The sequence below is a fragment of the Oncorhynchus mykiss genome, chromosome 4, assembly GCF_013265735.2.
Source record: "Oncorhynchus mykiss isolate Arlee chromosome 4, USDA_OmykA_1.1, whole genome shotgun sequence".
NCBI lineage: Eukaryota > Metazoa > Chordata > Actinopteri > Salmoniformes > Salmonidae > Oncorhynchus > Oncorhynchus mykiss.
The window spans coordinates 7,818,789-7,872,604 of record NC_048568.1 but is presented as its reverse complement, the minus strand read 5'-3'; the positions used below and the strand labels follow the sequence as shown (position 1 = coordinate 7,872,604).

The 53,816-nt window shown below is 43.5% G+C and overlaps 2 protein-coding genes, 2 long non-coding RNA genes and 1 pseudogene across 4 annotated transcripts; all 5 read left to right on the top strand.

Annotated features, from left to right (window-relative positions):
• Window positions 1–6,114: 6,114 nt before the first annotated feature.
• On the top strand, window positions 6,115–15,873 carry LOC110531158 (annotated as a pseudogene).
• Window positions 15,874–19,404: 3,531 nt separating this feature from the next.
• LOC118964428 lies at window positions 19,405–19,941 on the top strand. The gene is made up of 3 exons (XR_005051457.1): window positions 19,405–19,566; window positions 19,652–19,748; window positions 19,822–19,941. It is a non-coding gene; the product is annotated as an uncharacterized LOC118964428 (long non-coding RNA).
• A 4,428-nt stretch (window positions 19,942–24,369) lies between these two features.
• Window positions 24,370–30,785, top strand: LOC118964405. Its single transcript, XM_036975455.1, has 18 exons — window positions 24,370–24,534; window positions 24,631–24,689; window positions 24,766–24,846; window positions 24,946–25,070; window positions 25,662–25,805; window positions 26,105–26,203; window positions 26,316–26,477; window positions 26,620–26,719; window positions 26,912–27,132; window positions 27,767–27,923; window positions 28,115–28,338; window positions 28,635–28,755; window positions 29,056–29,252; window positions 29,352–29,466; window positions 29,679–29,848; window positions 29,927–30,024; window positions 30,178–30,308; window positions 30,598–30,785. Exons 1-18 carry the CDS (start codon window positions 24,512–24,514, stop codon window positions 30,783–30,785), a joined length of 2,415 nt encoding a protein of 804 aa, XP_036831350.1. The 5' UTR covers window positions 24,370–24,511.
• Window positions 30,786–34,315: 3,530 nt separating this feature from the next.
• Window positions 34,316–34,852, top strand: LOC118964427. Its single transcript, XR_005051456.1, has 3 exons — window positions 34,316–34,477; window positions 34,563–34,659; window positions 34,733–34,852. It is a non-coding gene; the product is annotated as an uncharacterized LOC118964427 (long non-coding RNA).
• Window positions 34,853–39,278: 4,426 nt separating this feature from the next.
• Window positions 39,279–49,753, top strand: LOC118936650. Its single transcript, XM_036975454.1, has 21 exons — window positions 39,279–39,443; window positions 39,540–39,598; window positions 39,675–39,755; window positions 39,855–39,979; window positions 40,571–40,714; window positions 41,014–41,132; window positions 41,225–41,384; window positions 41,527–41,626; window positions 41,819–42,039; window positions 42,674–42,830; window positions 43,022–43,245; window positions 43,542–43,662; window positions 43,963–44,159; window positions 44,259–44,373; window positions 44,586–44,755; window positions 44,834–44,931; window positions 45,084–45,214; window positions 45,504–45,693; window positions 49,237–49,378; window positions 49,464–49,560; window positions 49,634–49,753. Exons 1-21 carry the CDS (start codon window positions 39,421–39,423, stop codon window positions 49,705–49,707), a joined length of 2,748 nt encoding a protein of 915 aa, XP_036831349.1. The 5' UTR covers window positions 39,279–39,420; the 3' UTR covers window positions 49,708–49,753.
• Window positions 49,754–53,816: the final 4,063 nt, after the last annotated feature.

Below are 53,816 nucleotides of genomic sequence, written 5' to 3'. Positions count from 1 at the left end.
CGTCTAAAATTGTAGCCCAGACAGAGAGAATGATATAGGCCTCTAATGGCCAAAATGCTGCATTTGCATGCACTTTCACAATTTGAATGTAGTCCTCTGGGTGGGACTACCAACTTCATTGGCTGAGCCCTACTGGTGACCCTGTTGAAGTCATGTCCAATCGATTCCGACAGCGGAAGAATTGCTCTGGCGCATTGCATGAAATTCTTAATTAAAATGAAGTGCTTATTTTTGCTATGATGATGATACCGACTGTCTATTCGGCAACTTTGGTTAAACCACGGTCAGTTGATCAATATTCAGGTAGTCTGAGCATTCTGGATCATTTAGAATTTTAAGAACCATTTTAGAGGGACATCTCACCTCATGTCAATGTAATTGAATATACATGTTTGACAGCCGTCATTTAACAAGCCATTGCAGTAGACCAAAAGTAATATTGTTGACAGAAAATAAATGCATTTTTTTCTTCAAATAGGCAGCCCAATTTCTGTTCTTTAAAATAAATAAAAATGTACTAAATCAGATTCATCCAGGTCTGATGGGCCAAAAGATCAGAAATTAAAACCAACAAACCACTGTCATGACGTGGCCTTGAATTATCTGAGGACTGTTTAATTGTTAGCCGACTCTAAATGAATCATGTTAGGATTTGGGGTGCCGAGGAAGCGGTTTTAAAGAGTTACCGTCTCCCGACTTAAACTCTAGACGGTAGAAATCTATTACATTGATAAAGTCAACTTATTAACCATGACATCGTATCCTCCTTGCAGCTGCAAAAAACCCAGCCTTATGATTCACTATGCACATTTTCTAGGGGAGTTTCTCTAACACGTTCAAAAGTGAATACTGAAACAATATTTCTATCAGAGAGATTAGCTATAGAAAATGAATGTCATATTGGTTTTTACTAGAAAGGTGCTCACTCTACAGGTAGGAAGTCTCTAGCCTTTACATTGTATATGAAATATGTTTTTTAAAGATATGGCGATTTTTGGTGGGAAAAGCCTGTTAACAAAGACATTCCTTTAGTTCATACTGGAGGGGGAGAAAGAACCCACTTCTGCTGTAAATTGATCTGATCCTCACAGGACATTCATGACACCGCTACAAGGCGGTTGGGGTTTGCAGCGTTTTCTTGTCACTAACTTAGTCCCTCTCTCTACACTGGCAGCTGTGAGAACCCCGGTGATCCATACCGTGTGGTCTTCCATCCGGTGGTAGCTGACGCCAGGGTCCACTTCCCCCCTCACGTCAAACGCTTTGAGGTCTATATGTTTTCCTTCGCCGAGGATGCGGGTGAGCCGAGTGGCCAGGTAACAATCTTTATTGGTTAATTTTGTGTGAGTGGCAATCCTCCCTTTTAAAAAAATCTGACACATTCAAATCTTTGATTCCTAGGTCTTTGTCCATTGTGATGTGGTCATCTGTGATGCCAGTAGTCCCTCTGGCGGCCCCTGTAGTGGACAATGTGTGAATCAGGACAACCCGAAAAGAGGTTGGTCTTGTTTTATGCTTTTCAGACCCTGGCAGACCATAACTGAACTAATAGCTTCTCTCTCTCTCAACAGGACAACGACATGTCAAAGACCTCTTTGAGGAGCGTCATTTATGTTTCTTCTGGATACATTCTTTGGGTGTAATGTCTCTAACATGTCAAATAAAGTGTTCTATATAAAACAATCCTAACCGTTGGACTACCTTAATTGTATCTGATTTGCATTTAATACCAAGGCGCATGTAGTAGGCTTGTCATCTGACGTGTATCAATCAACCCTTTTGTAAGCATGGAACTCTGAACCATCCACCGGAGGGAGATAAGTGTTGCACACCAATTTCCCGTCTAGGACAAACAATGGGTGTCTTTCCAATGCTTTCCAATGTCCAGTAGGATGAACTGACTCAATGTTATAGCAGATGGTGTTTTGCCAAAGTGAGGCCAGCAGGGCTGTGGTTGGCTGCAGTGTTGGTAATGTTCAACTGAAATTACAACTTTCCTTGATACCTCTCACTAGCTTGGTTTCCATCCAAATATGGACATTTCTTCTTTAATGATATGCATGTCAATCACTCATGGCTCAAATGGGAAGAGCTTGACTTCATCACTACTTGTTTGTAAGACGTGTTGACAAGCTGACTGTACCGAGCTGTCTTTTTTAAACTACTAGCACACAGCTCGGACACCCATGCCTTGCATTCCCCACAAGACATCTCTTCACAATCTCCAAGTCCGAACTACGGAAGGTACAGAGCCATGAATACGTTGCAATCTATTCTGCATCAGGATAAGCTTTAAACACACACCGTAAGGAACAGCGCGGACTGAAGAAACACACTCCTTTAAAAGTTGCGAGCCTGCACCGCGGGATGGCTTCATTGCTCCAGACCACAAGGGGGAGTTTGCGCACTCATTATGCATTTGGGTCCCAAGGCTTTGACCAAAGACGAATTTTGACACGAGCCACCCTTGCCTTGTGGCGCTCAACGAAGATTGCTGACAAAATAGATGGAAGTTGTCTTAACGAGTCAAGCAAATGTACAATTTGAGGAATGCGTTAATGTAGAGACGTTTGTGCGGCTTTTTTTGTCAGTTAAATTACGAAAATGAATTTGTCTTTCAGGGACTCCTGAGAACCAACAAACCAGGCTGTTGTCTTGTGAAACAGTGGATGGAAAGAATCTAGCTGGCTAAAGCATTGACTGCACAATTGTGTAAGCTTGCCTTGCAGCTGAAGTAACATGGCTAGCTATTTACTTAGTGTCGGATTAAAAATAACTGTTCCCTATCTGGGTATGGACCTTAAACGTAAAGTTCTGAAGTAATATTCATACCAATCCATGAACCTCAAGTCTGAATGGCATTAATGAAGCCCAGAGTAGAATACCTTTATTGTGCGACAGATGCAAGACCTATACACACACGTATTTTAGTTATTACCACGCGTGAGATTCCCATATTGTAGCTTGTACATTGAATATATTCACCGATCATGTGCGGTTCAGGTATGACTGACACATTCTTTTTCAGTCATATCAAATGATGCGGTGTCTGCATGTATGTATTACACTACAACAGCGTTTACTGCTCCTGTGATATCAATGATTACACTAACTATACATGATTGATTTAATTCATATATACAGGAAAAAAACCTATGCAGATCTAACTCATCTGAGGACACGAGTGTTTCAACCAGTGGAGAATGTGAAACGCTTTATTGAAAGTGCATTTTAATTGTAAGAGTTCAATCTTGGGCGGGCAGGTGGGTAGAGCGTTGGACTAGTAACCAGAAGGTTGCAAGATCGAATCCCTGAGCAGAAACGGTAAACATCTGTCCTTCTGCCCCTGAACAAGGCAGTTCCTAGGCCGTCATTCTTATCTGACATGCCTAGTTAAAAGGAAGGCAAATCTCTACTTCAATGCACATATGGTGTGCATTAGATGAGGTGGGGGGAGAGAGAGCATATGATTCATGAATGACAGTGCTTCCCTAATATTCTCTCAGTTCATCCCAATTGCGCTGTCGGGACTGGATTCCTCTCACATCAAAACATACATGCAGACAAGAGCATGATTAAACCTTTTTATTCTAACACGGTCAGTCATCTTAAATCAGGAGGTGAAATGCAAAACTGACTTTGGATCATTAACTCTGGGATTTCAATGTAAAGCATCTAATAATACTTCCAGTTGACTCAACCAAGTGACATCATCTCTATGATCAGAACATGCCCTCTGTCAGCCATTTCAGATGCGGGAGGGGTTCAACAAAACAGCTGATATAACCTAGAGGATTTAGGGAGAGAGGGATGGCGGACACCACACACACACAAGTACTTTAAGCTGAAAAACAGACCCGTGAGGACAAACGATAGATAATGCCAATAGGTGTCTGCGTCACATACAGTATCTTCTTTCAAAGTGTACCTGAAACATTTTAAAGAGGGCTGTGTTTCTCACCACTTGGTTATTGCAAGGCTAACCCATGACTTGGCAGCAACAGATAGTCCAGTGGAAATGTTTGTGGTGTAAATCTGAAAATTAGCAGCTGACATCTTAAGGGTTTTTTAATTCATGCAAGCGAGACAGATTCCACGGAGGAAAAAGAACACAGAACAGTTTAATTACCTCTGGTTATGGACACTTTTTGCCAGCAATAAAGCTTCCACGGCCTGGTCCTCACACAGTGAACATCTGGCAATATCTACATTTTCGACCCCCTTGGTCAGCTCGCTCTCTGAATGTGAAGAAAGCAATAACTGAGATATGACCGTTCAATCTAAAGCAGCACGTGCCATTTTTTTAGGATAAGTCAATACAGCCCAGTGCTGCTTACCTGAGGTGCCATCTTCGTAGGTGTCCGCTATGACTTCCTTTTGTGTCGGGGGAAAAAAGTGGCTTTCAGAACAGTTCTTTTTGATTTTGACAAAAAGACAATTGGCCTGTGAAAAACCACACCTTCATACAAACGTGCTACTGTATGCAGAATTCTTGACTCGCAACTGAAGACGCTGCCCTATCCTGCCAGCACGCCCACAAGCGAGCCACTCGGGAGCAGAATGATGACGCGTGGAAGAGGGAAAGGAATGAGAGGGGAACAGCAATTTGTTGCAAGTTGGGCTAATAGCTGAACAATAGACTATTCTTTAGTAAAGGTTGAATAGTCTAATAGCCGAGCTAGTGTGAGGATTTATGTCTATGCTCTATAACCTACTACTATATCACGTAAGATTGAATTGTTTGAACAGCAGTTGTCTGTGTGTGTGTGTCAAGAACTGAGCAACATGCTTAGCATGTTGCAAAACTGTAGATGACAGCCCGGCAGATGCTTTGTCCTTGTGTTTGTCTGTGACAATATTGAGCACATGGTGTTACTTGATGTATCTTACAAAGTTGTGGTTAATCAGGTATAGGGAGGGGTGGTCATCACGAGGTTTAACTGAGATGGAAAAATACGGAACAACACAATAGCAGGAACTGAGCAACTGTTATAACTAGGGGGTGATACCAGAACAGTAAGAATCTATACATCGACGGAGGGAGAACTCCAAGAGGCGGGGACCAGCCTGAGCGCCTGCGATAGGCTGAGCAAGTCTAAACCACGCTCAGCCTCTACTGTGATAGACATAGTTCCAACCCGTCTGTTGGCCTATCACAGTATAAGAACAGCTGTTTACGTACATCCTGACAGTTCCCTGTTCTGCCCTGCGTGGTATTACAGTGAGCCCGTATATACGAAAGTTGCATTTGCCATTTATTGCTTAGCTAATAAAAGTACATAGAGTACAATCAGTGACTCAGTGTTATAACTTGTTCTGATACCAGATTCGAATTGACGCAACCCTAACACTAGGTGTGATCCCCCTCCCCCCTATCACAGACCAGATTTGCCCTAAAGACCAATGCAATGACTGTTTAAATATGTTACCTTACACGTTACGTTGGCTGACAATTTGTTAGCTACGATGTCCTTACGAACCACATAGCATATCATTACACAGCACTATGTACCGGTATGTTAGTAGTTGTACATCAGACTTGCCAGTAGATTAACTATAGACTTGATTATTCTCGTCGTTCTTATTCACCCAAGGCTGAAAAATTCACCCAAGGCTGAAAAACGGCTAAATAAGAACGTTGACTAAGCTGGAACACTAGCGCGAGCCCATAGCAAATGAATGGAATCGAACGTTCGCAGAGATCGTTTTGACTGGAGTGATGCTTAGGATTCCATTAAAAATCTATCCAGTTTTATTTTACCACTACAATCTGCTCGTCGGACGAAACTGGAGGAAATAAACTTGATGGTGTCAACTGTGCTTATGTCTGCGTAATGAAAAATAAAAAGCCTGGCCTAGCGATCGATGACAAATGAAATGGTGCCCGTGTAACAGTTTTACTTCTGTCCCGAACCAGGGACCCGTTGAACACAGACAACAGTTAACCATCGCTCCACAAAAGCCGCGGCCCTTGCAGGGCAGGGCAGCGTTTCCCAAACTTGGTGTACATTTAGGTTTTTGTCCTAACACTACACAGCTGACTCAGATTAACAAAGCTGATTGATTATTTGAATCAGCTTTGTAGGGCTAGGGGAATAAAAAGAAAATGTGCAGCCCTTTGGGGTTCAGGTGACTGAGTGTGGGAAGCCTTTGTCAGAGGGTAAAAGTTGCATACCCCTGGGCTGTAGGCTGCACACCTTGGGTCAAATATTAGGTTCTGTAGCTGTGCATTTTATCGAAACAATTCTGTTCTACAATGGTTCTTTTCCTTAGCTCAGGGTAAGTAGTAGCAGGCCTAGAACAGTCTTATGCGACGCAAACATTTGAGTTGTGTTCTTCTTAATCAATCATAATATTTTGTCAAATCCCTTACAGGTTGTTTTGCCTATTGATGGCAGCTGTGGGCATACAAGCACAACAGACACCTTCTATAAGTATGCATTTTGCACCCTGCAAATTCAAGCACTAAGCGTTTGACAATATATTTTTAACTAACCTTTCCCATTCCAGATGACCTCCATGCTGAATGCCTTGGTAACGTTATTCGTTTGAGTGTCGCTCCTCTTTTTGAAGAGGTTGCTACTGTCTTCAGTGAGTTTGCCTCTTATGATTCTCTTTCTCTCCTTTCATAATTCATGGCTTGATATTGCTCGTCAACTATTGTGTTCACACCATCTCCATCCCTTCCAGATGACACACACATCATAAACCTGACGCCTGGCCTTGCTACTCAGTGTGGATTCAGCTTTAAATTTGACCCCATGGGGAATGCCATGTTTTTTGCTTCTCTTCAAAACTGCTTTTCCCAAAACATGGTAACCCTAAGAACAGTAGTGTTTGCTTGAACTTCAAATGGACAGTTTGCCTTTCAGTGTCACTGCATTTGCAACCCATAATGTAGCAACGTCATTTTATTTAGCCTTTGACCTGGAGTCATGCTGAGACCAGGCTCTTTTACAGAGGAGCCCTGTATACACAAAGATACAAGTCAATATTTGCATCACTAGATGGAAAAATGAAATCATTGAAAACCAACACATTCTTCAGTAAAAAGGTCCTCAATAAGCCCGAGTTGCCGTAGAGGTGGTAATTCATACAATTTTAGAGCATGGAGGTTATTAGAAGTACGGTGCCAGAAACATTGAAGCAGTTTTACTGAACTCTGTGGCCACCCCTGGGTCTGGTGTATCTTACCTCTAAGTTAACGATGACGGAAGGTACAGCAGAAGTTTATGGAGGGCTTTCAGAGGGCCAGCCAACTTTCTGTAGTGTGGCTTCAATACAGTGGCAGCTGCATTCATATAGCCAATTTTGCCACAGTCTATAACTTGCATGAATGTCACCTGAATTATTAATTTTTTTGTTATATAATGAAAGGCTTTTTTTCCCTTCCCCCTTCATTTTAGGATGATAAGATGTTCAGCTTGGTCATGCAGTTCAGGCTGCCAAGAAACCACATGACCGAAGACCCTGTGTATAGAGTGGGCAAAACCTGTAGCTACACCCCCTGGACCTCCCGAGAGATTCTGTGCGACCGCAACTACATGGAGGCAAGTGAGCAGAGCATGCCCTAATGGACATGTTTACAGTCGCGCTTGTCATACTGCCTGTATAAATGATCTGTCTAGAGCTACAACTGTCCAGTGTTTCATTTCTTCTGCGACACAACGTAGAGGTCTTGACTCTCTCTCTCAATTCCACTCGCCTCTTCAAAATGCACATAGGATAACTTTAGAGGTGAGGAATCTTGGCCTATTCTCAATGCATTTAAGGAGGCGAGTGGACAGATTGATTTCCTATTGTCTGGGAGGGAGAAAATGCATAGGGAATAATGGCTTTTCTTCTCTAGGTGTCTGTCAGAAGGACTCTTCCAGACATCCAAACCGTCCCCGAACAGCCCACTGGGGGCCCGAAAGCAAGGAGCGCCAACTTCCGGAGAGGAGCTGAGGTAGCCATATTTCAGTTTCTGTAATTTCACTACAACATGACAGGATGGCGCTAAACAAAATGTGCGTTTGTTGACAATTTTGTTTAATTCATGTTTCCATTTCCTGAGACAGGCTGTTGCTTCAGGATACAAAATGACAGCAGTCGTCTTTAGTCCTAGCAAGAAGGTCATGAATGTGGATGAGGTCCAAAGAAAGGGCTATGCGATAGCCAACACTCCCACACGGCTGGTGTTAAGAAGCCCCCATAATGCAGAGGAAACATACCTCCAGAATGTAAGCTGACTTCCTCCATGAACTGGGTCATGTTCAGTAGAGCAAACATTTGGAAAGCGTGGCCCTACCTGAACTCTGCAACATATTGTTAATACGGTTTGCCCTACTGAACACGGCCCTGGTGTGGTTGCCCCCTGAACAGGTAGCTGGGGTTCCGATGCGGGTGCTCTCAACCTCAACCTTCTTTGAGCAGAAGTGGCTGGTTACTCGAGTAGATGCCACGGCTGTTTGTCCAACACCAGGTTGAGTGTGAAATCATTTAAGATCCTTTAAACCCAGTTCTTAATTGGCTCCAGACAAGACTTTCATTTGTGTTATGTAGTGTTCAGTTGGGAAAATGTTTTGGGGTGAACTGTTTCCAAATAATGGCACATTTGTTTTCAGTTGCAAAATGTTCTGTTATGATGTGCACTTGGCTTCTTGTGTCACTGCAGAGGCAGTGGTCTTTACTCCAGAAGTGATCACCTGGTACATGCCCAAGCACATAGACCCACTTTTCTCCTCTGATGCCTTCACTATGTTGGAGGTGTACATGGGAATTGACGCTAAGAGGCTGGACACTGAGGAAATGGCTGCCAGAAACTACTCGGTTTTAGTCACGGAGGCTCATATTATTGTTGAAATTCCGGTGGGGGCTGTTGGCGGCTATTTCAAGGTCAGCGTTGGATGAGTAAAATGTTCCTGTTTAATTTCTAAATCTTATTTGTAGAGCCTTCAGTGCTTTGCAGTAACCCTTTGCCATCTCTCATGGGTAAACTCCTAGAACCGTTGTTTTGTGTAAAATGTTTCTTATTGAGCAATTGTCTGCTTAATCAGGCTAATATACAATGGATTGCAAATTGTGTGAATGCTGCATAAAATGACACTTAAACATACTCTACCGCTTGTCTTTGCAGTTTGTCCTTTAGCCGCTTGACATTTGAGACCAAATATCCACACTAAAGTATTGTTTGCCGGACTTTTTAGGGAGCCGGTAGCTTTGCCACTGTCAACTGAATGCAAGCAACACTCGGCTGCTGTTTACATATTGTGCAAGTGTTTACTTTGCGTGTCAGTTGCTTTGAAAATGCACACCGCCGGAAATGCAAGTTGACAAGCGTATACCTACCAGCTCTCTAAAGTCTGGTAAACAATACTTTCCTTTGGATATTTTGTCTTAAATTACGAGCGGCTAAAAGACAAGCGCTAGAATGATTGTATTTAACTTTCTGGCTTATAAGGAACATTGACCTGTTTTTGCACTCCAATTGTGTATTACAGCCTGACTGCATCACTCGTCTCCCTTACAGAGCCATATTCAGGATGACCAGTACTTTGTCACTTACACCATTGAGCCCATGCTTGAGTTGCTGTGGATCGAGGAGGTCGCACACGAGGACACCAGCTACAAAGTCCTCTTCCCTATCACAACACCTCCGATGGCCAGGCCTCCACAAGTTCGCAACTGTGAGTCTGGTTTAGTTAAACAGTGCCTATGGTAATTTGGGATGCCTGGGTTGTTCATTAGGCACGACGAAACAGAAGAAAATGTACTGAAACGGGGAGGCAATACCCGGACTTATCCAATAACAAATGTCCATTTTCAACTTCCATTGTACCGCATTTCAAAATGTTTTCCTTTGTTTGCCAATGAACAGACACGCCCTTAGACACAGTTCCTGAGCAGGCAGTGTTTGTGCTTGAGTTGGGGACCTTCAACCTTGATGTGGAGCTGCTGACTGTCTTCAGTGAGTTTGCCTCTTATGATTCTCTTTCTCTCCTTGCATAATTCATGGCTTGATATTGCTCGTCAACTATTGTGTTCACACCATCTCCATCCCTTCCAGATGACACACACATCTCACCTGACGCCTGGCCTTGCTACTCAGTGTGGATTCAGCTTTAAATTTGACCCCATGGGGATTGCCATGTTTTTTGCTTCTCTTCAAAACTGCTTTTCCCAAATGTATGGTAACCCTAAGAACAGTAGTGTTTGCTTGAACTTCAAATGGACAGTTTGCCTTTCACTGCATTTGCAACCCATAATGTAGCAACGTCATTTTATTTAGCCTTTGACCTGGAGTCATGCTGAGACCAGGCTCTTTTACAGAGGAGCCCTGTATACACAAAGATACAAGTCAATATTTGCATCACTAGATGGAAAAATGAAATCATTGAAAACCACACATTCTTCAGTAAAAAGGTCCTCAATAAGCCCGAGTTGCCGTAGAGGTGGTAATTCATACAATTTTAGAGCATGGAGGTTATTAGAAGTACGGTGCCAGAAACATTGAAGCAGTTTTACTGAACTCTGTGGCCACCCCTGGGTCTGGTGTATCTTACCTCTAAGTTAACGATGACGGAAGGTACAGCAGAAGTTTATGGAGGGCTTTCAGAGGGCCAGCCAACTTTCTGTATGTGGCTTCAATACAGTGGCAGCTGCATTCATATAGCCAATTTTGCCACAGTCTATAACTTGCATGAATGTCACCTGAATTATTAATTTTTTGTTATATAATGAAAGGCTTTTTTTCCCTTCCCCCTTCATTTTAGGATGATAAGATGTTCAGCTTGGTCATGCAGTTCAGGCTGCCAGGAAACCACATGACCGAAGACCCTGTGTATAGAGTGGGCAAAACCTGTAGCTACACCCCCTGGACCTCCCGAGAGATTCTGTGCGACCGCAACTACATGGAGGCAAGTGAGCAGCATGCCCTAATGGACATGTTTACAGTCGCGCTTGTCATACTGCCTGTATAAATGATCTGTCTAGAGCTACAACTGTCCAGTGTTTCATTTCTTCTGCGACACAACGTAGAGGTCTTGACTCTCTCTCTCAATTCCACTCGCCTCTTCAAAATGCACATAGGATAACTTTAGAGGTGAGGAATCTTGGCCTATTCTCAATGCATTTAAGGAGGCGAGTGGACAGATTGATTTCCTATTGTCTTGGGAGGGAGAAAAATGCATAGGGAATAATGGCTTTTCTTCTCTAGGTGTCTGTCAGAAGGACTCTCCAGACATCCAAACCGTCCCCGAACAGCCCACTGGGGGCCCGAAAGCAAGGAGCGCCAACTTCCGGAGAGGAGCTGAGGTAGCCATATTTCAGTTTCTGTAATTTCACTACAACATGACAGGATGGCGCTAAACAAAATGTGCGTTTGTTGACAATTTTGTTTAATTCATGTTTCCATTTCCTGAGACAGGCTGGTGCTTCAGGATACAAAATGACAGCAGTCGTCTTTAGTCCTAGCAAGAAGGTCATGAATGTGGATGAGGTCCAAAGAAAGGGCTATGCGATAGCCAACACTCCCACACGGCTGGTGTTAAGAAGCCCCCATAATGCAGAGGAAACATACCTCCAGAATGTAAGCTGACTTCCTCCATGAACTGGGTCATGTTCAGTAGAGCAAACATTTGGAAAGCGTGGCCTACCTGAACTCTGCAACATATTGTTAATACGGTTTTGCCCTACTGACACGGCCCTGGTGTGGTTGCCCCTGAACAGGTAGCTGGGGTTCCGATGCGGGTGCTCTCAACCTCAACCTTCTTTGAGCAGAAGTGGCTGGTTACTCGAGTAGATGCCACGGCTGTTTGTCCAACACCAGGTTGAGTGTGAAATCATTTAAGATCCTTTAAACCCAGTTCTTAATTGGCTCCAGGACAAGACTTTCATTTGTGTTATGTAGTGTTCAGTTGGGAAAATGTTTTGGGGTGAACTGTTTCCAAATAATGGCACATTTGTTTTCAGTTGCAAAATGTTCTGTTATGATGTGCACTTGGCTTCTTGTGTCACTGCAGAGGCAGTGGTCTTTACTCCAGAAGTGATCACCTGGTACATGCCCAAGCACATAGACCCACTTTTCTCCTCTGATGCCTTCACTATGTTGGAGGTGTACATGGGAATTGACGCTAAGAGGCTGGACACTGAGGAAATGGCTGCCAGAAACTACTCGGTTTTAGTCACGGAGGCTCATATTATTGTTGAAATTCCGGTGGGGGCTGTTGGCGGCTATTTCAAGGTCAGCGTTGGATGAGTAAAATGTTCCTGTTTAATTTCTAAATCTTATTTGTAGAGCCTTCAGTGCTTTGCAGTAACCCTTTGCCATCTCTCATGGGTAAACTCCTAGAACCGTTGTTTGTGTAAAATGTTTCTTATTGAGCAATTGTCTGCTTAATCAGGCTAATATACAATGGATTGCAAATTGTGTGAATGCTGCATAAATGACACTTAAACATACTCTACCGCTTGTCTTTGCAGTTTGTCCTTTAGCCGCTTGACATTTGAGACCAAATATCCACACTAAAGTATTGTTTGCCGGACTTTTTAGGGAGCCGGTAGCTTTGCCACTGTCAACTGAATGCAAGCAACACTCGGCTGCTGTTTACATATTGTGCAAGTGTTTACTTTGCGTGTCAGTTGCTTTGAAAATGCACACCGCCGGAAATGCAAGTTGACAAGCGTATACCTACCAGCTCTCTAAAGTCTGGTAAACAATACTTTCCTTTGGATATTTTGTCTTAAATTACGAGCGGCTAAAAGACAAGCGCTAGAATGATTGTATTTAACTTTCTGGCTTATAAGGAACATTGACCTGTTTTTGCACTCCAATTGTGTATTACAGCCTGACTGCATCACTCGTCTCCCTTACAGAGCCATATTCAGGATGACCAGTACTTTGTCACTTACACCATTGAGCCCATGCTTGAGTTGCTGTGGATCGAGGAGGTCGCACACGAGGACACCAGCTACAAAGTCCTCTTCCCTATCACAACACCTCCGATGGCCAGGCCTCCACAAGTTCGCAACTGTGAGTCTGGTTTAGTTAAACAGTGCCTATGGTAATTTGGGATGCCTGGGTTGTTCATTAGGCACGACGAAACAGAAGAAAATGTACTGAAACGGGGAGGCAATACCCGGACTTATCCAATAACAAATGTCCATTTTCAACTTCCATTGTACCGCATTTCAAAATGTTTTCCTTTGTTTGCCAATGAACAGACACGCCCTTAGACACAGTTCCTGAGCAGGCAGTGTTTGTGCTTGAGTTGGGGACCTTCAACCTTGATGTGGAGCTGCTGAACATCACCTTCCCACCATGGTGCTAACTGTTGCAGAGTGCAACGCCAGAGGCTTCAATGTTCAGGAGCAGAGATCCCCGGACAACACCTTGAAGACCTTCAGGATGGAGGTGCCCTTCTCAGACCCGGTGGTCGTCAAGGAGGTGTGTTTCTGTTAAATGCAAAGCCACACGCAGTGATTTGTACATGCCCTAATAAGTGGGCCACCAACAAAATAGAAATAATGGCACAAATGTACTTTGTATCCCTCATTTACTCAAGTGTTTCCATTATTTTGGCAGTTGCCAATAGTGCTTGATTTAGAGGAATGAGGGCAACATTACTTTAAGTATATAGTTTGTTTTAATAGTCCCCATATGTACTTGTCACTTGATGTTGAGTAAGGTTCTGTTAGCATTATTGTTGTATCAATTGACCAATGCTTTTAACTTCACTACAGAGAAGGGCGGAACAAGGTGTCACAACCTTCACTCTTCAGCTGATCTACGGCCTGGTCGTCTTTCCAGAGTACGCTCCTTTCTCTCACTCTGCCGTTGTGGACGCTGTACTGCTGGACATTGGTATGTCTCTGGACTACGCCAAACTACTGTTGAATGGTTTCCTCTCGTTAATGATTGCCCTGAAAGGAAATTGTCAGTGGAAGCCCAACTAGCCATACTGTAGGTTTTTCCTATGCGGTCTCTCTACAAAGAAAATGTTAAGCTTTAGAGTATTTGGACCCCGTTGTCCTGTTCCTGATTTGCCAGGATCGTGTTTATTCAGGCCCACCGTCGCAAAACAAGGGCTTCTTCTTGGACAAGTTCAAGTAGTACCTTCCTGTTTTTTGTGCTTAATGAACACAACCCTGTTTGTCCTTGTAGTGCCACCCTCAGTCACTGGCAACTGTGATCAGGAGAACTTCCACATCACTGTGGACTACAGGAACCAAGATCCCTTTTTCGTGGTCTTGGTTGGCAAGCGGCTGCTTAACCATGAGCTTGCTCAACAGTATTTAACAGAGGGCGACGCAGACTTCACCATCACGTTGCCCTTCTCTTCGCCGGACGCAGTGTTTGAGGTACGACGCTCTCCCAAAACATGTTAACCTAAATTGCTGCAGCTACCCTGTATACTTGCGTACGATATTGGACTAATGAACTCTCCCATTGGTTCCCAGTCGGTTCACTCGTCCTCTGTCAGGAGCAGACTGGATGTGGCTCTGTTGAATCCTTACAACAACATGACCATCAAATACTTTTCCCTGGCTTGCAGCTTCCTCAAAACGCTGACTGGTTGGTTCTCAAACAATTGCTTCCGATAAATAGTCGTTTGACATGGTTACCAAACCTGGGTTCCTTGCAAATACTGTGAGTCTAATAGTAGTGCCACAGATGGGCATGGTTTGCACTTTTGGTGCTATTCCATTGGTTCAAGCTCAATTAAGTGTCACAAATACAGAACCCAGGTCTGATGGCTACCTGTCTTTTGCTCCCCCACCTCCAAGAGTGTTTCTCTAACGGAACGATGACTGCGCTGGCGGTGAAGGTGGAGTCTGCTCCCGGTCTGAACCCCGGTCAGCTGACCCTGAGCGACCCCGCCTGTGGTCCCACCTACAGCGACGATCGCTTCGCCTACTTCCACTTCACTGTGAACTCCTGTGGCACCACCAGGAAGGTAAAATGACGATTACCCTGAGGTGATACGGACTGTTTGCTTCTGCAGGCTGTAATAAGCAATTCCCCTCTACTACAGTTTATCAACAATGTCATGCTGTATGAGAACGAAATCTCCTTGCCAGATGAACTTGAGGTGAAGTTGAATGCCACGGTGTCTTCAGAGGAGGAATATCAGTAAGTGTATTACGCATCCCAATTGTGGATTTTATTGTTTTTTTTTTTTTTTCCTTCGCCAATTGCTCAATGCTTTGTATACAGGGAAAATGTGCCTCTACTACCAGTGTGTCCACTCCACTGCTTGAAGTTGCCTACATCCCTCTTTTTAGGTTAAAGGTTTCCTGCTACTACGTGGCCAACACCACTCGCACATTGGCCTTCCTGACCAGGCCGCGTGACCACGAGCCTTTTGTCGAGACTGGGACGGGTCGACTAATGGTCAGAATGAGACTCGCTCAGGGTAAGCGTGCACAAATTCAGAATTTCAACTTGACCCCTAGCCTCTAAAAGAATCTTGGAAGGTCTCCTTTTACAAAACGCTTCCCAAAAAATGTAAGCCTTGCGTTCTGAGATCTACAGGTGTGGCTATGGAGTAACGGTGAGGAGCTGATTTGGGGTGGTAGTGTTGGCTATAAATGACTTGTGTTCATCGGGGCACAACAGGATATGATAAACGAGCGTTTCTTAATGGACAAGTTCAGATGGTGCCCACTGAACACGATCCCCGGGTTGTCTTGTTCTGTGTTCCAGACGCCTCGTATAACACGTTCCACCAGGAGGAGGACTATCCAGTGGTGAGGTACCTGAGACAGCCTCTGCACTTTGAGGTGGAGCTGACCACGTCCTCTGACCCCAAGGTAGCGCTGGTGCTTGACCACTGCTGGGCCACCCTCAACGAGGACCGCGACTCCCGACCCCGGTGGAATCTCAGTCATTAATGGGTAACATGTTGTTTTTGGGCCTAAACAAGTGTTATTCCACAGGTGTGGTTCCTGAGTAATTAGCAACCTATCATGCTTGGCAGGCCATTTACTTTGGCTACCGTGGCTATGCCCCCACCCATAGGTCCTGAGTGGTCACAATGCTTAAAAAGCCGTGTGCGGTCTGTCACCAGATCGCCACCCAATTCTGGTGCGTACGATCACATTTTTGTGGTCCCTGCAGCGTACCAACGGAACGCATGCTGCAACAAACGACTCTAAACCGCGTTGTCTGAAAAGCATCTAAACAATGTTTTGTACTGATGAGAAATAAAGGTCTTCACAACTTTATTCCACCTTAAATGTTAACGTTATCATCTAGTCTAAATAACAGGTTGACTTGTTTTTCAATGTGATGCGGTACAAGGGAACCATGTAAATCTAGTTTAGAAAATATGGCATGCCGTTCACTGCGCCCGTTGCCTGAGATCTTAACTTAGTTTGGCCACTTCAGCATGTGACAAATCTTTGTACTTGTTACGGCGTACACATGACAAGTAGTTTACAGTTAACCAATCAAAAAGCCAATTGTCACCTCCCCAAATACAACCGTAGCTCGAAAGCTACACAGAGTTGCAAGATATAACCCCCCCCCCCCCTAAAAAATGGCTTGAGCTAAGGTATTGTGGAGAGGATGATGCAGGAAATATTACTAAGATGGGGGATTTATCAACAGTTTTTTAAGCTAAATACCCCTGGAAAGGGGTCTGATCTGGCAACCCTGAGGTACCATAGTTTACACTCTGATGCCGTGTTCAAATCAACTAACGACTTCAGTGCATTCAAGACAATGGGGGTACTCCAGTTGAGATCACCATAAGTCAGTCGAGTCTGACAGACGCTTACGTGATAACCGACTGCATTGTATGGCGCTAGCATTAGCTCATATGCAGTACCACCTTCAAAAGTGTTTTACACATGTGTCATTACAATCTAGGCAAGAATCAGAAAGCATGAATAGAAAGTACATAATACTTACGGTACGCTACAGTAGAAACGACAACACGTTACGCAGAAAATAAGGCACTTTGAAAGGAATGCACGCATGTCCACAGTTATTTGTAAGGAAGGCAATAAATGTGCAAGGCCTGTATACTTGATCTGGGGAAGTGCTTGGAGTTTCTTTTGAAGGAAAGTTTGTCCGGCTCATTAAATTCTCAAATAGAAATGGTCTGCAACAGTGAAATGGGCTACTTTTGTGAAAATGAGAAGTTGAAACGGCCTATAGAAAATTAGCAGGTAGTGTGCCTTGGTTTGAGGTCAGCGCGGGTTAACTGTGCACATTTTGGAGCAGGGAGTGCATTGTGACGTCACGCGCATAAAATCAACTCCCACTGCTGGGGCGACTGTTGAAGATATTTGGAACTCGCGTGTGAAAAGGTTGTTGGCGTTACCTACACCTTTTTACTCAATGTTATCCTTTTGGTTTGCTACAGTTCAGTGTTCAGCCGAACTGATGGTCAGTCGAATGGAAGTCAAGAGCGGCTGGCAAGCTTAGCTTGCCTTTCCGATTGGTTTCATACAACTGCTCTTAACACTGACTGAATACTTGTTGGTTTTGGGTTGAATTCAGGCACAAGTGACCTCTTGTGTTAAACAGTTATTGCACTAAACATAAAGGATGGTTCACACGCCTGTGCAGCATGGATGTTTGAAACGGAATAGGATCAGTTGACAGGACGCCGCTTTCAATGGAATTTCCTGTCCTAGAGGAATGCGCTAATTGGGAGTTGCTAAACATGAACAAATACCACGGTCAAGTGTAGCAGCTTGCTAGCTAATGTTCATATTTAAAAAAATGTTACTACATTTTTGATTTGGGTGAGCACTTTGCCACAGATGGACACCGCTGGCCTAATTTTTATCTCAAGAATTTAGATTGGGTAACTATTGAAAGATGACTTATTTTTCCTACATTGTAATGGACTTATGATTATGCATGCTGCAAATGACACTTTATTTTGCGGGTGCCTTTTCAGTATCTGGAGACATGTTACACCAAGCAGTGTAGTGAAGCAACTTTATTGGTCAAAACCATTCATTTGGGGGATCGGGTTTGCAAAATGCTATCAAACCACGCAATTTTACCTTTTTAATGAAGTGGTCACAAAAACCTAAATTTGGCCATGTGGACACGGGAGTAACTTTGCAGCTGTTTATTAAATCAGAAATGTCACAGCAGTTTAACAAAACAGGCTGAATGTTTTGTGTATCATAGGAGAAGACACCACATTCACATGGCTGTGCACGAAATGGGCAGTTCAGATTTGTCGCTGCAACTATATCGTTGTGCAAAATCCTGACCATCCTGATTTCACAAATCCCTTTTTGCTAATATCTGGCAGTTAAACAGTAAATGATTAACCTCCCAAAGATGCACATTTAAAAAGTAGGCCTAAACTGTCAATGCGTAGGTTACTTTGTATAGTAGAGCTGCGCCCTTCACAGAAGTCCTCCACGTGTGAATCCGATGCCATGGGTGTAGAATTTATTGTGACCAATTTTTCCGACAGCGGAAGAATTGCTCTGGCGCATTGCATGAAATTCTTAATTAAAATGAAGTGCTTATTTTTGCTTTGTTGATGATGATGATGATGATGATACCGACTGTCTATTCGGCAACTTTGGTTAAACTACGGTCAGTTGATCAATATTCAGGTAGTCTGAGCATTCTGGATCATTTAGAATTTTAAGAACCATTTTAGAGGGACATCTCACCTCATGTCAATGTAATTGAATATACATGTTTGACATCCGTCATTTAACAAGCCATTGCAGTAGACCAAAAGTAATATTGTTGACACTTTTTTTTCTTCAAATAGGCAGCCCAATTTCTGTTCTTTAAAATGTACTAAATCAGATTCATCCAGGTCTGATGGGCCAAAAGATCAGAAATTAAAACCAACAAACCACTGTCATGACGTGGCCTTGAATTATCTGAGGACTGTTTAATTGTTAGCCGACTCTAAATGAATCATGTTAGGATTTGGGGTGCCGAGGAAGCGGTTTTAAAGAGTTACCGTCTCCTGACTTAAACTCTAGACGGTAGAAATCTATTACATTGATAAAGTCAACTTATTAACCATGACATCGTATCCTCCTTGCAGCTGCAAAAAACCCCAGCCTTATGATTCACTATGCACATTTTCTAGGGGAGTTTCTCTAACACGTTCAAAAGTGAATACTGAAACAATATTTCTATCAGAGAGATTAGCTATAGAAAATGAATGTCATATTGGTTTTTACTAGAAAGGTGCTCACTCTACAGGTAGGAAGTCTCTAGCCTTTACATTGTATATGAAATATGTTTTTTAAAGATATGGCGATTTTTGGTGGGAAAAGCCTGTTAACAAAGACATTCCTTTAGTTCATACTGGAGGGGGAGAAAGAACCCACTTCTGCTGTAAATTGATCTGATCCTCACAGGACATTCATGACACCGCTACAAGGCGGTTGGGGTTTGCAGCGTTTTCTTGTCACTAACTTAGTCCCTCTCTCTACACTGGCAGCTGTGAGAACCCCGGTGATCCATACCGTGTGGTCTTCCATCCGGTGGTAGCTGACGCCAGGGTCCACTTCCCCCCTCACGTCAAACGCTTTGAGGTCTATATGTTTTCCTTCGCCGAGGATGCGGGTGAGCCGAGTGGCCAGGTAACAATCTTTATTGGTTAATTTTGTGTGAGTGGCAATCCTCCCTTTTAAAAAAATCTGACACATTCAAATCTTTGATTCCTAGGTCTTTGTCCATTGTGATGTGGTCATCTGTGATGCCAGTAGTCCCTCTGGCGGCCCCTGTAGTGGACAATGTGTGAATCAGGACAACCCGAAAAGAGGTTGGTCTTGTTTTATGCTTTTCAGACCCTGGCAGACCATAACTGAACTAATAGCTTCTCTCTCTCTCAACAGGACAACGACATGTCAAAGACCTCTTTGAGGAGCGTCATTTATATGTTTCTTCTGGATACATTCTTTGGGTGTAATGTCTCTAACATGTCAAATAAAGTGTTCTATATAAAACAATCCTAACCGTTGGACTACCTTAATTGTATCTGATTTGCATTTAATACCAAGGCGCATGTAGTAGGCTTGTCATCTGACGTGTATCAATCAACCCTTTTGTAAGCATGGAACTCTGAACCATCCACCGGAGGGAGATAAGTGTTGCACACCAATTTCCCGTCTAGGACAAACAATGGGTGTCTTAACAAATGCTTTCCAATGTCCAGTAGGATGAACTGACTCAATGTTATAGCAGATGGTGTTTTGCCAAAGTGAGGCCAGCAGGGCTGTGGTTGGCTGCAGTGTTGGTAATGTTCAACTGAAATTACAACTTTCCTTGATACCTCTCACTAGCTTGGTTTCCATCCAAATATGGACATTTCTTCTTTAATGATATGCATGTCAATCACTCATGGCTCAAATGGGAAGAGCTTGACTTCATCACTACTTGTTTGTAAGACGTGTTGACAAGCTGACTGTACCGAGCTGTCTTTTTTAAACTACTAGCACACAGCTCGGACACCCATGCCTTGCATTCCCCACAAGACATCTCTTCACAATCTCCAAGTCCGAACTACGGAAGGTACAGAGCCATGAATACGTTGCAATCTATTCTGCATCAGGATAAGCTTTAAACACACACCGTAAGGAACAGCGCGGACTGAAGAAACACACTCCTTTAAAAGTTGCGAGCCTGCACCGCGGGATGGCTTCATTGCTCCAGACCACAAGGGGGAGTTTGCGCACTCATTATGCATTTGGGTCCCAAGGCTTTGACCAAAGACGAATTTTGACACGAGCCACCCTTGCCTTGTGGCGCTCAACGAAGATTGCTGACAAAATAGATGGAAGTTGTCTTAACGAGTCAAGCAAATGTACAATTTGAGGAATGTGTTAATGTAGAGACGTTTGTGCGGCTTTTTTTGTCAGTTAAATTACGAAAATGAATTTGTCTTTCAGGGACTCCTGAGAACCAACAAACCAGGCTGTTGTCTTGTGAAACAGTGGATGGAAAGAATCTAGCTGGCTAAAGCATTGACTGCACAATTGTGTAAGCTTGCCTTGCAGCTGAAGTAACATGGCTAGCTATTTACTTAGTGTCGGATTAAAAATAACTGTTGCCTATCTGGGTATGGACCTTAAACGTAAAGTTCTGAAGTAATATTCATACCAATCCATGAACCTCAAGTCTGAATGGCATTAATGAAGCCCAGAGTAGAATACCTTTATTGTGCGACAGGATGCAAGACCTATACACACACGTATTTTAGTTATTACCACGCGTGAGATTCCCATATTGTAGCTTGTACATTGAATATATTCACCGATCATGTGCGGTTCAGGTATGACTGACACATTCTTTTTCAGTCATATCAAATGATGCGGTGTCTGCATGTATGTATTACACTACAACAGCGTTTACTGCTCCTGTGATATCAATGATTACACTAACTATACATGATTGATTTAATTCATATATACAGGAAAAAAACCTATGCAGATCTAACTCATCTGAGGACACGAGTGTTTCAACCAGTGGAGAATGTGAAACGCTTTATTGAAAGTGCATTTTAATTGTAAGAGTTCAATCTTGGGCGGGCAGGTGGGTAGAGCGTTGGACTAGTAACCAGAAGGTTGCAAGATCGAATCCCTGAGCAGAAACGGTAAACATCTGTCCTTCTGCCCCTGAACAAGGCAGTTCCTAGGCCGTCATTCTTATCTGACATGCCTAGTTAAAAGGAAGGCAAATCTCTACTTCAATGCACATATGGTGTGCATTAGATGAGGTGGGGGGAGAGAGAGCATATGATTCATGAATGACAGTGCTTCCCTAATATTCTCTCAGTTCATCCCAATTGCGCTGTCGGGACTGGATTCCTCTCACATCAAAACATACATGCAGACAAGAGCATGATTAAACCTTTTTATTCTAACACGGTCAGTCATCTTAAATCAGGAGGTGAAATGCAAAACTGACTTTGGATCATTAACTCTGGGATTTCAATGTAAAGCATCTAATAATACTTCCAGTTGACTCAACCAAGTGACATCATCTCTATGATCAGAACATGCCCTCTGTCAGCCATTTCAGATGCGGGAGGGGTTCAACAAAACAGCTGATATAACCTAGAGGATTTAGGGAGAGAGGGATGGCGGACACCACACACACACAAGTACTTTAAGCTGAAAAACAGACCCGTGAGGACAAACGATAGATAATGCCAATAGGTGTCTGCGTCACATACAGTATCTTCTTTCAAAGTGTACCTGAAACATTTTAAAGAGGGCTGTGTTTCTCACCACTTGGTTATTGCAAGGCTAACCCATGACTTGGCAGCAACAGATAGTCCAGTGGAAATGTTTGTGGTGTAAATCTGAAAATTAGCAGCTGACATCTTAAGGGTTTTTTAATTCATGCAAGCGAGACAGATTCCACGGAGGAAAAAGAACACAGAACAGTTTAATTACCTCTGGTTATGGACACTTTTTGCCAGCAATAAAGCTTCCACGGCCTGGTCCTCACACAGTGAACATCTGGCAATATCTACATTTTCGACCCCCTTGGTCAGCTCGCTCTCTGAATGTGAAGAAAGCAATAACTGAGATATGACCGTTCAATCTAAAGCAGCACGTGCCATTTTTTTAGGATAAGTCAATACAGCCCAGTGCTGCTTACCTGAGGATGCCATCTTCGTAGGTGTCCGCTATGACTTCCTTTTGTGTCGGGGGAAAAAAGTGGCTTTCAGAACAGTTCTTTTTGATTTTGACAAAAAGACAATTGGCCTGTGAAAAACCACACCTTCATACAAACGTGCTACTGTATGCAGAATTCTTGACTCGCAACTGAAGACGCTGCCCTATCCTGCCAGCACGCCCACAAGCGAGCCACTCGGGAGCAGAATGATGACGCGTGGAAGAGGGAAAGGAATGAGAGGGGAACAGCAATTTGTTGCAAGTTGGGCTAATAGCTGAACAATAGACTATTCTTTAGTAAAGGTTGAATAGTCTAATAGCCGAGCTAGTGTGAGGATTTATGTCTATGCTCTATAACCTACTACTATATCACGTAAGATTGAATTGTTTGAACAGCAGTTGTCTGTGTGTGTGTGTCAAGAACTGAGCAACATGCTTAGCATGTTGCAAAACTGTAGATGACAGCCCGGCAGATGCTTTGTCCTTGTGTTTGTCTGTGACAATATTGAGCACATGGTGTTACTTGATGTATCTTACAAAGTTGTGGTTAATCAGGTATAGGGAGGGGTGGTCATCACGAGGTTTAACTGAGATGGAAAAATACGGAACAACACAATAGCAGGAACTGAGCAACTGTTATAACTAGGGGGTGATACCAGAACAGTAAGAATCTATACATCGACGGAGGGAGAACTCCAAGAGGCGGGGACCAGCCTGAGCGCCTGCGATAGGCTGAGCAAGTCTAAACCACGCTCAGCCTCTACTGTGATAGACATAGTTCCAACCCGTCTGTTGGCCTATCACAGTATAAGAACAGCTGTTTACGTACATCCTGACAGTTCCCTGTTCTGCCCTGCGTGGTATTACAGTGAGCCCGTATATACGAAAGTTGCATTTGCCATTTATTGCTTAGCTAATAAAAGTACATAGAGTACAATCAGTGACTCAGTGTTATAACTTGTTCTGATACCAGATTCGAATTGACGCAACCCTAACACTAGGTGTGATCCCCCTCCCCCCTATCACAGACCAGATTTGCCCTAAAGACCAATGCAATGACTGTTTAAATATGTTACCTTACACGTTACGTTGGCTGACAATTTGTTAGCTACGATGTCCTTACGAACCACATAGCATATCATTACACAGCACTATGTACCGGTATGTTAGTAGTTGTACATCAGACTTGCCAGTAGATTAACTATAGACTTGATTATTCTCGTCGTTCTTATTCACCCAAGGCTGAAAAATTCACCCAAGGCTGAAAAACGGCTAAATAAGAACGTTGACTAAGCTGGAACACTAGCGCGAGCCCATAGCAAATGAATGGAATCGAACGTTCGCAGAGATCGTTTTGACTGGAGTGATGCTTAGGATTCCATTAAAAATCTATCCAGTTTTATTTTACCACTACAATCTGCTCGTCGGACGAAACTGGAGGAAATAAACTCGATGGTGTCAACTGTGCTTATGTCTGCGTAATGAAAAATAAAAAGCCTGGCCTAGCGATCGATGACAAATGAAATGGTGCCCGTGTAACAGTTTTACTTCTGTCCCGAACCAGGGACCCGTTGAACACAGACAACAGTTAACCATCGCTCCACAAAAGCCGCGGCCCTTGCAGGGCAGGGCAGCGTTTCCCAAACTTGGTGTACATTTAGGTTTTTGTCCTAACACTACACAGCTGACTCAGATTAACAAAGCTGATTGATTATTTGAATCAGCTTTGTAGGGCTAGGGGAATAAAAAGAAAATGTGCAGCCCTTTGGGGTTCAGGTGACTGAGTGTGGGAAGCCTTTGTCAGAGGGTAAAAGTTGCATACCCCTGGGCTGTAGGCTGCACACCTTGGGTCAAATATTAGGTTCTGTAGCTGTGCATTTTATCGAAACAATTCTGTTCTACAATGGTTCTTTTCCTTAGCTCAGGGTAAGTAGTAGCAGGCCTAGAACAGTCTTATGCGACGCAAACATTTGAGTTGTGTTCTTCTTAATCAATCATAATATTTTGTCAAATCCCTTACAGGTTGTTTTGCCTATTGATGGCAGCTGTGGGCATACAAGCACAACAGACACCTTCTATAAGTATGCATTTTGCACCCTGCAAATTCAAGCACTAAGCGTTTGACAATATATTTTTAACTAACCTTTCCCATTCCAGATGACCTCCATGCTGAATGCCTTGGTAACGTTATTCGTTTGAGTGTCGCTCCTCTTTTTGAAGAGGTTGCTACTGTCTTCAGTGAGTTTGCCTCTTATGATTCTCTTTCTCTCCTTTCATAATTCATGGCTTGATATTGCTCGTCAACTATTGTGTTCACACCATCTCCATCCCTTCCAGATGACACACACATCATAAACCTGACGCCTGGCCTTGCTACTCAGTGTGGATTCAGCTTTAAATTTGACCCCATGGGGAATGCCATGTTTTTTGCTTCTCTTCAAAACTGCTTTTCCCAAAACATGGTAACCCTAAGAACAGTAGTGTTTGCTTGAACTTCAAATGGACAGTTTGCCTTTCAGTGTCACTGCATTTGCAACCCATAATGTAGCAACGTCATTTTATTTAGCCTTTGACCTGGAGTCATGCTGAGACCAGGCTCTTTTACAGAGGAGCCCTGTATACACAAAGATACAAGTCAATATTTGCATCACTAGATGGAAAAATGAAATCATTGAAAACCAACACATTCTTCAGTAAAAAGGTCCTCAATAAGCCCGAGTTGCCGTAGAGGTGGTAATTCATACAATTTTAGAGCATGGAGGTTATTAGAAGTACGGTGCCAGAAACATTGAAGCAGTTTTACTGAACTCTGTGGCCACCCCTGGGTCTGGTGTATCTTACCTCTAAGTTAACGATGACGGAAGGTACAGCAGAAGTTTATGGAGGGCTTTCAGAGGGCCAGCCAACTTTCTGTAGTGTGGCTTCAATACAGTGGCAGCTGCATTCATATAGCCAATTTTGCCACAGTCTATAACTTGCATGAATGTCACCTGAATTATTAATTTTTTTGTTATATAATGAAAGGCTTTTTTTCCCTTCCCCCTTCATTTTAGGATGATAAGATGTTCAGCTTGGTCATGCAGTTCAGGCTGCCAAGAAACCACATGACCGAAGACCCTGTGTATAGAGTGGGCAAAACCTGTAGCTACACCCCCTGGACCTCCCGAGAGATTCTGTGCGACCGCAACTACATGGAGGCAAGTGAGCAGAGCATGCCCTAATGGACATGTTTACAGTCGCGCTTGTCATACTGCCTGTATAAATGATCTGTCTAGAGCTACAACTGTCCAGTGTTTCATTTCTTCTGCGACACAACGTAGAGGTCTTGACTCTCTCTCTCAATTCCACTCGCCTCTTCAAAATGCACATAGGATAACTTTAGAGGTGAGGAATCTTGGCCTATTCTCAATGCATTTAAGGAGGCGAGTGGACAGATTGATTTCCTATTGTCTGGGAGGGAGAAAATGCATAGGGAATAATGGCTTTTCTTCTCTAGGTGTCTGTCAGAAGGACTCTTCCAGACATCCAAACCGTCCCCGAACAGCCCACTGGGGGCCCGAAAGCAAGGAGCGCCAACTTCCGGAGAGGAGCTGAGGTAGCCATATTTCAGTTTCTGTAATTTCACTACAACATGACAGGATGGCGCTAAACAAAATGTGCGTTTGTTGACAATTTTGTTTAATTCATGTTTCCATTTCCTGAGACAGGCTGTTGCTTCAGGATACAAAATGACAGCAGTCGTCTTTAGTCCTAGCAAGAAGGTCATGAATGTGGATGAGGTCCAAAGAAAGGGCTATGCGATAGCCAACACTCCCACACGGCTGGTGTTAAGAAGCCCCCATAATGCAGAGGAAACATACCTCCAGAATGTAAGCTGACTTCCTCCATGAACTGGGTCATGTTCAGTAGAGCAAACATTTGGAAAGCGTGGCCCTACCTGAACTCTGCAACATATTGTTAATACGGTTTGCCCTACTGAACACGGCCCTGGTGTGGTTGCCCCCTGAACAGGTAGCTGGGGTTCCGATGCGGGTGCTCTCAACCTCAACCTTCTTTGAGCAGAAGTGGCTGGTTACTCGAGTAGATGCCACGGCTGTTTGTCCAACACCAGGTTGAGTGTGAAATCATTTAAGATCCTTTAAACCCAGTTCTTAATTGGCTCCAGACAAGACTTTCATTTGTGTTATGTAGTGTTCAGTTGGGAAAATGTTTTGGGGTGAACTGTTTCCAAATAATGGCACATTTGTTTTCAGTTGCAAAATGTTCTGTTATGATGTGCACTTGGCTTCTTGTGTCACTGCAGAGGCAGTGGTCTTTACTCCAGAAGTGATCACCTGGTACATGCCCAAGCACATAGACCCACTTTTCTCCTCTGATGCCTTCACTATGTTGGAGGTGTACATGGGAATTGACGCTAAGAGGCTGGACACTGAGGAAATGGCTGCCAGAAACTACTCGGTTTTAGTCACGGAGGCTCATATTATTGTTGAAATTCCGGTGGGGGCTGTTGGCGGCTATTTCAAGGTCAGCGTTGGATGAGTAAAATGTTCCTGTTTAATTTCTAAATCTTATTTGTAGAGCCTTCAGTGCTTTGCAGTAACCCTTTGCCATCTCTCATGGGTAAACTCCTAGAACCGTTGTTTTGTGTAAAATGTTTCTTATTGAGCAATTGTCTGCTTAATCAGGCTAATATACAATGGATTGCAAATTGTGTGAATGCTGCATAAAATGACACTTAAACATACTCTACCGCTTGTCTTTGCAGTTTGTCCTTTAGCCGCTTGACATTTGAGACCAAATATCCACACTAAAGTATTGTTTGCCGGACTTTTTAGGGAGCCGGTAGCTTTGCCACTGTCAACTGAATGCAAGCAACACTCGGCTGCTGTTTACATATTGTGCAAGTGTTTACTTTGCGTGTCAGTTGCTTTGAAAATGCACACCGCCGGAAATGCAAGTTGACAAGCGTATACCTACCAGCTCTCTAAAGTCTGGTAAACAATACTTTCCTTTGGATATTTTGTCTTAAATTACGAGCGGCTAAAAGACAAGCGCTAGAATGATTGTATTTAACTTTCTGGCTTATAAGGAACATTGACCTGTTTTTGCACTCCAATTGTGTATTACAGCCTGACTGCATCACTCGTCTCCCTTACAGAGCCATATTCAGGATGACCAGTACTTTGTCACTTACACCATTGAGCCCATGCTTGAGTTGCTGTGGATCGAGGAGGTCGCACACGAGGACACCAGCTACAAAGTCCTCTTCCCTATCACAACACCTCCGATGGCCAGGCCTCCACAAGTTCGCAACTGTGAGTCTGGTTTAGTTAAACAGTGCCTATGGTAATTTGGGATGCCTGGGTTGTTCATTAGGCACGACGAAACAGAAGAAAATGTACTGAAACGGGGAGGCAATACCCGGACTTATCCAATAACAAATGTCCATTTTCAACTTCCATTGTACCGCATTTCAAAATGTTTTCCTTTGTTTGCCAATGAACAGACACGCCCTTAGACACAGTTCCTGAGCAGGCAGTGTTTGTGCTTGAGTTGGGGACCTTCAACCTTGATGTGGAGCTGCTGAACATCACCTTTCCCACCATGGTGCTAACTGTTGCAGAGTGCAACGCCAGAGGCTTCAATGTTCAGGAGCAGAGATCCCCGGACAACACCTTGAAGACCTTCAGGATGGAGGTGCCCTTCTCAGACCCGGTGGTCGTCAAGGAGGTGTGTTTCTGTTAAATGCAAAGCCACACGCAGTGATTTGTACATGCCCTAATAAGTGGGCCACCAACAAAATAGAAATAATGGCACAAATGTACTTTGTATCCCTCATTTACTCAAGTGTTTCCATTATTTTGGCAGTTGCCAATAGTGCTTGATTTAGAGGAATGAGGGCAACATTACTTTAAGTATATAGTTTGTTTTAATAGTCCCCATATGTACTTGTCACTTGATGTTGAGTAAGGTTCTGTTAGCATTATTGTTGTATCAATTGACCAATGCTTTTAACTTCACTACAGAGAAGGGCGGAACAAGGTGTCACAACCTTCACTCTTCAGCTGATCTACGGCCTGGTCGTCTTTCCAGAGTACGCTCCTTTCTCTCACTCTGCCGTTGTGGACGCTGTACTGCTGGACATTGGTATGTCTCTGGACTACGCCAAACTACTGTTGAATGGTTTCCTCTCGTTAATGATTGCCCTGAAAGGAAATTGTCAGTGGAAGCCCAACTAGCCATACTGTAGGTTTTTCCTATGCGGTCTCTCTACAAAGAAAATGTTAAGCTTTAGAGTATTTGGACCCCGTTGTCCTGTTCCTGATTTGCCAGGATCGTGTTTATTCAGGCCCACCGTCGCAAAACAAGGGCTTCTTCTTGGACAAGTTCAAGTAGTACCTTCCTGTTTTTTGTGCTTAATGAACACAACCCTGTTTGTCCTTGTAGTGCCACCCTCAGTCACTGGCAACTGTGATCAGGAGAACTTCCACATCACTGTGGACTACAGGAACCAAGATCCCTTTTTCGTGGTCTTGGTTGGCAAGCGGCTGCTTAACCATGAGCTTGCTCAACAGTATTTAACAGAGGGCGACGCAGACTTCACCATCACGTTGCCCTTCTCTTCGCCGGACGCAGTGTTTGAGGTACGACGCTCTCCCAAAACATGTTAACCTAAATTGCTGCAGCTACCCTGTATACTTGCGTACGATATTGGACTAATGAACTCTCCCATTGGTTCCCAGTCGGTTCACTCGTCCTCTGTCAGGAGCAGACTGGATGTGGCTCTGTTGAATCCTTACAACAACATGACCATCAAATACTTTTCCCTGGCTTGCAGCTTCCTCAAAACGCTGACTGGTTGGTTCTCAAACAATTGCTTCCGATAAATAGTCGTTTGACATGGTTACCAAACCTGGGTTCCTTGCAAATACTGTGAGTCTAATAGTAGTGCCACAGATGGGCATGGTTTGCACTTTTGGTGCTATTCCATTGGTTCAAGCTCAATTAAGTGTCACAAATACAGAACCCAGGTCTGATGGCTACCTGTCTTTTGCTCCCCCACCTCCAAGAGTGTTTCTCTAACGGAACGATGACTGCGCTGGCGGTGAAGGTGGAGTCTGCTCCCGGTCTGAACCCCGGTCAGCTGACCCTGAGCGACCCCGCCTGTGGTCCCACCTACAGCGACGATCGCTTCGCCTACTTCCACTTCACTGTGAACTCCTGTGGCACCACCAGGAAGGTAAAATGACGATTACCCTGAGGTGATACGGACTGTTTGCTTCTGCAGGCTGTAATAAGCAATTCCCCTCTACTACAGTTTATCAACAATGTCATGCTGTATGAGAACGAAATCTCCTTGCCAGATGAACTTGAGGTGAAGTTGAATGCCACGGTGTCTTCAGAGGAGGAATATCAGTAAGTGTATTACGCATCCCAATTGTGGATTTTATTGTTTTTTTTTTTTTTTTCCTTCGCCAATTGCTCAATGCTTTGTATACAGGGAAAATGTGCCTCTACTACCAGTGTGTCCACTCCACTGCTTGAAGTTGCCTACATCCCTCTTTTTAGGTTAAAGGTTTCCTGCTACTACGTGGCCAACACCACTCGCACATTGGCCTTCCTGACCAGGCCGCGTGACCACGAGCCTTTTGTCGAGACTGGGACGGGTCGACTAATGGTCAGAATGAGACTCGCTCAGGGTAAGCGTGCACAAATTCAGAATTTCAACTTGACCCCTAGCCTCTAAAAGAATCTTGGAAGGTCTCCTTTTACAAAACGCTTCCCAAAAAATGTAAGCCTTGCGTTCTGAGATCTACAGGTGTGGCTATGGAGTAACGGTGAGGAGCTGATTTGGGGTGGTAGTGTTGGCTATAAATGACTTGTGTTCATCGGGGCACAACAGGATATGATAAACGAGCGTTTCTTAATGGACAAGTTCAGATGGTGCCCACTGAACACGATCCCCGGTTGTCTTGTTCTGTGTTCCAGACGCCTCGTATAACACGTTCCACCAGGAGGAGGACTATCCAGTGGTGAGGTACCTGAGACAGCCTCTGCACTTTGAGGTGGAGCTGACCACGTCCTCTGACCCCAAGGTAGCGCTGGTGCTTGACCACTGCTGGGCCACCCTCAACGAGGACCGCGACTCCCGACCCCGGTGGAATCTCAGTCATTAATGGGTAACATGTTGTTTTTGGGCCTAAACAAGTGTTATTCCACAGGTGTGGTTCCTGAGTAATTAGCAACCTATCATGCTTGGCAGGCCATTTACTTTGGCTACCGTGGCTATGCCCCCACCCATAGGTCCTGAGTGGTCACAATGCTTAAAAAGCCGTGTGCGGTCTGTCACCAGATCGCCACCCAATTCTGGTGCGTACGATCACATTTTTGTGGTCCCTGCAGCGTACCAACGGAACGCATGCTGCAACAAACGACTCTAAACCGCGTTGTCTGAAAAGCATCTAAACAATGTTTTGTACTGATGAGAAATAAAGGTCTTCACAACTTTATTCCACCTTAAATGTTAACGTTATCATCTAGTCTAAATAACAGGTTGACTTGTTTTTCAATGTGATGCGGTACAAGGGAACCATGTAAATCTAGTTTAGAAAATATGGCATGCCGTTCACTGCGCCCGTTGCCTGAGATCTTAACTTAGTTTGGCCACTTCAGCATGTGACAAATCTTTGTACTTGTTACGGCGTACACATGACAAGTAGTTTACAGTTAACCAATCAAAAAGCCAATTGTCACCTCCCCAAATACAACCGTAGCTCGAAAGCTACACAGAGTTGCAAGATATAACCCCCCCCCCCCCTAAAAAATGGCTTGAGCTAAGGTATTGTGGAGAGGATGATGCAGGAAATATTACTAAGATGGGGGATTTATCAACAGTTTTTTAAGCTAAATACCCCTGGAAAGGGGTCTGATCTGGCAACCCTGAGGTACCATAGTTTACACTCTGATGCCGTGTTCAAATCAACTAACGACTTCAGTGCATTCAAGACAATGGGGGTACTCCAGTTGAGATCACCATAAGTCAGTCGAGTCTGACAGACGCTTACGTGATAACCGACTGCATTGTATGGCGCTAGCATTAGCTCATATGCAGTACCACCTTCAAAAGTGTTTTACACATGTGTCATTACAATCTAGGCAAGAATCAGAAAGCATGAATAGAAAGTACATAATACTTACGGTACGCTACAGTAGAAACGACAACACGTTACGCAGAAAATAAGGCACTTTGAAAGGAATGCACGCATGTCCACAGTTATTTGTAAGGAAGGCAATAAATGTGCAAGGCCTGTATACTTGATCTGGGGAAGTGCTTGGAGTTTCTTTTGAAGGAAAGTTTGTCCGGCTCATTAAATTCTCAAATAGAAATGGTCTGCAACAGTGAAATGGGCTACTTTTGTGAAAATGAGAAGTTGAAACGGCCTATAGAAAATTAGCAGGTAGTGTGCCTTGGTTTGAGGTCAGCGCGGGTTAACTGTGCACATTTTGGAGCAGGGAGTGCATTGTGACGTCACGCGCATAAAATCAACTCCCACTGCTGGGGCGACTGTTGAAGATATTTGGAACTCGCGTGTGAAAAGGTTGTTGGCGTTACCTACACCTTTTTACTCAATGTTATCCTTTTGGTTTGCTACAGTTCAGTGTTCAGCCGAACTGATGGTCAGTCGAATGGAAGTCAAGAGCGGCTGGCAAGCTTAGCTTGCCTTTCCGATTGGTTTCATACAACTGCTCTTAACACTGACTGAATACTTGTTGGTTTTGGGTTGAATTCAGGCACAAGTGACCTCTTGTGTTAAACAGTTATTGCACTAAACATAAAGGATGGTTCACACGCCTGTGCAGCATGGATGTTTGAAACGGAATAGGATCAGTTGACAGGACGCCGCTTTCAATGGAATTTCCTGTCCTAGAGGAATGCGCTAATTGGGAGTTGCTAAACATGAACAAATACCACGGTCAAGTGTAGCAGCTTGCTAGCTAATGTTCATATTTAAAAAAATGTTACTACATTTTTGATTTGGGTGAGCACTTTGCCACAGATGGACACCGCTGGCCTAATTTTTATCTCAAGAATTTAGATTGGGTAACTATTGAAAGATGACTTATTTTTCCTACATTGTAATGGACTTATGATTATGCATGCTGCAAATGACACTTTATTTTGCGGGTGCCTTTTCAGTATCTGGAGACATGTTACACCAAGCAGTGTAGTGAAGCAACTTTATTGGTCAAAACCATTCATTTGGGGGATCGGGTTTGCAAAATGCTATCAAACCACGCAATTTTACCTTTTTAATGAAGTGGTCACAAAAACCTAAATTTGGCCATGTGGACACGGGAGTAACTTTGCAGCTGTTTATTAAATCAGAAATGTCACAGCAGTTTAACAAAACAGGCTGAATGTTTTGTGTATCATAGGAGAAGACACCACATTCACATGGCTGTGCACGAAATGGGCAGTTCAGATTTGTCGCTGCAACTATATCGTTGTGCAAAATCCTGACCATCCTGATTTCACAAATCCCTTTTTGCTAATATCTGGCAGTTAAACAGTAAATGATTAACCTCCCAAAGATGCACATTTAAAAAGTAGGCCTAAACTGTCAATGCGTAGGTTACTTTGTATAGTAGAGCTGCGCCCTTCACAGAAGTCCTCCACGTGTGAATCCGATGCCATGGGTGTAGAATTTATTGTGACCAATTTTTCCGACAGCGGAAGAATTGCTCTGGCGCATTGCATGAAATTCTTAATTAAAATGAAGTGCTTATTTTTGCTTTGTTGATGATGATGATGATGATGATACCGACTGTCTATTCGGCAACTTTGGTTAAACTACGGTCAGTTGATCAATATTCAGGTAGTCTGAGCATTCTGGATCATTTAGAATTTTAAGAACCATTTTAGAGGGACATCTCACCTCATGTCAATGTAATTGAATATACATGTTTGACATCCGTCATTTAACAAGCCATTGCAGTAGACCAAAAGTAATATTGTTGACACTTTTTTTTCTTCAAATAGGCAGCCCAATTTCTGTTCTTTAAAATGTACTAAATCAGATTCATCCAGGTCTGATGGGCCAAAAGATCAGAAATTAAAACCAACAAACCACTGTCGTGACGTGGCCTTGAATTATCTGAGGACTGTTTAATTGTTAGCTGACTCTAAATGAATCATGTTAGGATTTGGGGTGCCGAGGAAGCGGTTTTAAAGAGTTACCGTCTCCTGACTTAAACTCTAGACGGTAGAAATCTATTACATTGATAAAGTCAACTTATTAACCATGACATCGTATCCTCCTTGCAGCTGCAAAAACCCCAGCCTTATGATTCACTATGCACATTTTCTAGGGGAGTTTCTCTAACACGTTCAAAAGTGAATACTGAAACAATATTTCTATCACAGAGATTAGCTATAGAAAATGAATGTCATATTGGTTTTTACTAGAAAGGTGCTCACTCTACAGGTAGGAAGTCTCTAGCCTTTACATTGTATATGAAATATGTTTTTTAAAGATATGGCGATTTTTGGTGGGAAAAGCCTGTTAACAAAGACATTCCTTTAGTTCATACTGGAGGGGGAGAAAGAACCCACTTCTGCTGTAAATTGATCTGATCCTCACAGGACATTCATGACACCGCTACAAGGCGGTTGGGGTTTGCAGCGTTTTCTTGTCACTAACTTAGTCCCTCTCTCTACACTGGCAGCTGTGAGAACCCCGGTGATCCATACCGTGTGGTCTTCCATCCGGTGGTAGCTGACGCCAGGGTCCACTTCCCCCCTCACGTCAAACGCTTTGAGGTCTATATGTTTTCCTTCGCCGAGGATGCGGGTGAGCCGAGTGGCCAGGTAACAATCTTTATTGGTTAATTTTGTGTGAGTGGCAATCCTCCCTTTTAAAAAAATCTGACACATTCAAATCTTTGATTCCTAGGTCTTTGTCCATTGTGATGTGGTCATCTGTGATGCCAGTAGTCCCTCTGGCGGCCCCTGTAGTGGACAATGTGTGAATCAGGACAACCCGAAAAGAGGTTGGTCTTGTTTTATGCTTTTCAGACCCTGGCAGACCATAACTGAACTAATAGCTTCTCTCTCTCTCAACAGGACAACGACATGTCAAAGACCTCTTTGAGGAGCGTCATTTATATGTTTCTTCTGGATACATTCTTTGGGTGTAATGTCTCTAACATGTCAAATAAAGTGTTCTATATAAAACAATCCTAACCGTTGGACTACCTTAATTGTATCTGATTTGCGTTTAACACCAAGGCGCATGTAGTAGGCTTGTCGTCTGACGTGTATCAATCAACCCTTTTGTAAGCATGGAACTCTGAACCATCCACCGGAGGGAGATAAGTGTTGCACACCAATTTCCCGTCTAGGACAAACAATGGGTGTCAAAACAAAAGCTTTCCAATGTCCAGTAGGATGAACTGACTCAATGTTATAGCAGATGGTGTTTTGCCAAAGTGAGGCCAGCAGGGCTGTGGTTGGCTGCAGTGTTGGTAATGTTCAACTGAAATTACAACTTTCCTTGATACCTCTCACTAGCTTGGTTTCCATCCAAATATGGACATTTCTTCTTTAATGATATGCATGTCAATCGCTCATGGCTCAAATGGGAAGAGCTTGACTTCATCACTACTTGTTTGTAAGACGTGTTGACAAGCTGACTGTACCGAGCTGTCTTTTTTAAACTACTAGCACACAGCTCGGACACCCATGCCTTGCATTCCCCACAAGACATCTCTTCACAATCTCCAAGTCCGAACTACGGAAGGTACAGAGCCATGAATACGTTGCAATCTATTCTGCATCAGGATAAGCTTTAAACACACACCGTAAGGAACAGCGCGGACTGAAGAAACACACTCCTTTAAAAGTTGCGAGCCTGCACCGCGGGATGGCTTCATTGCTCCAGACCACAAGGGGGAGTTTGCGCACTCATTATGCATTTGGGTCCCAAGGCTTTGACCAAAGACGAATTTTGACACGAGCCACCCTTGCCTTGTGGCGCTCAACGAAGATTGCTGACAAAATAGATGGAAGTTGTCTTAACGAGTCAAGCAAATGTACAATTTGAGGAATGTGTTAATGTAGAGACGTTTGTGCGGCTTTTTTTGTCAGTTAAATTACGAAAATGAATTTGTCTTTCAGGGACTCCTGAGAACCAACAAACCAGGCTGTTGTCTTGTGAAACAGTGGATGGAAAGAATCTAGCTGGCTAAAGCATTGACTGCACAATTGTGTAAGCTTGCCTTGCAGCTGAAGTAACATGGCTAGCTATTTACTTAGTGTCGGATTAAAAATAACTGTTGCCTATCTGGGTATGGACCTTAAACGTAAAGTTCTGAAGTAATATTCATACCAATCCATGAACCTCAAGTCTGAATGGCATTAATGAAGCCCAGAGTAGAATACCTTTATTGTGCGACGGATGCAAGACCTATACACACACGTATTTTAGTTATTACCACGCGTGAGATTCCCATATTGTAGCTTGTACATTGAATATATTCACCGATCATGTGCGGTTCAGGTATGACTGACACATTCTTTTTCAGTCATATCAAATGATGCGGTGTCTGCATGTATGTATTACACTACAACAGCGTTTACTGCTCCTGTGATATCAATGATTACACTAACTATACATGATTGATTTAATTCATATATACAGGAAAAAAACCTATGCAGATCTAACTCATCTGAGGACACGAGTGTTTCAACCAGTGGAGAATGTGAAACGCTTTATTGAAAGTGCATTTTAATTGTAAGAGTTCAATCTTGGGCGGGCAGGTGGGTAGAGCGTTGGACTAGTAACCAGAAGGTTGCAAGATCGAATCCCTGAGCAGAAACGGTAAACATCTGTCCTTCTGCCCCTGAACAAGGCAGTTCCTAGGCCGTCATTCTTATCTGACATGCCTAGTTAAAAGGAAGGCAAATCTCTACTTCAATGCACATATGGTGTGCATTAGATGAGGTGGGGGGAGAGAGAGCATATGATTCATGAATGACAGTGCTTCCCTAATATTCTCTCAGTTCATCCCAATTGCGCTGTCGGGACTGGATTCCTCTCACATCAAAACATACATGCAGACAAGAGCATGATTAAACCTTTTTATTCTAACACGGTCAGTCATCTTAAATCAGGAGGTGAAATGCAAAACTGACTTTGGATCATTAACTCTGGGATTTCAATGTAAAGCATCTAATAATACTTCCAGTTGACTCAACCAAGTGACATCATCTCTATGATCAGAACATGCCCTCTGTCAGCCATTTCAGATGCGGGAGGGGTTCAACAAAACAGCTGATATAACCTAGAGGATTTAGGGAGAGAGGGATGGCGGACACCACACACACACAAGTACTTTAAGCTGAAAAACAGACCCGTGAGGACAAACGATAGATAATGCCAATAGGTGTCTGCGTCACATACAGTATCTTCTTTCAAAGTGTACCTGAAACATTTTAAAGAGGGCTGTGTTTCTCACCACTTGGTTATTGCAAGGCTAACCCATGACTTGGCAGCAACAGATAGTCCAGTGGAAATGTTTGTGGTGTAAATCTGAAAATTAGCAGCTGACATCTTAAGGGTTTTTTAATTCATGCAAGCGAGACAGATTCCACGGAGGAAAAAGAACACAGAACAGTTTAATTACCTCTGGTTATGGACACTTTTTGCCAGCAATAAAGCTTCCACGGCCTGGTCCTCACACAGTGAACATCTGGCAATATCTACATTTTCGACCCCCTTGGTCAGCTCGCTCTCTGAATGTGAAGAAAGCAATAACTGAGATATGACCGTTCAATCTAAAGCAGCACGTGCCATTTTTTTAGGATAAGTCAATACAGCCCAGTGCTGCTTACCTGAGATGCCATCTTCGTAGGTGTCCGCTATGACTTCCTTTTGTGTCGGGGGAAAAAAGTGGCTTTCAGAACAGTTCTTTTTGATTTTGACAAAAAGACAATTGGCCTGTGAAAAACCACACCTTCATACAAACGTGCTACTGTATGCAGAATTCTTGACTCGCAACTGAAGACGCTGCCCTATCCTGCCAGCACGCCCACAAGCGAGCCACTCGGGAGCAGAATGATGACGCGTGGAAGAGGGAAAGGAATGAGAGGGGAACAGCAATTTGTTGCAAGTTGGGCTAATAGCTGAACAATAGACTATTCTTTAGTAAAGGTTGAATAGTCTAATAGCCGAGCTAGTGTGAGGATTTATGTCTATGCTCTATAACCTACTACTATATCACGTAAGATTGAATTGTTTGAACAGCAGTTGTCTGTGTGTGTGTGTCAAGAACTGAGCAACATGCTTAGCATGTTGCAAAACTGTAGATGACAGCCCGGCAGATGCTTTGTCCTTGTGTTTGTCTGTGACAATATTGAGCACATGGTGTTACTTGATGTATCTTACAAAGTTGTGGTTAATCAGGTATAGGGAGGGGTGGTCATCACGAGGTTTAACTGAGATGGAAAAATACGGAACAACACAATAGCAGGAACTGAGCAACTGTTATAACTAGGGGGTGATACCAGAACAGTAAGAATCTATACATCGACGGAGGGAGAACTCCAAGAGGCGGGGACCAGCCTGAGCGCCTGCGATAGGCTGAGCAAGTCTAAACCACGCTCAGCCTCTACTGTGATAGACATAGTTCCAACCCGTCTGTTGGCCTATCACAGTATAAGAACAGCTGTTTACGTACATCCTGACAGTTCCCTGTTCTGCCCTGCGTGGTATTACAGTGAGCCCGTATATACGAAAGTTGCATTTGCCATTTATTGCTTAGCTAATAAAAGTACATAGAGTACAATCAGTGACTCAGTGTTATAACTTGTTCTGATACCAGATTCGAATTGACGCAACCCTAACACTAGGTGTGATCCCCCTCCCCCCTATCACAGACCAGATGTGCCCTAAAGACCAATGCAATGACTGTTTAAATATGTTACCTTACACGTTACGTTGGCTGACAATTTGTTAGCTACGATGTCCTTACGAACCACATAGCATATCATTACACAGCACTATGTACCGGTATGTTAGTAGTTGTACATCAGACTTGCCAGTAGATTAACTATAGACTTGATTATTCTCGTCGTTCTTATTCACCCAAGGCTGAAAAATTCACCCAAGGCTGAAAAACGGCTAAATAAGAACGTTGACTAAGCTGGAACACTAGCGCGAGCCCATAGCAAATGAATGGAATCGAACGTTCGCAGAGATCGTTTTGACTGGAGTGATGCTTAGGATTCCATTAAAAATCTATCCAGTTTTATTTTACCACTACAATCTGCTCGTCGGACGAAACTGGAGGAAATAAACTCGATGGTGTCAACTGTGCTTATGTCTGCGTAATGAAAAATAAAAAGCCTGGCCTAGCGATCGATGACAAATGAAATGGTGCCCGTGTAACAGTTTTACTTCTGTCCCGAACCAGGGACCCGTTGAACACAGACAACAGTTAACCATCGCTCCACAAAAGCCGCGGCCCTTGCAGGGCAGGGCAGCGTTTCCCAAACTTGGTGTACATTTAGGTTTTTGTCCTAACACTACACAGCTGACTCAGATTAACAAAGCTGATTGATTATTTGAATCAGCTTTGTAGGGCTAGGGGAATAAAAAGAAAATGTGCAGCCCTTTGGGGTTCAGGTGACTGAGTGTGGGAAGCCTTTGTCAGAGGGTAAAAGTTGCATACCCCTGGGCTGTAGGCTGCACACCTTGGGTCAAATATTAGGTTCTGTAGCTGTGCATTTTATCGAAACAATTCTGTTCTACAATGGTTCTTTTCCTTAGCTCAGGGTAAGTAGTAGCAGGCCTAGAACAGTCTTATGCGACGCAAACATTTGAGTTGTGTTCTTCTTAATCAATCATAATATTTTGTCAAATCCCTTACAGGTTGTTTTGCCTATTGATGGCAGCTGTGGGCATACAAGCACAACAGACACCTTCTATAAGTATGCATTTTGCACCCTGCAAATTCAAGCACTAAGCGTTTGACAATATATTTTTAACTAACCTTTCCCATTCCAGATGACCTCCATGCTGAATGCCTTGGTAACGTTATTCGTTTGAGTGTCGCTCCTCTTTTTGAAGAGGTTGCTACTGTCTTCAGTGAGTTTGCCTCTTATGATTCTCTTTCTCTCCTTTCATAATTCATGGCTTGATATTGCTCGTCAACTATTGTGTTCACACCATCTCCATCCCTTCCAGATGACACACACATCATAAACCTGACGCCTGGCCTTGCTACTCAGTGTGGATTCAGCTTTAAATTTGACCCCATGGGGAATGCCATGTTTTTTGCTTCTCTTCAAAACTGCTTTTCCCAAAACATGGTAACCCTAAGAACAGTAGTGTTTGCTTGAACTTCAAATGGACAGTTTGCCTTTCAGTGTCACTGCATTTGCAACCCATAATGTAGCAACGTCATTTTATTTAGCCTTTGACCTGGAGTCATGCTGAGACCAGGCTCTTTTACAGAGGAGCCCTGTATACACAAAGATACAAGTCAATATTTGCATCACTAGATGGAAAAATGAAATCATTGAAAACCAACACATTCTTCAGTAAAAAGGTCCTCAATAAGCCCGAGTTGCCGTAGAGGTGGTAATTCATACAATTTTAGAGCATGGAGGTTATTAGAAGTACGGTGCCAGAAACATTGAAGCAGTTTTACTGAACTCTGTGGCCACCCCTGGGTCTGGTGTATCTTACCTCTAAGTTAACGATGACGGAAGGTACAGCAGAAGTTTATGGAGGGCTTTCAGAGGGCCAGCCAACTTTCTGTAGTGTGGCTTCAATACAGTGGCAGCTGCATTCATATAGCCAATTTTGCCACAGTCTATAACTTGCATGAATGTCACCTGAATTATTTGTTTTTTTGTTATATAATGAAAGGCTTTTTTTCCCTTCCCCCTTCATTTTAGGATGATAAGATGTTCAGCTTGGTCATGCAGTTCAGGCTGCCAGGAAACCACATGACCGAAGACCCTGTGTATAGAGTGGGCAAAACCTGTAGCTACACCCCCTGGACCTCCCGAGAGATTCTGTGCGACCGCAACTACATGGAGGCAAGTGAGCAGAGCATGCCCTAATGGACATGTTTACAGTCGCGCTTGTCATACTGCCTGTATAAATGATCTGTCTAGAGCTACAACTGTCCAGTGTTTCATTTCTTCTGCGACACAACGTAGAGGTCTTGACTCTCTCTCTCAATTCCACTCGCCTCTTCAAAATGCACATAGGATAACTTTAGAGGTGAGGAATCTTGGCCTATTCTCAATGCATTTAAGGAGGCGAGTGGACAGATTGATTTCCTATTGTCTGGGAGGGAGAAAATGCATAGGGAATAATGGCTTTTCTTCTCTAGGTGTCTGTCAGAAGGACTCTTCCAGACATCCAAACCGTCCCCGAACAGCCCACTGGGGGCCCGAAAGCAAGGAGCGCCAACTTCCGGAGAGGAGCTGAGGTAGCCATATTTCAGTTTCTGTAATTTCACTACAACATGACAGGATGGCGCTAAACAAAATGTGCGTTTGTTGACAATTTTGTTTAATTCATGTTTCCATTTCCTGAGACAGGCTTGCTTCAGGATACAAAATGACAGCAGTCGTCTTTAGTCCTAGCAAGAAGGTCATGAATGTGGATGAGGTCCAAAGAAAGGGCTATGCGATAGCCAACACTCCCACACGGCTGGTGTTAAGAAGCCCCCATAATGCAGAGGAAACATACCTCCAGAATGTAAGCTGACTTCCTCCATGAACTGGGTCATGTTCAGTAGAGCAAACATTTGGAAAGCGTGGCCCTACCTGAACTCTGCAACATATTGTTAATACGGTTTGCCCTACTGAACACGGCCCTGGTGTGGTTGCCCCCTGAACAGGTAGCTGGGGTTCCGATGCGGGTGCTCTCAACCTCAACCTTCTTTGAGCAGAAGTGGCTGGTTACTCGAGTAGATGCCACGGCTGTTTGTCCAACACCAGGTTGAGTGTGAAATCATTTAAGATCCTTTAAACCCAGTTCTTAATTGGCTCCAGACAAGACTTTCATTTGTGTTATGTAGTGTTCAGTTGGGAAAATGTTTTGGGGTGAACTGTTTCCAAATAATGGCACATTTGTTTTCAGTTGCAAAATGTTCTGTTATGATGTGCACTTGGCTTCTTGTGTCACTGCAGAGGCAGTGGTCTTTACTCCAGAAGTGATCACCTGGTACATGCCCAAGCACATAGACCCACTTTTCTCCTCTGATGCCTTCACTATGTTGGAGGTGTACATGGGAATTGACGCTAAGAGGCTGGACACTGAGGAAATGGCTGCCAGAAACTACTCGGTTTTAGTCACGGAGGCTCATATTATTGTTGAAATTCCGGTGGGGGCTGTTGGCGGCTATTTCAAGGTCAGCGTTGGATGAGTAAAATGTTCCTGTTTAATTTCTAAATCTTATTTGTAGAGCCTTCAGTGCTTTGCAGTAACCCTTTGCCATCTCTCATGGGTAAACTCCTAGAACCGTTGTTTTGTGTAAAATGTTTCTTATTGAGCAATTGTCTGCTTAATCAGGCTAATATACAATGGATTGCAAATTGTGTGAATGCTGCATAAAATGACACTTAAACATACTCTACCGCTTGTCTTTGCAGTTTGTCCTTTAGCCGCTTGACATTTGAGACCAAATATCCACACTAAAGTATTGTTTGCCGGACTTTTTAGGGAGCCGGTAGCTTTGCCACTGTCAACTGAATGCAAGCAACACTCGGCTGCTGTTTACATATTGTGCAAGTGTTTACTTTGCGTGTCAGTTGCTTTGAAAATGCACACCGCCGGAAATGCAAGTTGACAAGCGTATACCTACCAGCTCTCTAAAGTCTGGTAAACAATACTTTCCTTTGGATATTTTGTCTTAAATTACGAGCGGCTAAAAGACAAGCGCTAGAATGATTGTATTTAACTTTCTGGCTTATAAGGAACATTGACCTGTTTTTGCACTCCAATTGTGTATTACAGCCTGACTGCATCACTCGTCTCCCTTACAGAGCCATATTCAGGATGACCAGTACTTTGTCACTTACACCATTGAGCCCATGCTTGAGTTGCTGTGGATCGAGGAGGTCGCACACGAGGACACCAGCTACAAAGTCCTCTTCCCTATCACAACACCTCCGATGGCCAGGCCTCCACAAGTTCGCAACTGTGAGTCTGGTTTAGTTAAACAGTGCCTATGGTAATTTGGGATGCCTGGGTTGTTCATTAGGCACGACGAAACAGAAGAAAATGTACTGAAACGGGGAGGCAATACCCGGACTTATCCAATAACAAATGTCCATTTTCAACTTCCATTGTACCGCATTTCAAAATGTTTTCCTTTGTTTGCCAATGAACAGACACGCCCTTAGACACAGTTCCTGAGCAGGCAGTGTTTGTGCTTGAGTTGGGGACCTTCAACCTTGATGTGGAGCTGCTGAACATCACCTTTCCCACCATGGTGCTAACTGTTGCAGAGTGCAACGCCAGAGGCTTCAATGTTCAGGAGCAGAGATCCCCGGACAACACCTTGAAGACCTTCAGGATGGAGGTGCCCTTCTCAGACCCGGTGGTCGTCAAGGAGGTGTGTTTCTGTTAAATGCAAAGCCACACGCAGTGATTTGTACATGCCCTAATAAGTGGGCCACCAACAAAATAGAAATAATGGCACAAATGTACTTTGTATCCCTCATTTACTCAAGTGTTTCCATTATTTTGGCAGTTGCCAATAGTGCTTGATTTAGAGGAATGAGGGCAACATTACTTTAAGTATATAGTTTGTTTTAATAGTCCCCATATGTACTTGTCACTTGATGTTGAGTAAGGTTCTGTTAGCATTATTGTTGTATCAATTGACCAATGCTTTTAACTTCACTACAGAGAAGGGCGGAACAAGGTGTCACAACCTTCACTCTTCAGCTGATCTACGGCCTGGTCGTCTTTCCAGAGTACGCTCCTTTCTCTCACTCTGCCGTTGTGGACGCTGTACTGCTGGACATTGGTATGTCTCTGGACTACGCCAAACTACTGTTGAATGGTTTCCTCTCGTTAATGATTGCCCTGAAAGGAAATTGTCAGTGGAAGCCCAACTAGCCATACTGTAGGTTTTTCCTATGCGGTCTCTCTACAAAGAAAATGTTAAGCTTTAGAGTATTTGGACCCCGTTGTCCTGTTCCTGATTTGCCAGGATCGTGTTTATTCAGGCCCACCGTCGCAAAACAAGGGCTTCTTCTTGGACAAGTTCAAGTAGTACCTTCCTGTTTTTTGTGCTTAATGAACACAACCCTGTTTGTCCTTGTAGTGCCACCCTCAGTCACTGGCAACTGTGATCAGGAGAACTTCCACATCACTGTGGACTACAGGAACCAAGATCCCTTTTTCGTGGTCTTGGTTGGCAAGCGGCTGCTTAACCATGAGCTTGCTCAACAGTATTTAACAGAGGGCGACGCAGACTTCACCATCACGTTGCCCTTCTCTTCGCCGGACGCAGTGTTTGAGGTACGACGCTCTCCCAAAACATGTTAACCTAAATTGCTGCAGCTACCCTGTATACTTGCGTACGATATTGGACTAATGAACTCTCCCATTGGTTCCCAGTCGGTTCACTCGTCCTCTGTCAGGAGCAGACTGGATGTGGCTCTGTTGAATCCTTACAACAACATGACCATCAAATACTTTTCCCTGGCTTGCAGCTTCCTCAAAACGCTGACTGGTTGGTTCTCAAACAATTGCTTCCGATAAATAGTCGTTTGACATGGTTACCAAACCTGGGTTCCTTGCAAATACTGTGAGTCTAATAGTAGTGCCACAGATGGGCATGGTTTGCACTTTTGGTGCTATTCCATTGGTTCAAGCTCAATTAAGTGTCACAAATACAGAACCCAGGTCTGATGGCTACCTGTCTTTTGCTCCCCCACCTCCAAGAGTGTTTCTCTAACGGAACGATGACTGCGCTGGCGGTGAAGGTGGAGTCTGCTCCCGGTCTGAACCCCGGTCAGCTGACCCTGAGCGACCCCGCCTGTGGTCCCACCTACAGCGACGATCGCTTCGCCTACTTCCACTTCACTGTGAACTCCTGTGGCACCACCAGGAAGGTAAAATGACGATTACCCTGAGGTGATACGGACTGTTTGCTTCTGCAGGCTGTAATAAGCAATTCCCCTCTACTACAGTTTATCAACAATGTCATGCTGTATGAGAACGAAATCTCCTTGCCAGATGAACTTGAGGTGAAGTTGAATGCCACGGTGTCTTCAGAGGAGGAATATCAGTAAGTGTATTACGCATCCCAATTGTGGATTTTATTGTTTTTTTTTTTTTTTCCTTCGCCAATTGCTCAATGCTTTGTATACAGGGAAAATGTGCCTCTACTACCAGTGTGTCCACTCCACTGCTTGAAGTTGCCTACATCCCTCTTTTTAGGTTAAAGGTTTCCTGCTACTACGTGGCCAACACCACTCGCACATTGGCCTTCCTGACCAGGCCGCGTGACCACGAGCCTTTTGTCGAGACTGGGACGGGTCGACTAATGGTCAGAATGAGACTCGCTCAGGGTAAGCGTGCACAAATTCAGAATTTCAACTTGACCCCTAGCCTCTAAAAGAATCTTGGAAGGTCTCCTTTTACAAAACGCTTCCCAAAAAATGTAAGCCTTGCGTTCTGAGATCTACAGGTGTGGCTATGGAGTAACGGTGAGGAGCTGATTTGGGGTGGTAGTGTTGGCTATAAATGACTTGTGTTCATCGGGGCACAACAGGATATGATAAACGAGCGTTTCTTAATGGACAAGTTCAGATGGTGCCCACTGAACACGATCCCGGGTTGTCTTGTTCTGTGTTCCAGACGCCTCGTATAACACGTTCCACCAGGAGGAGGACTATCCAGTGGTGAGGTACCTGAGACAGCCTCTGCACTTTGAGGTGGAGCTGACCACGTCCTCTGACCCCAAGGTAGCGCTGGTGCTTGACCACTGCTGGGCCACCCTCAACGAGGACCGCGACTCCCGACCCCGGTGGAATCTCATCATTAATGGGTAACATGTTGTTTTTGGGCCTAAACAAGTGTTATTCCACAGGTGTGGTTCCTGAGTAATTAGCAACCTATCATGCTTGGCAGGCCATTTACTTTGGCTACCGTGGCTATGCCCCCACCCATAGGTCCTGAGTGGTCACAATGCTTAAAAAGCCGTGTGCGGTCTGTCACCAGATCGCCACCCAATTCTGGTGCGTACGATCACATTTTTGTGGTCCCTGCAGCGTACCAACGGAACGCATGCTGCAACAAACGACTCTAAACCGCGTTGTCTGAAAAGCATCTAAACAATGTTTTGTACTGATGAGAAATAAAGGTCTTCACAACTTTATTCCACCTTAAATGTTAACGTTATCATCTAGTCTAAATAACAGGTTGACTTGTTTTTCAATGTGATGCGGTACAAGGGAACCATGTAAATCTAGTTTAGAAAATATGGCATGCCGTTCACTGCGCCCGTTGCCTGAGATCTTAACTTAGTTTGGCCACTTCAGCATGTGACAAATCTTTGTACTTGTTACGGCGTACACATGACAAGTAGTTTACAGTTAACCAATCAAAAAGCCAATTGTCACCTCCCCAAATACAACCGTAGCTCGAAAGCTACACAGAGTTGCAAGATATAACCCCCCCCCCCCTAAAAAATGGCTTGAGCTAAGGTATTGTGGAGAGGATGATGCAGGAAATATTACTAAGATGGGGGATTTATCAACAGTTTTTTAAGCTAAATACCCCTGGAAAGGGGTCTGATCTGGCAACCCTGAGGTACCATAGTTTACACTCTGATGCCGTGTTCAAATCAACTAACGACTTCAGTGCATTCAAGACAATGGGGGTACTCCAGTTGAGATCACCATAAGTCAGTCGAGTCTGACAGACGCTTACGTGATAACCGACTGCATTGTATGGCGCTAGCATTAGCTCATATGCAGTACCACCTTCAAAAGTGTTTTACACATGTGTCATTACAATCTAGGCAAGAATCAGAAAGCATGAATAGAAAGTACATAATACTTACGGTACGCTACAGTAGAAACGACAACACGTTACGCAGAAAATAAGGCACTTTGAAAGGAATGCACGCATGTCCACAGTTATTTGTAAGGAAGGCAATAAATGTGCAAGGCCTGTATACCTGATCTGGGGAAGTGCTTGGAGTTTCTTTTGAAGGAAAGTTTGTCCGGCTCATTAAATTCTCAAATAGAAATGGTCTGCAACAGTGAAATGGGCTACTTTTGTGAAAATGAGAAGTTGAAACGGCCTATAGAAAATTAGCAGGTAGTGTGCCTTGGTTTGAGGTCAGCGCGGGTTAACTGTGCACATTTTGGAGCAGGGAGTGCATTGTGACGTCACGCGCATAAAATCAACTCCCACTGCTGGGGCGACTGTTGAAGATATTTGGAACTCGCGTGTGAAAAGGTTGTTGGCGTTACCTACACCTTTTTACTCAATGTTATCCTTTTGGTTTGCTACAGTTCAGTGTTCAGCCGAACTGATGGTCAGTCGAATGGAAGTCAAGAGCGGCTGGCAAGCTTAGCTTGCCTTTCCGATTGGTTTCATACAACTGCTCTTAACACTGACTGAATACTTGTTGGTTTTGGGTTGAATTCAGGCACAAGTGACCTCTTGTGTTAAACAGTTATTGCACTAAACATAAAGGATGGTTCACACGCCTGTGCAGCATGGATGTTTGAAACGGAATAGGATCAGTTGACAGGACGCCGCTTTCAATGGAATTTCCTGTCCTAGAGGAATGCGCTAATTGGGAGTTGCTAAACATGAACAAATACCACGGTCAAGTGTAGCAGCTTGCTAGCTAATGTTCATATTTAAAAAAATGTTACTACATTTTTGATTTGGGTGAGCACTTTGCCACAGATGGACACCGCTGGCCTAATTTTTATCTCAAGAATTTAGATTGGGTAACTATTGAAAGATGACTTATTTTTCCTACATTGTAATGGACTTATGATTATGCATGCTGCAAATGACACTTTATTTTGCGGGTGCCTTTTCAGTATCTGGAGACATGTTACACCAAGCAGTGTAGTGAAGCAACTTTATTGGTCAAAACCATTCATTTGGGGGATCGGGTTTGCAAAATGCTATCAAACCACGCAATTTTACCTTTTTAATGAAGTGGTCACAAAAACCTAAATTTGGCCATGTGGACACGGGAGTAACTTTGCAGCTGTTTATTAAATCAGAAATGTCACAGCAGTTTAACAAAACAGGCTGAATGTTTTGTGTATCATAGGAGAAGACACCACATTCACATGGCTGTGCACGAAATGGGCAGTTCAGATTTGTCGCTGCAACTATATCGTTGTGCAAAATCCTGACCATCCTGATTTCACAAATCCCTTTTTGCTAATATCTGGCAGTTAAACAGTAAATGATTAACCTCCCAAAGATGCACATTTAAAAAGTAGGCCTAAACTGTCAATGCGTAGGTTACTTTGTATAGTAGAGCTGCGCCCTTCACAGAAGTCCTCCACGTGTGAATCCGATGCCATGGGTGTAGAATTTATTGTGACCAATTTTTCCGACAGCGGAAGAATTGCTCTGGCGCATTGCATGAAATTCTTAATTAAAATGAAGTGCTTATTTTTGCTTTGTTGATGATGATGATGATGATACCGACTGTCTATTCGGCAACTTTGGTTAAACTACGGTCAGTTGATCAATATTCAGGTAGTCTGAGCATTCTGGATAATTTAGAATTTTAAGAACCATTTTAGAGGGACATCTCACCTCATGTCAATGTAATTGAATATACATGTTTGACATCCGTCATTTAACAAGCCATTGCAGTAGACCAAAAGTAATATTGTTGACACTTTTTTTTCTTCAAATAGGCAGCCCAATTTCTGTTCTTTAAAATGTACTAAATCAGATTCATCCAGGTCTGATGGGCCAAAAGATCAGAAATTAAAACCAACAAACCACTGTCGTGACGTGGCCTTGAATTATCTGAGGACTGTTTAATTGTTAGCTGACTCTAAATGAATCATGTTAGGATTTGGGGTGCCGAGGAAGCGGTTTTAAAGAGTTACCGTCTCCTGACTTAAACTCTAGACGGTAGAAATCTATTACATTGATAAAGTCAACTTATTAACCATGACATCGTATCCTCCTTGCAGCTGCAAAAACCCCAGCCTTATGATTCACTATGCACATTTTCTAGGGGAGTTTCTCTAACACGTTCAAAAGTGAATACTGAAACAATATTTCTATCACAGAGATTAGCTATAGAAAATGAATGTCATATTGGTTTTTACTAGAAAGGTGCTCACTCTACAGGTAGGAAGTCTCTAGCCTTTACATTGTATATGAAATATGTTTTTTAAAGATATGGCGATTTTTGGTGGGAAAAGCCTGTTAACAAAGACATTCCTTTAGTTCATACTGGAGGGGGAGAAAGAACCCACTTCTGCTGTAAATTGATCTGATCCTCACAGGACATTCATGACACCGCTACAAGGCGGTTGGGGTTTGCAGCGTTTTCTTGTCACTAACTTAGTCCCTCTCTCTACACTGGCAGCTGTGAGAACCCCGGTGATCCATACCGTGTGGTCTTCCATCCGGTGGTAGCTGACGCCAGGGTCCACTTCCCCCCTCACGTCAAACGCTTTGAGGTCTATATGTTTTCCTTCGCCGAGGATGCGGGTGAGCCGAGTGGCCAGGTAACAATCTTTATTGGTTAATTTTGTGTGAGTGGCAATCCTCCCTTTTAAAAAAATCTGACACATTCAAATCTTTGATTCCTAGGTCTTTGTCCATTGTGATGTGGTCATCTGTGATGCCAGTAGTCCCTCTGGCGGCCCCTGTAGTGGACAATGTGTGAATCAGGACAACCCGAAAAGAGGTTGGTCTTGTTTTATGCTTTTCAGACCCTGGCAGACCATAACTGAACTAATAGCTTCTCTCTCTCTCAACAGGACAACGACATGTCAAAGACCTCTTTGAGGAGCGTCATTTATATGTTTCTTCTGGATACATTCTTTGGGTGTAATGTCTCTAACATGTCAAATAAAGTGTTCTATATAAAACAATCCTAACCGTTGGACTACCTTAATTGTATCTGATTTGCGTTTAACACCAAGGCGCATGTAGTAGGCTTGTCGTCTGACGTGTATCAATCAACCCTTTTGTAAGCATGGAACTCTGAACCATCCACCGGAGGGAGATAAGTGTTGCACACCAATTTCCCGTCTAGGACAAACAATGGGTGTCAAAACAAAAGCTTTCCAATGTCCAGTAGGATGAACTGACTCAATGTTATAGCAGATGGTGTTTTGCCAAAGTGAGGCCAGCAGGGCTGTGGTTGGCTGCAGTGTTGGTAATGTTCAACTGAAATTACAACTTTCCTTGATACCTCTCACTAGCTTGGTTTCCATCCAAATATGGACATTTCTTCTTTAATGATATGCATGTCAATCGCTCATGGCTCAAATGGGAAGAGCTTGACTTCATCACTACTTGTTTGTAAGACGTGTTGACAAGCTGACTGTACCGAGCTGTCTTTTTTAAACTACTAGCACACAGCTCGGACACCCATGCCTTGCATTCCCCACAAGACATCTCTTCACAATCTCCAAGTCCGAACTACGGAAGGTACAGAGCCATGAATACGTTGCAATCTATTCTGCATCAGGATAAGCTTTAAACACACACCGTAAGGAACAGCGCGGACTGAAGAAACACACTCCTTTAAAAGTTGCGAGCCTGCACCGCGGGATGGCTTCATTGCTCCAGACCACAAGGGGGAGTTTGCGCACTCATTATGCATTTGGGTCCCAAGGCTTTGACCAAAGACGAATTTTGACACGAGCCACCCTTGCCTTGTGGCGCTCAACGAAGATTGCTGACAAAATAGATGGAAGTTGTCTTAACGAGTCAAGCAAATGTACAATTTGAGGAATGTGTTAATGTAGAGACGTTTGTGCGGCTTTTTTTGTCAGTTAAATTACGAAAATGAATTTGTCTTTCAGGGACTCCTGAGAACCAACAAACCAGGCTGTTGTCTTGTGAAACAGTGGATGGAAAGAATCTAGCTGGCTAAAGCATTGACTGCACAATTGTGTAAGCTTGCCTTGCAGCTGAAGTAACATGGCTAGCTATTTACTTAGTGTCGGATTAAAAATAACTGTTGCCTATCTGGGTATGGACCTTAAACGTAAAGTTCTGAAGTAATATTCATACCAATCCATGAACCTCAAGTCTGAATGGCATTAATGAAGCCCAGAGTAGAATACCTTTATTGTGCGACGGATGCAAGACCTATACACACACGTATTTTAGTTATTACCACGCGTGAGATTCCCATATTGTAGCTTGTACATTGAATATATTCACCGATCATGTGCGGTTCAGGTATGACTGACACATTCTTTTTCAGTCATATCAAATGATGCGGTGTCTGCATGTATGTATTACACTACAACAGCGTTTACTGCTCCTGTGATATCAATGATTACACTAACTATACATGATTGATTTAATTCATATATACAGGAAAAAAACCTATGCAGATCTAACTCATCTGAGGACACGAGTGTTTCAACCAGTGGAGAATGTGAAACGCTTTATTGAAAGTGCATTTTAATTGTAAGAGTTCAATCTTGGGCGGGCAGGTGGGTAGAGCGTTGGACTAGTAACCAGAAGGTTGCAAGATCGAATCCCTGAGCAGAAACGGTAAACATCTGTCCTTCTGCCCCTGAACAAGGCAGTTCCTAGGCCGTCATTCTTATCTGACATGCCTAGTTAAAAGGAAGGCAAATCTCTACTCTACAATGCACATATGGTGTGCATTAGATGAGGTGGGGGGAGAGAGAGCATATGATTCATGAATGACAGTGCTTCCCTAATATTCTCTCAGTTCATCCCAATTGCGCTGTCGGGACTGGATTCCTCTCACATCAAAACATACATGCAGACAAGAGCATGATTAAACCTTTTTATTCTAACACGGTCAGTCATCTTAAATCAGGAGGTGAAATGCAAAACTGACTTTGGATCATTAACTCTGGGATTTCAATGTAAAGCATCTAATAATACTTCCAGTTGACTCAACCAAGTGACATCATCTCTATGATCAGAACATGCCCTCTGTCAGCCATTTCAGATGCGGGAGGGGTTCAACAAAACAGCTGATATAACCTAGAGGATTTAGGGAGAGAGGGATGGCGGACACCACACACACACAAGTACTTTAAGCTGAAAAACAGACCCGTGAGGACAAACGATAGATAATGCCAATAGGTGTCTGCGTCACATACAGTATCTTCTTTCAAAGTGTACCTGAAACATTTTAAAGAGGGCTGTGTTTCTCACCACTTGGTTATTGCAAGGCTAACCCATGACTTGGCAGCAACAGATAGTCCAGTGGAAAATGTTTGTGGTGTAAATCTGAAAATTAGCAGCTGACATCTTAAGGGTTTTTTAATTCATGCAAGCGAGACAGATTCCACGGAGGAAAAAGAACACAGAACAGTTTAATTACCTCTGGTTATGGACACTTTTTGCCAGCAATAAAGCTTCCACGGCCTGGTCCTCACACAGTGAACATCTGGCAATATCTACATTTTCGACCCCCTTGGTCAGCTCGCTCTCTGAATGTGAAGAAAGCAATAACTGAGATATGACCGTTCAATCTAAAGCAGCACGTGCCATTTTTTAGGATAAGTCAATACAGCCCAGTGCTGCTTACCTGAGATGCCATCTTCGTAGGTGTCCGCTATGACTTCCTTTTGTGTCGGGGGAAAAAAAGTGGCTTTCAGAACAGTTCTTTTTGATTTTGACAAAAAGACAATTGGCCTGTGAAAAACCACACCTTCATACAAACGTGCTACTGTATGCAGAATTCTTGACTCGCAACTGAAGACGCTGCCCTATCCTGCCAGCACGCCCACAAGCGAGCCACTCGGGAGCAGAATGATGACGCGTGGAAGAGGGAAAGGAATGAGAGGGGAACAGCAATTTGTTGCAAGTTGGGCTAATAGCTGAACAATAGACTATTCTTTAGTAAAGGTTGAATAGTCTAATAGCCGAGCTAGTGTGAGGATTTATGTCTATGCTCTATAACCTACTACTATATCACGTAAGATTGAATTGTTTGAACAGCAGTTGTCTGTGTGTGTGTGTCAAGAACTGAGCAACATGCTTAGCATGTTGCAAAACTGTAGATGAACAGCCCGGCAGATGCTTTGTCCTTGTGTTTGTCTGTGACAATATTGAGCACATGGTGTTACTTGATGTATCTTACAAAGTTGTGGTTAATCAGGTATAGGGAGGGGTGGTCATCACGAGGTTTAACTGAGATGGAAAAATACGGAACAACACAATAGCAGGAACTGAGCAACTGCTTATAACTAGGGGGTGATACCAGAACAGTAAGAATCTATACATCGACGGAGGGAGAACTCCAAGAGGCGGGGACCAGCCTGAGCGCCTGCGATAGGCTGAGCAAGTCTAAACCACGCTCAGCCTCTACTGTGATAGACATAGTTCCAACCCGTCTGTTGGCCTATCACAGTATAAGAACAGCTGTTTACGTACATCCTGACAGTTCCCTGTTCTGCCCTGCGTGGTATTACAGTGAGCCCGTATATACGAAAGTTGCATTTGCCATTTATTGCTTAGCTAATAAAAGTACATAGAGTACAATCAGTGACTCAGTGTTATAACTTGTTCTGATACCAGATTCGAATTGACGCAACCCTAACACTAGGTGTGATCCCCTCCCCCCTATCACAGACCAGATTTGCCCTAAAGACCAATGCAATGACTGTTTAAATATGTTACCTTACACGTTACGTTGGCTGACAATTTGTTAGCTACGATGTCCTTACGAACCACATAGCATATCATTACACAGCACTATGTACCGGTATGTTAGTAGTTGTACATCAGACTTGCCAGTAGATTAACTATAGACTTGATTATTCTCGTCGTTCTTATTCACCCAAGGCTGAAAAATTCACCCAAGGCTGAAAAACGGCTAAATAAGAACGTTGACTAAGCTGGAACACTAGCGCGAGCCCATAGCAAATGAATGGAATCGAACGTTCGCAGAGATCGTTTTGACTGGAGTGATGCTTAGGATTCCATTAAAAATCTATC

Coding starts and splice junctions, on each gene's coding strand:
- LOC118936650 (XM_036975454.1), top strand. CDS start 39,421: ATGGTTCTTTTCCTTAGCTCAGG. Junction 41,133..41,224: donor GTAGCCATATTTCAGTTTCT/GTAATTTCACTA, acceptor TTCCTGAGACAG/GCTTGCTTCAGGATACAAAA. Junction 41,627..41,818: donor GGCTGTTTGTCCAACACCAG/GTTGAGTGTGAA, acceptor GTGTCACTGCAG/AGGCAGTGGTCTTTACTCCA.
- LOC118964405 (XM_036975455.1), top strand. CDS start 24,512: ATGGTTCTTTTCCTTAGCTCAGG. Junction 24,690..24,765: donor ACAACAGACACCTTCTATAA/GTATGCATTTTG, acceptor TTCCCATTCCAG/ATGACCTCCATGCTGAATGC. Junction 30,025..30,177: donor TCTTCAGAGGAGGAATATCA/GTAAGTGTATTA, acceptor CCCTCTTTTTAG/GTTAAAGGTTTCCTGCTACT.